The sequence below is a fragment of the Prenolepis imparis genome, unplaced genomic scaffold, assembly GCF_030444845.1.
Source record: "Prenolepis imparis isolate NDT839.2.m4 unplaced genomic scaffold, iyPreImpa1.0 SCAF_1, whole genome shotgun sequence".
In the NCBI taxonomy this organism is placed as follows: Eukaryota; Metazoa; Arthropoda; class Insecta; order Hymenoptera; family Formicidae; genus Prenolepis; species Prenolepis imparis.
In genome coordinates this window covers 26,276,675-26,348,763 of record NW_028141159.1, presented here as the reverse complement: position 1 = coordinate 26,348,763, position 72,089 = coordinate 26,276,675, and the positions used below count along the sequence as shown (strand labels likewise).

Below are 72,089 nucleotides of genomic sequence, written 5' to 3'. Positions count from 1 at the left end.
AAATAGAGCGGACTAAACTGAGTCACAAAGTCCTCTACCATTTTTCAATTTTTGCAATAGTTAACAAATGATTAATTATTAAAAATTGCCGTATTAGCCCGGCTTACTGTCAAATGCAAGCGCGCGACAAGATGCGACCGCCCAACGATCGAGGTTGCTAGACTTGTAATAAACATTGCCGCATATATTAATAAACAATTTCCCGCGTCTAGCAACCTGGGCGGCCGCATCTTGCCGCACGCTTGCATTTGACAGTAGGCCGGGCTAATGCGGCGATTTTTAATAATTAATAATTAGTTAACTATTGCAAAAATTGCAAAATGGTAGAGGACTTTTTGACACAGTTTAGTCCGCTCTATCTGCACACGAATTTAGTCCCAACATTTTAGGACACCCTGTATATGTGTAAAATAAAATATTGAAAATGCGAAAGATATCGAAAAATTGCAAAACACATCAGTTCACCTCCTTTGACCTCTTCCCTCCCTTCCTCATTCTCAGTGCGTTCGTCATTGTTCGTTTATTGCTACGACATGTAATTAAATCAAATTCCGACAATGTATGATAAAATTCAGCGCATTCGATACCTCGATTCACAAAAGGTTCGCGCATTTCCTAAATTACCATCGGTGACGCATTTAATTTTGTTTTTGCTTTTTTTCGCTCTCGCATGCCAATATTATACGTTCAGTAAACGTAATATTGACGTGTGTATACACACCGGCAGGAATGGTGTTCAACGTTAGATGTATGCAGGGTTGGGCAGATACTTCAAAACAAAATATTTAAATACAAGATACAAGATACTTTTTGATATATATTTAAATACTATTTAAATACTTTGGTTTTAACATATATTTAAATACTAATTGTATTTAAATACATATATATATATAAATACTTTTAAATACAATTATTTATTAAATTTTCTGATTATATATTGAAAGTATAAGGGGTGAAAAGTGGCCCCGCATGTTCAGTATCTGGCTGACATGCGGTGGGTCACGGGTTCGAATCCAGTTCGAATTAATCACCCCATATACCTGCTTGGAACTGTGGAAGAAAAGGAAAAACGGAGTCGATGAGAGGAGAGAGAGCAGGATGAGTTAAAGGGGTGGAGGAAGGAGGAAAGAAGGGTGACAGGTGACAGGGAGAGCGAGAAGAAAAGGAGGAAAAAGGAGAAAAGGAGAAAAGGAGGAAAGAGGAGGAAAAAGGAGAAAAGGAGGTTGGACGAATGACGAGGGAGGATAGGAGAGGAATCGGAATAGAGGTGCTTAGGAGGATGATGGAAGAAGGAGGGAAAGGAGGATGCAAGGAGTTATGGAGGAAAGGAAAAAGAGGCGGAAGACGGTTAATGTGTATTGGTTATTGTTACTGTAATGGATAAGTTGTATATGTATGATATGGTAGAGAGAAGGGGAGATTGTAAGAGGTTTGGGAACGCGCTCCTCAGAAAAAAGCGCCTTCAATCCCCAAGGAGAAGAATAAAGAGATGTTATGTTATATTGAAAGTAGAATTGTATGAAAATAGAATCAAAAATAAAATCAGCACTTTGAAAGATAAGTGCATGTAGAGCACGTTTAAATGAATAGAATAAGTTCTCTATCATTTTGTAATTTTTGCAATAATTAATAAGAAATTAATTTTAAAATATCGGCCAATTCGCGCGCCTAAAAAAGATAGCCCCGTTTTAGGTGGTCACTATGCACACGGCGAGAAGAGACAGCCCAATATTTCGCGGTTACTAGGCATGCGACGAAACTTAATTATGTATTGCGCTTAGCAACTGTAACATTTTTGGTTCAATTCACTTTACCTACCCACGAGAGGTGGTCCACAAATTAATTATTGGACACTTTGTACAAAAAATATTTTTATTTTTTACTCTTATTTAAAATAAAGCGCTATGCGTACATGTAAATTTTATATATTAACTAATAATATGTAGATGCGTAATATAGTAGTGTTTAATACAACATCTTATTTCTATTTTTTCTCTTTAAGCAAAGTAATATTTTATTTTTGTGTAAATTGGCAAAAATTATGATTCAAATCACGCAATGAATAATTATATAAATTTGAATGTTTCGTTAATTAATCGGATAGAGTAAAATACAATACTACTAAATGAGATGAAATGTGTAGAATTTAAATTTCGTCGGACATCTTTTCGGACGGAAAATGCTGTGTCTTCACATGCATAAGGTAAAGTAAATATTTTGTATGTATAAAGACTATCGCATAGTCACAATAGCAGCAATGATAGCAACAACAGACCGATAAAAGGAAACCTGAGGAAGAAAGAAGTTTTGAAAGAAAAAAAAGCTGGATCAATAAAACAAGCCAACGCGTATAACATAATCGGTCTCCCGATAAGTTATATCTCCTTTAAATCGTGAAACAGAAAAATTACGCTATTTCGTTTTCAATCCTTCGCAATAATAACAAGAATACAATGAAGGCGTGAAATGGCTTTAGCAGAATGGCGATTAGCAGAAGCGACGCTAATTTTCGTATGGTTTTCTTGAGAAGCTCAATTCTGCTTTTCCAAAACGGTGAATTTTCCGAATCGAGCGGATAAAGTAAAGCTTTTGCCGAAAATATTGTACATACACTTTTTATTGTAAAATACACTTTACAAATATAATATTCACCTTGTCACGTTAAGTAGACATTCTATAACATTTCTATAACATTTTGACTTAAGGGATTCTATTGAAATAAAGTTTCTATTTCAGATAATTTAGAATATCTGTGTATATATATATATATATATATATATATATATATATATATCACAAATTATATAACTATGAAAGATTTTACTAAAGTTGAAAATATCTTGAATAAAATATTACAATTACGTACACATACAAAATAAGAATTGCGGACGAAAATAATATTGAGAATTTAAAGGCTCTTTTATATTAAATATAAATTAAGAATTAAATTGGCTATAAGAGCCGTACGCGGATTTCGGTGCGTTGATTCCAACGAAATTTAATTTTTTGTTGGAATTAAATACTTGTGCACGGGGCACGATTTTTGCTTGGTACGCTGCCAAGACTTTAAAATAATATTATCTATAATAGAAATATTATACCGTTCTGTAAGGTTAATATTGCTCATTATTATAGATTTCATTATGGAAATTTCATTATGTAAATTATGAGAATTTTTTTACATCATGAGAATTTCATTATGATAAAGTGGCAGTTATAAATTCAAAAATAGTAATTAAGTTTGAAGTTATGACGTTTTAAGTGAAGTGCCACGAAATATCGGATTGAGTTTGAAACGCTATATAAATTGATAATAAATAAAAATAAAACTTAGTAAAATTACTTACTATATCAAGCAACACGGGAGCGTCGCGACGCTCCACAAGTACATAAAAAGAAAACTTTCTAACTTGTTAACGGTTTTGCCTATGTACATACATACGCGTTATACATACGTACCTACATACATACAACTGGGATGGAAGCTTATCTGTGTTGTATTCAACATTTTTGAATTATTCTATTATGGGTTTTTCTTTGTTTTCAGCGGGTAAACAAAAGTTTTCACCTGCAATTATAAAAATGCTTGTACCTCCTGCGGGATAGGGGAAGAGGACAGATTAATAAACCATTTGTTATTTATTTTGAAAGCGGGAAGGAGAGCGATTAAAAAGAGAAAGAATCTAAGGGAATCTCCATAGAGGATGAATGGGAGATATCATTGCCGTTAAAGGAGATGGCATGGGGGGGAATTGTTTGATGGACCTGGTTGTGAAGAAGAGAAGCGTAGGATTCTCTGTAGAGTTTTTTGTGGTTGTGAGTTATTAGACTTATAAAAATAATGAATCGAACAAATATCCTTGTTTCGTACTACCGTTTGTTCTTTTAGTATCCAATCGAATTTTTTTGATAGTCTATTATGTTCTCTCTCAAAATGAAAAAAAGCCTCATTTTGTGTCTTAAATAATTTGTACAAAGGTTCCTCGGTAAACACGACACACTCAGCGATTATCGAAATTTGCGCAGTGAATATCCGTTTTTCTTTGTATTTATTTCCCATCACTCTTAGATAAATCTAATAATGTAATTGTTCTATAGTTTACTGAAGATGGTTCCAAATAAGGAAATAAAACGAAACGTCTACAATAAAAGAGTTCACCAAAATCTAGAAGTTTATTCGGACGCCTTCTCCAACTAACGTCCCGGCTCTCATTGCCGCAGCTTTATATAGTTTATTGCATGCCAAATTTTAAAGTGTATTTTATGATTTATTCTAGTGAAGTTTTAATAACTTTGCTTGATATTAGAATGTCGAAAAATATTAAAACAAATAATAATTAAGATTAGGATATTAAGAAAAATAAAAAGATATTAAAAAATAAATTTTTAAAATAAACAAAAAATATTTTAATTTAAGATAAATTATTTATAAATATAAACAATTTTTTTTATTTCTTATAATAATGTATACAGATAACTCTATGCGTATGATATTCTAAGTTGTTTATTTAATTTATAAATCCGACATATAAATCCGACTTTGACATCATTTACAAGTGCTGGAATTTATTTGCAACTTTCGGCCGAATTTCTTTATTCACGCTTAACCCCTAGTTTCCATGCACGCGTTGCCACGCGTTATAGCGCGCGTTTCCACGCGTTTTACCAATCACAAACGTACTTCTTTGACGCGCGCGATGGCACGTTATAGCGCGTTAAAAATTAAAAATTTTAATCCTTTTAGACACGCATTATGATAACGCGTTGTGTTTTGTTGAATTCAACTAATTTTAGTTGAATTCGGCATGTCATTATATGACAGCTATAATGTCAATAAATAATAACTGATAATTCTAGCGAAAACGATGCGCGCTATAACGCGTGGCAACGCGTGCATGGAAACTAGGGGTTTACTGCTCCCCTCTTATTGCTCGCGCCTTAGCAACGCGTTGCCGGACGCTCGTAACCAAGAAGCGCGATACTTACTCTCAGGAATGTATGTACGTATAAAAAATATAATAGCGTAATTCTAATAGCAAAAATTTTCATTCAAATTTTGTATTCAATATTTGATTTTGTATTAATAACAAAAATAATTATTATTCTATTATTAATGACGTAACGTTCTATAACAATTAAAAATATTTGTGTTTGAAGTTCTTAACGTGCTATTACATATATCAATTTACGTAAAATCATGTGATATTTATTTTTGCAATATATATTGAAATATGAATATAAATATTGATTGTAAGACGACACGTCTGCTGTATAATTCTATATAAAAACTCTATATTAAAAATTATAAAAATTATATATAAAAAACTATATAGTCATAATATAATATTAGGAGACAATAGATTTCCACATCACCTAGGGGGTACTATTGTTGATGCATTTTTTAATAAGTGGTTTCCCCAGTAGGCCTATTCCACTAAAAAAGACAACAACAAAAATAATTCGTGTGAAAAGGTAAATTTTATAGAAATTAATAACAAAGCTAATAAAAAAAGTAATACAATGTTACAAAGATAGAATATTTGTAGAAATATTAATTTGATTTTCTAAATCGTTTACATGAATTGACAAGAGACGAAATATCTACGGGAATATTAGAAGTAGTAGTTCGCATCAGCGAAGATAAAGATGCATCGCTCAAGCAAGAAAGTTTTTGTCAGTTTATTATTGAATCGAACCTGCTGTGTTCTATTGTTTAAATACAATTTTAACCATTCTAAAACCATTCCTCTAATTCCATACTGATATAATTTCTCTATTAATCTGTCTCTATCTATTGTTTCAAAAGCTCGTTTAAGATCCATGAAAATTACCCCTACCATTTCCCTTTCACTGACTATTAATTTCCATTCGTCGATGACTGTTTAAATCGCCGTTTTACACGAATACTGTTTCCTAAAGCCTGACTGATGTTCTGTTATAATATCATTATTTTCTAAGTACATTTCAATTTGCTTTTTTACTATTAATTCTAATATTTTTTCAAATATTGGTAGCATATTAATAGGCCTATAGTCACTCGCTTTTTTCGCTTTTTCTACTTTTGGGATCGGTATTATCGTGGATGTTTTCCAACTATCCGGACAACACCCCTCCCTTAATAAGCTATTTATTACATCAACAAATCCTCCTTTATTACATAAAACATTGCTTTAAGTATGTCACTAGTTATACCCTCTTCTGTGCCTCTCTTTTTTGGCAGACTCATCACAACTTCCACAAGATCCTCTATTTTAATCATCTCAAAATTTTCCATAATCTCACTACTTTCAATAACATAAATAATTCTCTTACCTATACATCCTGATTTATATCTATTTATAGATTTTACTATGTTATCAATACTCTGTACATAATATAAATTAAATTTATTTGCTATATTGCACTCTTCAATATTATTTAATATTTCGAAATCTATATTCTCTGTTTCCTTTGTACCCATCTGCTCCCCTTTTAATATTTCTTTTAAAGCTTTCCACATAGATTTAGTAGGATTTCCTTTATTATGATCTATTATATTTTCATAATATTCTTTTTTCTTTGTTCTGATTAATTTAAACACTGCATTTCTTTCACTCTTAAATTGCAACCAATTTTGATCTGTGTCTTCATACAACGCTTTACTGTACGCCTCGTCCCTTCTATTCGCTGCTCTTCTTATTTCGTCTGAAAACCACTTTTTCTCCTCTCATACTTTCGGAATTCTAAACTTTTTCCTAGGTGCTGTAGCATCCAGCGCGCCTACTATATTATCGACGAATTTATTTGCTTTTGCATTGATATCCATACCTTGTATTTGACCTATTTTATTTTCTAACAATTTATTAAAATCGTATATATTAAAATTACTATAATCTCTAGCACTAAATTCTCTATACTTATTTTCTGATTTACTTACATTCAAATCAATTCTTAACCACGCATGGTCTGTTATTTTAGGCTTATGAATCACTGATACATGTACTTTATAGTTAGCAAAAAGTAAATCTATAATTGATTGATCGTCCTTCGTAATTCTCGTCGGACTATCAACATATTGTTTCATACCTAAGCTATGCATTATCGTTTGCAACTTTTTTGTATAGAATGAATTTATCATAAAATCTATATTAAAAAGTCGCCCATTACCATACAGTCTCCTTTAATTATTACCTCTTCTATTATGTCTTCTAGAAATATCACAAAATCGTGTGATGCACTCGGTGAGTGATATATTACCATTATCACACCTTTATACAATTTCTCTTTTATTTCTATCGCTGCACACCAGCAGTTTGACACTATTTTTTTTATCAAGACTCTCTCATATTTAATATCGTCTCTTATATATAAAATAACCCCTCCTACACTTCTATTTTCAGCATTACTTCTAACCATACTATAACCTTGTACGTTCACTTCACTATCTTCAATATCAGTCGTCAATTTAGTCTCCGATAATGCTATAACTGCTGGATTTATTTTCTTCATAATCTAATGTTTTATCTCATCTCTGTGCGCTATCAAGCTTTGCGTATTTATATATAATATTAGCAGCCGACTCTATTTTTCTCTTCTAATCGCCCTCCTAAATGTTGGACATTGCAGATGATCAAATGCGTCATGTTCATCATTTATTTTCAGGTTGTATGTTTGAATTTTAAAAATACAATTTACACATCTCTTCTTTGTCAATGTACATTCACTCACTTTATGATTTCCTGCACATTTGTGACATGTTGTGACTTGTGACATGTGACATGTGACGAGAAAGAGGGATGGGGGAAGAGAGGGGGAAAGAGGAGAGAGAGAGAAAGGGAGGGAGAGAGAGAGAGAGAGAGAGAGAGAGAGAGAGAGAGAGAGAGAGAGAGAGAGAGAGAGAGAGAGAGAGAGAGAGAGAGAGAGAGAGAGAGAGAGAGAGAGAGAGAGAGAGAGAGAGAGAGAGAGAGAGAGAGAGAGAGATATTTGCCACCCTCGGTGTCGGAGAGCCTTCGACTCTGCGCGAGCTCTTTCTCGGTCGATTCTAAGCTTTCTCGGTTACGAGACAACTCGGGAAAATCTTATAAATATGACCTTTTGCACACGCGAGACTCTATAACTCTTTAGCACTTCTACCAATTTTTTTGTCAGTCGGGATTGTACTGAGGTGGACGTTGACACAGTGCAGTGACACTAATTGTGAGTGCGATAATACTAATTGTGAGTATAAGAACGCTGAGTACGGTAATGCTGAGTGTAACAGAGTTGGATGCAAATTTGGCGTTCTCTGTGAATTGACAAAGAAAGTGAGATGAGTCCTACGAAGAATCCCTCCAACTTCACGCTGCAGGTGCTCAAGGAAAGGCTGAAGACCTTGTTAAATACGGCCGGATAAAAAAATAATCTGATAAGTCGACTGATGGAGGCGGACCCTGCGAACAATTGGCTTCGCAAGTCGGACGCAGTGTTGTCAGATGATTCATCAGAGAATTTCCCCCTAGATTTAGAGTTTTTAAAAAGTTGCATTAGGGGATAAACAGAGAAAAAAATATTTTGGGTATTTATAAAATTAATAAATAATATTAAAACGTACAAATAATATATTAATATATTAATAACTATATAACATATATTAATTATTTACGATGTTTTTTCATTCACTGGGTAAAATGTCCTGTATTCTAACAATAAGATTGTCGTCATTTATCATGCTGTATGGGTGATTCTACAAAAATAGGAATTCTTTAACATTTTTGTCCACATCCTTTTTAATATATTTAATGGATTATAACTGGCATATGATGTGAAACTAGGTATGTTATTATAGTTATAAAAGCGGCCAATCAATAAAATATGTATTTAAAATTTTATGAGCATTTTTCCAAAACATATGGTCAGGAGACTGGGAAGATTTCCAAGGAACTAAGATTTAAATAAAAAAATTAATGAATAAGTATTTAAAAATTTATATTGAAATTAAAAACTGGTATCTTTTTTACAAAAAAAAAAAAAATCTACAGTTGCACTCACAAAATTTCTTTCATAGGAGAATATTGAATAAGTAAGTAAAAAATAATAAAATAACTGCCAATAACTTTCAAGAAACAATGCGAAACGCTATTTAAATACAAAGATACATTCGTTTTAATATACATTTATCAATCTCCCGGTTAGTGCCTAGTCTTCTGTCATATTGTTTTCCAAGGAACTGAGAATATAGGGACTGAAAACCAGAGGACTGAGAATTTTGAGGTTTATAAATTAAAAAATCTCGTTTAAATTATATAGAGGTTTAAAAAGTTGAGAAAAACTTAAAAGTTAAACTTATATATAATTTACATTAAATAGAAGTTAATAAAAACAATAAACTTTTAACATAACACTTACCAGGGGACTGAGAAGTTGACTGACCCAACACGTATTCATTATAACAAATAACGCGAAATAAAATAAATAAAAATAAATAAATGACTGACGTACGTTAACTTTACTTCAAACTCATTCATTCGGTACAAATAGTTATTTCTGAGACCGTATATGACTTTACAATGCAAATAATTTTAATGTAGGGGACTGAAAATTAAATCTTGGGACAAAGTTGAATAACGTTGTTTATCAATAAAATTAAATTAAATAACATAAATAATACAGTTGTTGATATCAGTGATTAATGTAAATTAGTTATCACCCATAAAAATTTTATATAATTCTAAAATTATTTTGTGACAATGTATTATAATTTGCATTCTGGGTTTGTGACACACCAGGGAACTGAGAATTTCTTATTTATAAGATAAGTTTTGAAAATAAAAACATTACTTTACCTCTTTTTTATTATATGTCTATATGTATTCAAGTATTGTCTTCATTTTAATTCAAAATAAAATCCAATTTAATGTTAATTTAAGTATAAAAATACAAGAGCCGCAAAAAATTCCTATTTTTGTAGAATCACCCGTATATTGTTTCGGAATTAAATCGTTTTAACATACCTATTGTGGGTTTGAATTCAGAGCATTCGATACCGATGGTGCAACGAACATTTAAAATTGCCTCGAGCATCTTAATTGATATTTTGTTTCATAATTTGTAATTCGTAGTTCGTGTTTTTGACAACGATATTTACGATAGAAAATGCTCGTTCGACTGCGGCATTTGAAAAATAGGTTGGTTGAGCAGCCCGAGGACAAGCTTCGATCGATATATTTCCGTATCTTTTATTTCCTCTCGCATAGGTAAGTTCGTTGATCTTGGCCCAAAACGTTACAGTGCGAACAATTTCGGCAATTTCAGCCCTCTGAAGTATGTTCCACTCTTTTACAGTTGAACTAATATCATTATACAGATTGTGCTTGAACTTTGCTGCAATATTTGCGATATCAGCTTTCACCTGTGACAATGCTGATTGAGGCGAAAATGTCGATATTTGATCACGAATTTTTATATTGTCAGGAATTCTCTTTTGTAATTCTGATACGAGAACGATCAAAAAATCTTTACAACATTCTTTAACCTGCGTAACTGATTCTTGATGCATTTTGACAGTTAGGACGTTGAATTCAAATACAAATTTTATGCACTCCAGGGGCATGCAAAATCATTTAAAATCGAATTTTGCGAGATCATAATGCGATATTTTTTTTAGTTGCAACGGAACGACGAGCATTTGGAAAAGTGAATACACAGCATCGTTCAAATCTTTAAACAATTTGACCGGGTCAACAGAATCAGATTGAAACAATCTGTTTAGTGCTATGATGCTTTGCAGTGTTGTGCTGAGAAAAATCAAATACAACTTGTTTTCGGGCGTAGAGAATATGCTGTGTAGTTGAGAAGCCATATAGCATCGCTCCTTGTTGCTTTCAGTAATTTTAAAATGTAGCTGAAGTGCGTCCCATTGGTCAAGAGTAACATTAACAGCTTGGAGCCTCACCAACCATCGAGTGTTCGACAGACTCACAATTTTCTTAATAGGTACTTTATCTTCGAGAGTACGATAAACTTTCGTATATTCAATTTGGCGTTTGGTACTGACGGAAAACCATGTGTGTGTTTCACGGACCATAAAATCGAGATGCCTTGGTAAGACTTTGCAAGCCTCTTCGGCTGCGAGATGTAATGAATGGCATATACATTTAATTACAATAAGCTCGGGATTGATATCTCGCAATATTGTCATTACCGAATGATGTATGCCTGCGTTCACACTGGCTCCATCAACTCCTATAAGCTTTTCTATTTTTAAATTGTCGTTTTTCAGTAGCTGCAAAAATGCTGTGGCAATAGCATCGGAGGTTCCTGCTGTTATCTCAATCAAACGATAAAAAGTCGTCACAATCTTTTTCTTCGATTGACTGAAATAATCGAATCATGAGGCAAAGAAGTTTCTTCGTGTCGATTATCGTAGACTTATCGATAATCAACGAATAATGGGTTTTTTCGAGATCTTCGAGAAGTTCTTGCATGATTTACGGTGATAAAATATCTTTTATTGAAGACGTGCATTTTGTTTGATGTAGCTTTATGTCTTGCAGAACTTGAGAATCTTTGTCAAGAGCCTTAATCACGCAAGCGAAATGTCAACGGCTACAATAGAAAAATGCTGCGCCATATAAACAGCAATTTTCAACTCTATTTTTTGTTTTTGTAACGGAGTCATTTTCGCAAACTTGTCAATTGTCGGTATCTGTGCAATGATGTTTCTACTTTTCAGGCTTTGCTCATGTTTTTTTTGATGCAACATGTTCTATCAATTCTTTTTTGTGCGAGAATCGTGTTGCAGAAAGCACAAAACGCTTTGCAAGAATTTCCATTAGGGGATGGTTTTAACCAATATAAATCGTTAAAATACACAGATATACACTTATCATTCAAAAAACAATATAGTCAAAAATACAGTAAATTCAAAATATTATATTGACTTTAATCTATATAATAATTATTTATTTAATTAGGTTAGATTTACCTTTGAAAGTTAATTCTAACTCCCAACTTTTTACATACTTTTAGAAATATTTTTTCGTCTTCTGAGTTTTTGGCATTCTGCACTTTATTGTACCTATAATCACTTAAATACTTGATCAATTAATTATTTTTAAGAAAAACAATATGGGAAACCAGAATTGAACTGTGAATTTTTTATTCGCTATTTTATATACATACTTTCCGACTTCCTAAGGTTGTAAAGATCCAAAATCCACACAGCATTTCATACTTCATAGCAATCCACAATAATTGTGCATTTAACGTGTTGTATACGAACAATGGACGAGAGAGAATAGCTCTGAATCGCTTGAGGCTCGAGATAATAGTGGCGATCTGACGATCAATGTAGCAATTGATCGTCACTTATCCTTAAGACATTTGTCGACGCAAAACAATTCCGCGACGTTAAAGCATATGCGTATTGGAATTTTTATGCTACGCTCGTATTTCTTAAACACGGGGAAGATAGAAAAAAGCCGCGCAAAAAATCTCGGAATTTGGCAGCTCTGCGCCAAAACATGCAAATAAAGGGACACAAGTTCCACCAATATGAAAGAAAATAAATATATTACAGAAAGTATTGATATACAGGGTGGAGAAAAAAAGGTCGGAATCCCTAAATAACTCGGAAAATATAAATTTTCTAGAGAGAGAGAGAGAAAACTGTTTCAGATAAAAGTTGTAGAGTTTAAAAAGAGCTATTATATTTTATATTATTATATTATATTTTCCGAGTTATTTAGAGGTTCCGATCTTTTTTCCCCACCCTGTATATGCAGAGTGTAGAAAAACTAAATGCCGCATAAATTTGTGTGATGAAAAAAGGGAGCAATACAGGCATTTTATAGGAACCATAGGTCCCCGAGCAGCACATAAACATTGGTCTTATATTGGATATATGTTGATTGCCCAACGTTTATTATGTCGACCCGACGTTCCGAAATAATAATAGATTGATGTTGGCGGCGTCACGCCAACCGATGGCCAATGGTTGGTGAAATGTTGAATTTTGCATTTAGTCAACATTATATTAACAATTGTAAAATGATCCAATCGCACAAAAACATTGGCCCAATATTAGGCATATGTCAACTGTCTAAATTCTTGATATTGGCCCAACGTTTCCAAATGATGGACCAACATTATCTGCATTACAATAAATATATAATTTTTAGCTAATATTAATTTCAATAACTACAGACCCCAAAAATAAAATGGATATCAATAAATTTTTACTTAGAGCTATTACAATTACATACATATAAATCATATAGATTTTAATTCACAAGAATTCCTATTATATAAATAACATGTATCATATATGTAATTACTATACAACAGCTAGAAATAAAATATATTGACATCCATTTTATTTGTATGATTTCTGGTTACTAAAATAATATCATTTGAACTTATTGATTTGAAATTGTGGATGTAATTAAAACTTCTATAATGAAAAGATTATAAGCAACGAATTAAAGTAAATTAATTTCTGTAATAGAATTATGACATGTCTAAAATTCGGATATATTAGGTTGTCTTAATTATACATTACGTAACAACAGTAAACAGATGGCATATATAACAGCTGTATAATAAAAATATAACAGCTGTTATTATAATTTTTTACTCCAATGTTATATAACTGTTATAATATGTTTGCTGGGTGGTGAGGTAACAACAACGGAAGTCAAAATATGTAAGGTTCTTGAGGGTTAATTATACTATCGAACATCGTCCCGGAAAAGCGATGACACATATAGACGCGCTAAGTAGAAATCCGTTGCTCGTGTGTATATCGAGTGAGTGCGAAGATAGCATAGCGTCGCGAATTCGAAAAGCTCAGCGTGAGGACGTTTACCATTTACAAGAAATAATTAGACTGGCCGAGGCGAAAAAAGGTGATAGTTTTGTAATGAGAACTTTTATTTAAATTAATTAACAACAAAGAGCGAATGGTGGTTCCGCGATCGATACATTCGCAGTTTATTAGACGGGGCAAGATTATTACACGACAACCATTTATCGGCGATTAAAACCGAACATATAGTCGCAAAAGAGTACTAAATACAAGATTTAAAAACGAAAGTCGAAACAGTGGTCCGTAAGTAACTGCGTTCCATGCATTCTGGCCGAAAGAAAATATGGCAAGAGAGAGAGATTGTTGTATTCTATTGAGACTCCCTTAGATACGTTTCATCTCGATCACTTGGGACCACTCTCTTTAATGCATAAAAAATACTGATATATATTGGTTATAATAGACGCCAGTTTTATAATTCACCAAGTTTGTCTGGCTTTATGCGGTTAGAACCACTAGCACTGCGAAGATTTTGACTTGCTTAACGAGACAATCGCTTATTTTTAGGAATCCGAGGAGGATTATTTTTAACCGCGGTTCGGCGTTTATGTCCAACGATTGTTATCAACAGTCGTGCAACAATTATTCATCAGGGTAGCGATCATGTAACTTTTCCCTTAGCGTGGAAACGTGAAAAGTGAAAAGTTTCACGTGAACTCTCTGATTCCGCGCGATCATGTAACTTTCCCCACCACGAAAATGTGAAACTTTTCACTCTTTCGCCATCAAACTTGATAGAAAAAAGGCGGAAATCCAGAGAAATTAATAAATATATCCAGAGAAATCCAGAGAAATTAATAAATATATCCAGAGAAATTAATAAATATACTTCGGAATTAGAGAATAAGTATGGTATATATTCTTGTTAGTACTGTGCATTGAACAGCAGAAAAATAATCTAAGAGTATACATAATGTTTTTCATAATATAATTATATATAATAGTATTAAAGTTTTAAAATTATTTTAATATATTAAAATAATAAAATAATATTAAATAACATTTATAATAATAAAAATAAACTTATAATAATAACAATAAATAAGTAATATAGTTTATTAATGATATTGATTAATATTATATATATGTATAATAAATTTATTATATAAATATTTAATATAATAAATATCATAAAATATATAAAATCATAAAATAAATCATAAATAAATAATAAAATATTTAATATAATAAATAAATGTATTATATCAAATATTAATTAATAAATATTATTAAATAATATTAAAATAAAAAAAATACTACTAATAATAATAATCCCTCTATATCTATAAAGTTTAGAAGCCATATTTAATGATTTCATTGTCCGCGCATCCAAACTACATACATAGCCGCTATACGCGAAAATAAATCTGGATGAACAAAAAATAAAAAGTGAAAAGTTTCACGTGAAATTACATGCTCGACCCCCGAAGTAGAAGACATCAAACATCTCTACAAAGTAAGAATAAGTTAGTGAGAGCGCGCGCGCGCGAGAGAGAGAGTGAGAGGGGGGGGGAGAGGGAGGGAGAGGGAGAGGGAGGGAGGGAGAGAGAGAGAGAGAGAGAGAGAGAGAGAGAGAGAGAGAGAGAGAGAGAGAGAGAGAGAGATATGAATTTATTTAGCCAATAGCTACTTATTACAATATCATACAATATATATAATATAAAATAAAAATTCGCTATCCTCGTTACATCGCTTTACCATCCTTTAATTAATTTTAACTTTACATCATTTTTTTTACTTCTTTCCTAAGATTTCTTTTGAACCGATTTATATCATACATTTCTCTTATTTCTTTAGGTAACCTGTTATATATCTGAAATCCGTTGTATGTCATTGATTTCTGTCCCGCGCTCGTTCGACAATAATTTATTTTTATATTCTCTTTTTGCCTTGTGTTATGCTCGTGTACTTTCTTAATAACTTTTACCTCTTCCAACAAATACTGGGGCATCATTCCGCATACCATTTTATGCACAAATAAACATACATTATATATCATTCTTTCTTTAATTGTCATAAAACTAAGCGCATCCATCATTTGTCGGATCGGTGTATATCTATTGCATCGTAGTATTGCTCTCACCGCACGATTTTGTGCTTTCTGCATTACACTCATACTATTCTCGCTAAAGTTTAACATTATTGTATTACAGTATTCGAAATGTGGGGTTATTATTGATTTATATATTGTCACTAACGTATATGACGATACATACTTGTTCAATCTATACAAGAAGTTCACCTTTTTCGCTATTTTTTTTGCAGTATAATCCGCATGACTATTAAACTGTAGGTGATTATCAATTATAATTCCTAGGTATTTTAGTTCGCTTACTTCTTCAAGATGTTCTCCATTTATTTTTATATTACAGCATTTCATCATAGATAGTTTTCTTGGATCGTGTATTAACATAAATTTAGTTTTAGTTGTTTAATCTCATTGAGTTACTATCTAGCCATTTTATAATATTGTTTAAATCATAGTTTAGCTTCCTTTCGATCTCACTAGAGTCCCTGCCATTTATATAAATTATTGTGTCATCCGCAAACAACTTACATGTACAATATCTTACCGCCTTTACAATATTTCTTTAATTTCCTTAATAATAAGTTTCTATTCACAGTTTCAAACGCTCTTTTAAAATCTAAAAATACTACTCCTATTATTTCGCTATTATCCATATGTTCTCTCCATCTGATCAATGTATTTTGTAGTGCTGTTTCGCACGAGTGCTTTTCCCTAAAACCTGACTGTACCTCTATTAATATTTTATTTTGATCCAGATATTCACACAATTGATTTTTAACTACTATTTCTAGAATTTTCTCAAAATTTGGTAACATATTTATCGGCCTATAATCTTCCGCTTTCTTACTACCCCTAATCTTTGGTATGGGCACTACTGTCGATGTTTTCCAGCTATCCGGACAGATTCCCTCTTTTATGCATCTGTTTAATACTATTAGTATTTTTTCACTTATACATTTCCACGCCATTTTTAGTATATTAGTGGTTATTCCTTCATTTGTTCCTTTTTTATCTTCCAAATTTCGTATGATTTTATCCACTTCTCCATATGTAGTTTCTTTGAATTGATTTAATTCTTTTCCCTCCTCCATTTCTATTCGGTCTTCCGCTCTCTCTGTTTCTTCTTCACCGCATACAATTTCATCTATACTTTGTAGAAAGAACTCATTAAATCCATTTGCGATAATATTTTCATCTGTATATTGTTTTCCTTTAAAAATTATTTCTTTCGTTCCAATATTTATTTTTTTCTTGTTTCCTAATAATTCCTTTATCGTTTTCCACATCTCAGTCGGGTTTGTTTTTTGTTTATCTATATTTTGTTCATAGTACTCTTTCTTACTTTTACGTATTGCTTGTACTGTTCTATTTCTTTGCTCCTTATACATATCCCAGTCATCTTGTGCATTTGTATATTTCGCTATCTTATACGCAATATCTCTCTCTTCGCTTTGTCTTCTAACTTCCTTTGAGATCCACGGTTTTTCTTTCCATCTTAATGGCATTGATTTTGTTATTTGTGGTGCTACTATATTTATCGCCTCTACAATATGTTGTATTAATTCGTATGCAATTAAATTTGTGTCTTTGCTTGCATTACAGTTATCTTTCATAGTTGTACTTAGTTTGCTACAAAAACTTTGCTGACTAAAGTTTGTGTAATCCCTTACATAAACTTCTCTGTTTGTATTTGTTTCTTTGTTATGCTCTACTTTACATAGTTTGATTTCAATTATTTGATGATCAGTTATTCTCGGTGTTCCTAATACATTGGTTAAGATATAATCATTTGAAAAAGCTAGGTCTATTTTAGTTTTTGTATGTTTCGTAATCCTCGTGTATTCTGTTACATATTGTTTTAGTCCTAGGTTACTCATATTCTTCATTAGGCTATTTGTATATTGATTATTTTTACTCACATCAATGTTGAAATCTCCCAATACTATAATGTGTCCTATATGTAATAAGTTTTCACACTCCTCTGTAATAATTTTTATGAATTTTCCGTCACTTTTATTTGGAGAGTGACATATAGTACATATCACAATTCCGTGTTCTCCACCTACTTTTATGGTGTTTATCCATATGTTTTCCTCTATGTTCTTATTACATATTACTTTATACTTTATATCCTGTCTTATATAATTTATTACTCCTCCAGTTCTGCTGTTATTTGTGTTGCTTCTTGCTATATCGTAGTTTGTTATATTTATTTCTGCGTCCTCAATTTCTTCTTTAATATGTGTTTCCGTCAAACATAAAATCTTTGGTTTATATTTAATGACTAAGTTTTCAATTTCATCTTTGTGTTTAATAAGTCCTTGTGCGTTTAACAGTAGTAAGAATGGTTTTGTTGGGTGGTAATTTTCTTTTTTTTTGTACTAGCATAAATGGTTTTACTGGGTGGTAAGTTCCCACCTGTAATTGCTATTCCTCAGTATTTTATATTTCTCCTCAATTTATTTACCATTCTTTTATACGATTCACATTCTATGTCTGTCGCTTCATGGTCGCATGCTATGGTAAGATTTAATTTTTTTGCAGTTTTTGAGCAGTTTATACATTTTTTTTTAAACTATTCGGACATTCCATATATTCGTGATTTCCTGCACATCTTTTACATGTTGTTTCGTTCTTGCATTCAGTAGCAAAATGATTGTATCCCCAGCATTTGTAGCAACGCACTACACTCACATAATCATACACTCGACAATTTTTCCATCCAATTTTCATTCTTTGTTTTTCTACTAAAAACTTATGTGTGTATTGGTCTACCTCTAGAATTATCGTATTCGTCTGATTGCGTACGTTTATTTTTTTAATTATTTTCATTTTAAATTTATCCGTATCCGTATTTAATTCGTTTTGAATGCTATTTTTTCGATAAAAGTCTCTTCATCCTCTTCTTTTATTTGTTCTTCTATCCCTATGATTTTCACTGTAGGAAATTTTTTATTTAGTTCATATATTTTGTACTGCGTACCTAGTTTTTCTGTAAGAGTTTCTTTCAATATTTCCTTATCTTTAGTTTTCTCGCATTCTAGAATGATTCTTCCTTTTGGGCCTTTGATAAATCTTTCTACACTCGCTCCTAGCTGCATAATATTGACGTTTTGTTTTATAGTCCCTGCCGTGCTTTCACTTTCTTGTTCTTTAATTGGTTGTACTATAATATCATTTTTTATCCTCTTCCGAACTGTTTGTGCGTATGATTCTTTAATTCTATCATTCTTTAAAACATTATTCTTATCATTTTGTTTTTCATTGCTTTTTTTCATGTTATTATTTATTTTATCGTTAGCCATTTCATCCATTTTGACTCTTAAATACTTGATTTCATCTGTTAATTTTTGTGTTAATTTCTTCACTTGTTCCGTTATAATTTCTTTTATAAGCATTTTAAATTGTTGATCCATAATTTCTACTATTAATTGTTGTTTCAATTGTTCAAATTCTTCTCTTATTACCTTTTCCATTGATTTCTTAATTTCGTTATCAGGGCTTAATGCTACTGCAACATCCTTCTCTCTCTCCCATTCATTTTCCTTCCTGCGTTTTTTTGTTAGTTCTTCCTCCTTATTATCAGTCGAGATTGTTGTAATCTCTATTTGACCCTTACATGGAACTAGCTGGTCCTTTATATTGATCACCTTATGCAATATCGCACATGACGGATGAAATGATTTTATACATACTTTACATTCATGTACAACAGATTTAATTTCTTTCTTACACAGCATACATATTTTTTCTGTAGGGGTATTCATCCTGTATCTCGATAGCACTCGTCTATATTATTTCTATCCGGATCTTCTAATTGATTGTCACCGGGTGACAGTCGCCACTAAATGATTACTACTGATGCTAGATTCAATCAATATTCAATCATCCCGCTCGCTATCCGGTGCCGCGTCGAAATATCTTTCCATCCTCATATGTCCTTGTATTACGCCCGCGCCACTGCTTTGTTGTCCCTCGCTGCCTACGCCAGTTTTAATTCGCCCGCAGTTCTCGGTAAACAATAATCTGACTAGGTCAAATAAATACCTAGTACATACTTAACGGTAATCTCCGAAAAAATCTAAAAGATCCTAGAAGATGTCCATTTGACCAGTCCGGTGCAACGTCGGGTCAGCCGAAGGTTGAAAATCAAGCTAAATTGCTCTTGACATCGTGTCACTAAAAAAGAACGGCCCCAAAGGGCACAAGGCGGCAGAAAATCGGTAGACAAGACAGAGCGATAAGAAACACGTCTAAAGCAACTCACCTTCCGAGAGAGAGAGAGAGAGAGAGAGAGAGAGAGAGAGAGAGAGAGAGAGGGAGAGGGAGAGAGAGAGAGAGAGAGGGAGAGAGAGAGAGAGAGAGAAAGGGAGAGAGGGAGAGAGGGAGAGGGAGAGAGTGAGGGAGAGAGGGAGAGAGGGAGAGAGGGAGAGAGGGAGAGAGAGAGGGAGAGAGGGAGGGGGAGAGAGAGAGAGAGAGAGAGAGAGAGAGAGAGAAAGCTGCATTTATTAAGCGCTCTGGGACATGTCCCCTCAAGCGCATTAAGTATATACATACATAGTTAGTGGATAGTTATTACATTTTGTGTATATATTGTATTTAAATAGGTAAAAGAAAGTATGCATAGTTTTAATTTGTATGCCTGTACAATCTAAACAAAGTATCTAGATATAAATCTTAGTAATCTTCGCAAAGTAGAATTCTCTATGAGGTCAATACAAGGTCAATAAGTAGTCAGGGCATGCTGGAGAAAGAGGCATGGGATTAAGACTAAGATAGAGATAAAGTCGAAGACAAAGGTCAGCCCTGAAGGCTTAGCAGATGCGCATAGAGCCCCTGTTTGAAGGCTGTCAGCGATCCCGCCTCTCGGATAGAGAGAGGCAGGTCGTTCCATAATCTTGAAGACGTGACTCTGAAAGAGCGCCTGAACAGCTTCGTCCTACATTGCGGCTGGAGCAGAGTTCCAGGGGAAATCCTAGTCGATCTTCCCGAGACCGGAACTCTGAAGGAGAAGTTGGTGAAGAGCGGGCTCGGTTGCCCAGTACGTAGAATATTGTATAGCAGGCTTCCCACGAAGTAGGTCCTGCGTGAGCATATCTTGAGCCAGTGAAGCCTGTCATAGTATGGCGTTATGTGGGTATCAGTCCTTCCATCAAAGATAAATCTTATGCAAGAGTTAAAAGTTCTGTAGAGCCTCCGATCTTGTTCCGCCGTCATGTCTGTGAAGGCTACACAGCTATAGTCTAGATGAGGCAGAATCAACGAGGTAACTAGCCTGGATCGTAATGCCTCTGGAAATAGATGCTTGTTTAGCTTTAGTTGATAGAGGATGGTGTGTGCCTTATTCGTCATCTTTGTAACTTGCTTCTCCCACGAAAGAGTGCTGGTAATCGTCACTCCGAGGTACTTTACCGAGGTGGAGGGTCTGATTATAGAACCGTCGACCGTTATCTCCGGATGGGCACCAAGGTCAATGGCGTTGATGTACCTTACTGTTCCAAGTATGATTGCTTGTGTCTTGTTGGTATTGAGGAGGAGTCCGTTTTCCGTAGTCCAGTCAACAATACATTTAATATCCTCGTTCACACGGTTGATAGCCTCCGTGAGTTTCCCCGGTTCGCAATGCAGATAGATTTGAAAGTCATCCGCGTAGAAGTTGTACCTGCAGTGGTTGACCGCATGACCAAGATCTGATATATAGAGCGTGAACAGCAGAGGGCCCAAGACTGACCCCTGCGGCACGCCAGCCCCGACCAGAGTTGCAGCCGAACGAGTGCCCGCCACCTTGTCCACAACCACCTGCGTCCTACTCTTGAGATAGGAATGAACCCATCGCAATGTCCCGTCCGAGAAACCAAGACCCCTCAGCCTCCTTATCAGCCCCAGATGATCGACTCTGTCGAAGGCTTTTGAAAAGTCGAAGAAAACCGACACCGTAATCATTCTTTTATCCGCAGCCTGCCTGATCTCATCGAGCATCCTGACCAGACAAGTTTGAACCGAGTGGTTGTTGCGATAGGCTGACTGATACGGGTCGAAGAGGTTGGAAGCCTCTAGAAACCCGCGAATTTGCTCGCTAGCCACACTCTCCAAGGTTTTTGCAAGGACAGGAAGAATCGAGATGGGCCTGTAGTCCTGGAGTTCAGCAGGGCTCTTGGTTTTGGGGATTGGACAGATGATCGCTGTCTTCCACTGGGAGGGAAAGACTCCGCGCGAGAGAGAAAAGTTGAATAGGTGCTCCAGGATTGGCATCAAGTAACTTTGAGAGTGCTTCAATAAGGCCAAGGTGATTCCGTCCTCTCCCACAGCGTTCGACCTAGCCCTAAAGATCGATAACGCCTATCGATAACTAGCTATCGATAACGGCATTACATATCCCCAATGGAAGTCATCCTCATTAAAGATTCCCGATAACTCCCTCTCGGGCATAAGCCCGTCTCCTGACACAGAAGATGCTGAGCCCTGTGCAAAGAATTACCCTAACTCCTCGACCGAGTGGGGGAGGGCCCCACCTCCTCCTCTGTATTTTATGAGTCCCAGGTGTTTAAGCCCATTCCAGACCTTATTTGCTCGTCCTGCCCGATTGAATGTGTCCATGAAGTAGCTTCTCTTCGCAGAGCGCACCAAGGTCTGTGCTTTGTTTCGCAAGGTCTTAAATTCATCATACAGACGACTGCATTTGTTCCTACGCCACTTTCTTCTAGCCAAGTCTCTACACCGCATGACCGAACGAATGTCCTCAGATAGCCATGGTGCAAGCAGATTCCTGAATAGGCGGGTCCTGAGAGGCACATGGGTGTTGAAGACATCCATGATCTTAGTGTTGAACTCCTCGACTTTTTCGTCCATGTCATTGGATAATAGAAGAGTTGACCAGTTTATTCTCTCGATAGCATCCTTGAACAAAACAGCATCAAAACTACGCCAGTCCCTGTATGTGACACTCCTGCTACTCCTACGTTGTACCCTGATTTTGTACTTAATGTGTATTAGGTCATGCGCCGATAAGAACGCTACGTCTCGCTGTCCATGATCCATTATCTTGTCAAGGTCGTCTGCTATGCACAGATCCAGTAAGGTGCTTGAGCACCTGAGGTGGTGTGTGGGCTCGTAAGGGACCAGATGCATGCCCAAGGCAGAGACAAAAGTCAGCAACTGTCGGCTGTCGAAGGAGACCTGATTGATGTCAGCGTTAAAATCATCTAGTATCACCGAATGCTTGTACCCTGTTTGGAGCTCGGCATAAGTCTGGAAGAATTCCCACAGATGTCCAGTGTTCGGAGGGCGGTAAACCACTGCCAGTAGTAATTTAGAAGAGCCCGGGGATGATATTTCGGCTATTAAAAATTCTGGCTTCCCATTCGCAGATCCCGCAGAGCTCCTCAGAACCGAAGCCCGAAGGTTGTCGACAAGATAGAACGCAACGCCACCTCCCTGTCTTCCTTCCCTGTCACATCTATGCAGCGAGTAACCCGGAAGACTCACCATAGCATCCGCAATCCTCGGTCGAAGCCACGTCTCAGACATACATATAATGTGGAATTTTAAGTTGCTGATGAAGAGCCGAAATTCGTCCAAGTGGGCCCAGAGCGACTGGCAATTCACATGACATATCTTGATGTACTCGAAGTTCTTATCAGCCATAGTTGATGAATGCAGTTCTGTCTTTGATCTTCTTGAGCAGTATGGGACACTTGGCCGCATCCGTTGCTGAATGGGCAAGGTCACCTTGATGTCCAAACTGGCGCTCGCAGTTTACGCATTTCGGCTGTTTGCTCCTGTCTTTGCATTCCTTGATGAGAGAGAGAGAGAGAGAGAGAGAGAGAGAGAGAGAGAGGGAGAGAGAGAGAGATTGATTGATTGATTGATTTCTATTTATTTAGCCTTCTCAGCTATTTATATACATTAGTGTGCTCCTTAGAGCCTTACATATGTTTGCCAGCAACATTAACAATTTTTACATTTCCTACATTTATATTATATTATCTATATACATTTCCTTCTACCTTACTATTTATCATTTCTAATATCATTTTATTTCAATTCTTTTATATCTTTTTCCCTATTCATTTATTTCTGTTTATTACTTATTTTCATCAGCATTATTTATTTACAATCCAAGTTTTGATCTCTCTTTTAAATTGTTTCAAACTACTAATCATTCTCATATTGTGCGGTACCTTATTATACATTTCAATTCCAGCGTACATAATACTTTTCTGCGCTGCTGTTGTTTTCCTATATTTAATGTTTAGGTTTTCGGATTGCCTTGTTATTCGTCCAGTAATTTCTCCTACTTTTCTTCCTCGTTCCGTTTCCTTTTCCATGCCCATTTCATTGATCATTTTATAAATGAATACTAACACATTATATTCTATTCTTTGTCTTATTGACATAAACTGTAGCGCTTCCAACATCCTTTTTATACTCGTGTATTTGCTGACTTGTAGAATCGTTCTCATTGCTCTATTCTGTGCTTTCTGTAATTTCTCTATCTCCGTCTCACCCATATTTATCATTATCGTTGAGCAGTATTCAAAATGTGGCGCTATGATAGCTTTGTATATCGTGCACCGTGCATATGTCGATACATAATTTCCTATTTTGTTTAGAAAACTAATTTTCTTTCCTATTTTTTTTAGAGTATATTCACACTGTTGTTTAAATAATAATCGGTCGTCTATCAAAACACCTAAGTATTTCATTGTGTCTACAATATCAATTTTTGTCCCGTTTTGTGTTTTCACTTCTGTTTTTCGTGGTATTATTTTTCTCGTTCCTCTTATTATCATTCCCTTTGTTTTATCCGCATTCATTTTTAAGCAGTTCCTGTTCAACTAATCCTCCATCTTATGTAAAGCCTTCTGCAACTTGTTTTCAACTTCACTTATGCTAATCCCTGTTGTATATATTATTGTGTCGTCTGCAAATAGTCTAATTTCTGTATCTTCTGTTCTTGTCTGTATAATATCGTTGATATATATTATAAATAAGATCGGGCCTAAGACCGATCCTTGTGGTACACCATATTCAGTCTCATATGCATCGGACCATTCCTTATCATATTTCAATATTTGATACCTCTCACTTACATATGATTCAAACCATTTCAATACTGTTCCATCTATTCCGTATTTATGCATCTTATTTATCAATATCTTCCTATTTACTGTTTCAAAAGCTCTTTTCAAATCTAAAAATAACACTCCTACTAATTTATTTTCACTTACTGCAATTTTCCATTGATCCACTGCAATCTGGATAGCCGTTTCACAACAGTAGTTTTTTCTAAAACCCGACTGATTTTCAGTTAATATATTGTTTTCTTCTATATAATCGTCTAGCTGTTTCTTTATTACTATTTCTAGTATTTTTTCATAGATCGGTAGTTTGTTGATTGATCTGAAATCGCTGACTTTAACTGCATTTGGTTTCTTAGGTATCGGCAGGACGTTTGATATTTTCCATGACCTTGGGCATATTCCTTCTCTTAGTGATGAATTTATTATTTCCAACAAATCTTCCTTTATTACACAGTAAATCTTTTTTATTATTTCTGTCGATATCCCTTCTTTAGTGCCTTGCTTATTTGGTAGTTCCGTTACGATTTTTTGTAATTCCTTCTCTCTAATTTCTTCGAAGCTTCCCCATTTAACATTTCCTTCTTGTTGCGTTATAGATTGATTTTCACAGTTTGCTTGATATTTTGCTTTGTATAATTTCCTTTATACTTTCAATATAATATGTATTAAATTTGTTTATTATTTGCTTTTCGTTATTTATTTTCACTTCTGTTCCTTCAAATTCTAATTCATGTAGTTTATATTTTCCCGTGTCTTTTCCCTTTATTATTTCTTTTAGCGTTTTCCACATTTTTGTCGCATCAGTTTTATTGGAATCAATCATTTGTTCATAATATTCTTTCTTTTTCTTTCTAATCAAACTAACTGCTTGATTTTTATACCATTTAAACATTTCCCAATCTTCTGCTTTCCCTGTCTGTTTTGCTTTCTTATATGCTAAATCCCTATGCGTAGTTGCTCCTTTAATTTCGTTCGTATACCATTTATTATTATACCATTTATGTGGTATCTTAACATTTTTCTTAGGTGCCGTATTATTTAGAACTGTAATAATATTATCCACTAACTGATCGGCTTTTTCTTCTGTTGATCTATTTGTCATTGTTTCTTCTGAATTTTGTGTATTACTATTCCAATGTCTTTCAAATTCCTCTTTTGAAAAATGTTTGAAATCTCTCAACATGTAATTTCTCCATCCTTTTGTTTCCCTCTTCTTCCTTCTTCTTTTGATGTGTATCCACGCACGATCCGTTATTGTTGGCGTATACTGCACATTTGCTTCTATTTCTATATTCGCGAAAACTAAATCAATTAATGTCCGGAGAGAGAGAGAGAGAGAGAGAGAGAGAGAGAGAGAGAGAGAGAGAGAGAGAGAGAGAGAGAGAGAGAGAGAGAGAGAGGGAGGGAGAGGGAGAGAGAGAGGGAGAGAGGGAGAGAGGGAGAGAGGGAGAGAGGGAGAGAGGGAGAGAGGGAGAGAGGGAGAGAGAGAGAGAGAGAGAGAGAGAGAGAGAATGTACGACGAAGAGAAACAGATACGCGCGCCTGTGGTGTGTACATACATGTATATCACACGCATGAAAGAGACATAGATAGAACGATTATGTCTGTCTTTGTCAGCTCGACACGTTGCAGCTCCATCTATCGCGACATCGCGCAACTAATCTACTGCTCTGTTTTAGTCCGCAGCCTCGATTTACACACACACATATGCGTGAAAATGTTTTTAATATATAACTTTTTTATTAGACTTGCAATCTCACTTTTTATTGTTTACTAATATTTCTTCATGTTAACCCTATCGCGTATACTATATTTTATGCACAGATAAACTGCAGAACTATTTTTATTAAATAAGTATTGTTACGAGCTGACATGAAAGAAGCCGATAACAAAACTGTAATTTTTGATTTTTATATGATTTATATATGGAATTATAGCTAACGCGGTCCGTTTTTATAAGTACTTTAATCGTGGAAAAGGATTTATTGATCTGTATAGTCAATAAAAAGATATCCCAAAATAATCTCTATATTCGCATTCGGTCGGTAAAAACATACCTCCGGCATCCCCTTAATGAAGCCCTTTTATTTAAAATAAGAACTTTACGCTACAAATAATATACACATTTTTGCGTATAGGCAACATATAACACAGTGCTGGGATAACTATTGTGCAACGACAGTATCAGATAATGTGCTTAAGTATTTACTTACTTCAATTTAAAGAAAGAATGAAATGTGATGATGACAATTATATTGGATAGATAGTAGAAACAAGATCTGATGATGTAACACTGTCTATTAATCTTATATTATGTTTATTTTAATTTAAACGTTAAAATAACGTCAGTTTGACGACCAGTAAAGTCATGCAACATCAGAGATTCATGACAGATATATTCTAACCTTACATATATCATTGTCGGTCGGTATTTATAGTCGGTTCTTATATTTAAGATCGTCTTAAGTACGATCTTAAGATGTCATAAACTTATTACGCATTATTAGGATATTAAGACATTGCTAAAAGATGATCTTGAAATAAGAACGGACTATGAATACAGCTATTTTAATGTGTTATTTAATTAATTTTTATTGCAAGAATGTCTTGCTGTATTAGCGTTACTTTTCACAAATATTGTCAACCGTGTTTGAGAGAATGTACCTTATTCACCATCATATCCAACAATATGGCAAGATGTATTCTGACAGAACTGTACTTGATTTTGTTGGATATGCAGCATTGATATCTCTCTTCAATTTTGAATTTGAAACATTTCATGGGGCATACCTCATGTCGATGGTTACGCTATTTACCGATTAAAATCATTGGCTTAGCTTAATGATTTGACAGTGCATGAAGAACTTGTTCATTACGTAAAATGAAATTAACTACATTGAATAGATTAAATAGATAAAAGATGAATTTCTAAGCATTTTGTTATTGATTTGAGAAGAAAACAGCGTCTCCACAAACAATCAAAACTTTAAACATCCCTAATGGAACACGTCGTTTGTGCAGAATTTTCTCGGTTGATCCAAATATTTGCCAGCAAATAAACCAAAACCCAATTATGCCCTAAGAAAATTGAGATTTGTTGCTGATCAGATTTTTACTAATCGTAAACAATCGCAACGTGATCAATTGCAATGTGGTCAATCGCAACGTGCTCAAATGCGATGCGTGATCATGAACAACGTGGTCATATGCAACGTGGTCAATTGCAACGTGGTTAATCGCAACGTGGTTAATCGCAACGTGGTCAAATGCAACGCGTGGTCAATCGCAACGTGATCAATCACGACGTGGTCAAATGCGACGCGTGGTCAAACGCAACGTGGTCAATCGTAACGTGGTCAAATGCGACGCGTGATCAAACGCAACGTGGTCAATCGCGACGTGGTCAAATGCGACGCGTGGTCAAACGCAACATGGTCAAATGCAACGCGTGGTCAATCGCAACGTGGTCAAATGCGACGCGTGGTCAAACGCAACGTGGTCAAATACGACGCGTGGTCAAACGCGACGTGGTCAATTGCAACGCGTGGTCAATCGCCACGTGGTCAAACGCAGCGTGGTCAATCGCAACGTGGTCAATCGCGACGTGGTCAAATGCGACGCGTGGTCAAACGCAACGTGATCAAATGCGACGCGTGGTCAATCGTAACGTGGTCAAATGCAACGTAGTCAATTGCAACGTGGTCAATAGCAACGTGGTTAAACGCAACGTGGTCAATCGCGACGTGGTCAATCGCAACGCGTGGTCAATTGCAACGTGGTCAAATACGACGCGTGATCAATCGTAACGTGGTCAAAAGCAACGTGATCAAATGCATCGTGGTCAATCGCAACGTGGTCAATCGCAACATGGTCAATTGAAACGCGTGGTCAAATGCAACGTGGTCAAAAGTATCTGTGGTCAATAACAACGTGGTCAAACGACTCCCACTCGAATCGATGAATCGTAATTTTATGCAAGTTTTCCGATCTTTGTCGTCGTCGGTACTATTGACAGTCTTTGTAAATGAAATGTATTTTTCTTTTGTTATTGGAATCACATCTACGCGTCCTTCGTATGCGGTAGCTATTTCTTTTATGATAAAATGTGCGTCGTAACCGGATAGATTGTGGAGAACTACAGGAACATAAGAGTCTTTTTAATTTAGATTGCAGTTTGAGTGTGCGGGACCCCTGTATCGCCCAGTTAGATGACAATGATCGCGTACTCGATTATCGTCCGGCGCAAACGGTTTTTCGCAAATATGACATTGCGTGACGCTATGAAATTTTTCCCATTCATCTTGTTAATTTTGTCATGGGGACATTATCAGACAAAATACCCTTTACGCGATGCGCTAATTCCTCGAGTTTGTTGGCGAACCTCGCGACACAATCGGCGCCGCGATAAGATCGGTGTGCGGATAATGTTTCATGAGCGGGATCCGTTAGCGCACGGTGCGATAGCCCACAGCCCGATAGCACACATCCCGATAGCGCACGGTGCGATAGCCCACAGCCTGATAGCACAGATCCCGATAGCACACATCCCGATAGCACACGGGTCCGAAGCACCCCCCCCCCCCCCCACACCCCACCCCCTTCCCCTGTGTGCTATCGGGCTGTGTGCTAAAGTGATGTGGGTTATCGGGAATTATATTAAATTTTATGTGTGCTATCGGACTGTGGGCTATCGCACCGTGCGCTAACGGGACCCTCCCATGTTTCATCGTACGAGCATTGCACGTAGTACCCGATGCTAAATACCTCATGATGTTGATCGTATGACACGTGTTCCGATGTCTTCCTCAGCACACACTCCAAGTCGGCGTACACTACAAACGGAAGCCGTTCCTTTCTGTTGTAGTTGTCGAAGCCGAGCCACTTGTCTTTATCGCTTGGTAATCTGATTGCGCAGTCGTTCATTTCTCGACAGTCCACAATGTGAGCCTCCAACTTTTCGCTCAAATTAAAGTAATGCAAGCATCTGTGAAAGAAAAAAAATTACAATTTTATTTTCAATTATATTATATAATTTACAATAAATATACATACCGATCGCAGATATATTTCGTGTGACCATGTTTGCTCAGTTGCGAGTTTACGAGGCAAGACAGATTATTTATGTATGCGAAATGTCCAACGTTGTCGTCCTCCTCCTCCATGTACAGCAAATTCACATGTTTTTCTCTTTTCTGATCGGCGAGTCGTATCGGAAGAATTGATAGTTCCTTCTTCCTCTCGATACCGTAGCGTTGATTGAGATGTTATTTGCCAGTTCAAACTTTTTTATTTGATTCAATGTTATCGGAAACTCAATGTTTTGTAAATTTAACACCGTCGTATAGTGCGGATATGAAAATTCCCGTTCCACATTTCTTTCAGCGGGATACAGAGCGGCCACTGACCACGCGAAACATGTATTGTCCGTTGATCGCACATTAATTACCGCTCTCTTTGTCATAATTTCTCGTAGCAATTTAATATGGCATCCCGCGCGCATAAGATTGCACTTGTTGACGTTGACCGTAAGATTGAGGATTCGTGACAACGCCCAACCACTATCACGTTCCTGGAACTCTTCCAGAGATGTCAATATAGATTCGATGACGTGCCGCTCGTACCACTCGCGTAAATCGGACGTAAAGAGCTCATAATTTCTCATGTTAATACTTTTGTTGGCACATTTATCACCCGTCACAAACTCACCGTTAAACATGGTATTTACTTTTACACTGTTGTGTATTTTTATAACGTCTTGCACCTGCTCGAGTACTACACTACTAGCGTCTTCCAAAAATTGTCGCGGTTCGATATAGTCTGCGTTAATCACCGCACCGGTTAGTATACGATTTTAAACGCGGTATCGATCTCTCGCCAGACGAATCTTTCCACGTGTTTGTCGTCACTGTAATTACCACCACTAGGTATAAATTGTCTCTGCAATCGAGTGTTTGCACCCTCGAGTCGCGCGATTCTAGACACCAAAGATTGTCTATATCCAATCGAGAGTCGCGGAAGCTTGACACGGCTGTTTTCGAGCAGTTTGATAAATTCCTCGCAGCGCAGCGCCCATTCAAAATACTCGCCCAAGGTGGTGACTTGATGTGACCACTCCAACAGATTGCGTTCAGTCTGCTCGATGTTTTCCATTTTTTTATACTTTAAAAATCACGTTTTAGTCTTCTACGGAGCACTTGCAACAAGTAATTGCTTTTCGACCGACGTATCTGTGTGCTTTCAAATCACGTACTATGGTTTGACGCGACAGCAGTCCTCATTATATTTCATCTAATCCTTTCTTCCTCTCTTCATGTTTAACGTATGATCGATTGTTTAATTAGATCTCGGAAAGGTGATCTCCCCTTTTATCGCGTTATCGCTTTTGACACAAAGCGGCCGGACATCGGCGCTCATTTTTGTTTATAAAAATTCAAGCGGCTGGACATCGGCGCTCCCTAAACAATGAGAAAGAATCCCGCTTCGGGGGAGAGGGAAGGTACCGCAAAGGCTGCCGAATATCGGCGCGTAATGCAACACGGTCTTTTACCGCGAAAAACACGTGTCCTGACGCGTTCGTCGCGATAAGCGCGGCACCCAAGATCCCCATCCCCTCAGATAAAATCATAGTAATATCTGTTTATGAGCTGCCGGACATCGGCGCGTAATACACTACGCTGTTTTGTTTATATCCGCGAAAAACAAAACGCGATAAGCGTCTCTCACACAGCGATAAGCGCCCCCGCCCCCCATGACGTCATCCCCCTCGACACTGAGATCCCCCCCCCCCGCGTGACGTCAGACCCTCTTGCCACGGAGAACCCTCCCGCCCCGCGCCCCCCTCGGAAGACCTGAGTTAGAACCGGCTCTTTATTCCTACTCTTACCAGTACATGGGTCGACGAAATTTAGAGAATGATTAACTGTTAAATGTTGCAAGTCTTCATTGTTTAAACAATTGTAAGACTTCCAACAATCTGACATTATCGTCGTCCCAGGTAGCATCCACTCTTTAATAATATTTAATAATGTTCTTTCAGAGCGATCCGGAACTGGTACAAGAAATATATTTCCTGAATCGCGTTCGTATCCACCGAAGATCCACTTTCCTTCGATTATTCGGCCACAGTTGTATTTTCTTTTACCGATTTTTGCTTCGTCGATTTCCACAATTTTATTTGGACCACCAAGTTTTGCGGAATTTTTTTCCGCCCAATATATGCAAACCTATATAATTTTTACATCATAAATTTACTAAATATATTTGACATATTTATATTTAATGTATTAAATATATTATATATACAGGGTGTCCGGTAATTCGCGCTCCACCCGTCAGGAGCAGGTAGAGTGGGTTAAACCGAGTGAAAAAGTTCTTTACCGTTTTGCGATATTCTCAATAATAAGAGAGAAATTAAATAATAAACATCGGCAAATACAAGCGCGCGGCGAGAAGTGACGGCCCACTGTGGCGTGGTCACTAGGCGCGCCGGACGATAAGAGACAGCGTAATATTATACCGTTGCTAAGCGCGCGACGGAGCGTTGGCAGAAGCACTTTACAAATGACAATGGACAAAAAATACGTATAAACGATTAAATAATAATTAATAAAAATAATTTAAAAAATTTTTTTACATTCTCTCTCTCTCTCTCTTTTGTGCACGGACAGAATTTTATCTTACAATTTACCCTGAAAGTCTTTGGTAATTGTGGGACAATGGTATGGAAAAAATTTTGTAATTGTGGGACAATGGTATGGAAAAAATTTTGAGAATTTCTCTGATTAATATTTATCACAATAAAAAGTAATAATATCTATCACAATAAAATATGTTTCATTCATTTTACTATACTTTTAGTAAATTTTACTATACTTTTAGTAAAATTAAACATATTTTATTGTGCGCGACGGAACGAGAAGAGTGAACGGAGAAAATTCGGAGCAAAATAATTTTAGGAACGGCGAAACGTATAACAATAATTTACTATTATATTTCACACACAAAATTTGGTTGTAGAGTACAGGAAACTTTGCAAACAGTAAGTAAGCAGAAAGAGCCAAAACCGTGAGCTACGGCCGAGAGAAAAAAAGGAAAAAGACTAGCGATCCTTCCTTTCTTCCTTTTATCGATTGACACTCTTTTTGGTTCGAAGGCTAAGCGCGAAGAAGGAGCCGCGGTCTCTCGAGATTCTGGTTTGTTCTCGCTTGTTATTTTGGGAAGGAGTCAGGACGTGCGGAACTGATTTAGATACATGTGTATTGTCAACACAGCTGCTTTGTTTTTCTTTTCGTCTCCTCTCGAGTGACCGCGGCGGTTATCTGTTTTTCCCGCTTTGCGAACAGATATCGCACGTATTGGCGGGAGCTGATTGGTAGTGGCGCGGGGCGATCGAGAAGCCCACGCGGCCGCGCGTGAATTTGAACCGGGTATTTATTCTAATTAATTTAGAATTGCGCCCTTTCCCCTTTCCGCAGTCTATCATGATTTTCGAGCGCATGTTTTCGAACATTCCGGCCGCCTTGCAGGGTTCCACCTGCAATAAACTCTAGTTTGAAGTCGAATTACTAGGCGAGAGCGGGATCCCGCGACGAATTGCGAGTCGCGCTGTAAGATCCCGCATCGCGTACGTGACGGCGTATGTATAGCGCGTAGCTCTGTTAGGCGGCGCTACCCATTGATTCTCGCGATCGATCAGCTGTTCGCGGTGTGAAGTCGGGAGCTCCGATCCCGTGATTAGTGTTGGCGTAATGAATGGTGAAAATAACGTGTTGTGCGGAAGGCGGAATCCGGTGTCATTAGACAAGGCGATTCTCCCGGAACTGAGTCTTTCCCGAAATAACGCGATAGAGGTAGGTGTAAATTCATTTGGCGGATGGTGCTGCAACGACATAAGTAAGCGACAATACTCAACTGGAGAGCAAACAAGCGTAATCAACGTTACTTATGAGAGTGGCTTGAGTTTGTGAGCGCAGGATCGTCGGTGCCGGGGAGAAAGACGAGTTTAGTCACTGGACGTGTTAGAGTTGCGGTCGCAGTGCGAATTTCGACCCGCACGTGACCGTCGGCGCCCGGATGCAGTTTAGAGATGCGCGCGAGGCGCCACTTTGTGGGACGCGTCAGCTCGTTACGCACCAGGCAGAGTTCCCCGACACGTGTCTCTCGGTTGACTCGGGACCACTTCGGCCGATGGGCCAGAGTGTGTAAGTATTCTCTGGACCACCTGTGCCAGAAATGATCCTTCATCTGTTGCAGCATTTGCCACCGAGAGAGGCGAGAGGTTGGCTCGTCGACGAGGGAAGACTCAGGGACGGCGTTGAGGGCGGAGCCGATTAGCAGGTGTCCAGGGGTCAGTGCCCTCCAGGGCGGCGAAAGTCGCCACAGGACAGGGTCCAAAAGGACCAAGCCCCGGCGCTAACGCCGCGCAAGGCAGGAGCGCGAAGTCCTCCCAGAAACAGGGGGGGCTAGCAAGGGGAAGTCCCCGAGCAACCCCCCTCCATTCAGGAGGGACACCACACATGCCCCCAGACGCCCTCAGCCTGCGGACACAGTTGTCCACACCGCCTCCCCACCCCCACCTCAGGCCGCTGGCCGGGAGGAAGCCTGGACAGTGGTGGTGGGAAGAATGGAGAGGAAGGAGACGCAAACAGGGCAGCCCGAACACCTGGCACCAAAGGCCCCCCGTAAGGCGGGGAAAAAAGCCGCCAAAGACTCCCCCCTCCAGCAATGCAGGGCAGATCGGGGAGCACCGACAAGGCGGTTAATAAAAAGAAGGAGAAGAGGAGAGTGCAGAGGACGGCGGCCGTCGTCCTCACCTGCCCCGAGGGGCAGTATAAGGAAGTCGTGGACCTTGCGAGGTCCAAGATAAATGTTTCTGAGCTTGGGATCTCAGGAATGAGGGCCACCAGGGCGGTTACTAGTGGCCTGAAGTATGAGGTCGCAGGAGAGGGAAGGGTGGAGAAGGCTGACGAGTTCGCGCGCCGGCTGAGAGACGTCCTTTCCCAGGTCAAGGGTGTGAGGGTCTCTCGGCCGGTGCAGACGGCCGAGCTCCGGGTAAGAGGGGTCGACGACTCGGTCACCTCGGACGAAAGTCGTTCCGAAGTGGCCAGAGTGGGAGGTTGCGACCCCTCAGAAATCAAGGTGGGGAGCGTCAAATTCCAAGGGGGCGCTATGGGTACGGCATGGGTACAGTGCCCCCTAGTCGCTGCCAACAGGGTGGCCAAAGAGGGGAAGCTCACCCTGGGATGAGTCCGCGCGGGGGTCCAGTTGCTGGACGCGAGGCCCCTGCAGTGTTTCCGATGTTTAGGAAAGGATCATGTCCAGGGGCAGTGCAGGAGCCAGGCCGACAGACGCGGCCTGTGCTATAACTGCGTGGCCCCGGGACATTTGGCGCAGGACTGCGGGGGCCAGGCTGAGTGCCCCATTTGCGCGGACCTGGGTCTACGGGCTGACCACAGGGTGGGCAATGCCAAGTGCACCCCCCCCAAAACAGAGGGGCAACAAAACGTCCCCTCCACCGAAGGGGAAGAAGGGAAATCCGCCCAGGGAGAGCACCTCCCGGGCGGATAGCCCTAAAGCAGACGCACCGACGGAGGCGAAGGAGCAGCCAGCTGCTCCAGTAATGATGGAGGTGGAGGAGGACCCCAAGAACATGAACTAAGATGTCCTATGGGGTCCTCCAGGCAAACCTCAACCACGCTCGCGGGGCACAAGACTTATTTGTCCAGGCCCCTAGCGAGCGTGGTTGTGGTATGGGGATCGCGGCCGAGCCATATGCCCCGGGGGTACCCAGTGGCCACCCCTGCTGAGCGATCAACGTAACTGGCTCGGTCGCGATCCATTGTAGGTACGAGGAGGGCCGCCCCCCCTGCAGCAAGGCAGGAGAGGGCGACGGATACGTGGCGGCAGATTGGGGGCCCATCACTGTGGTGGGAGTGTACTTCCCCCCCCAGCTGGGACCCTGCCACGTACGAGGGAGCGCTGGACGAGTTGACAGATTACGTCCGCGAGAGGCTCCTTCGTCCAGTGATCCTGGCCGGGGACTTCAACGCGAAGTCAACGCGTTGGGGTTCCCGTGCCACGGATCGAAGAGGCAGGTTTCTAGAGATGTGGGCCGCGGCACTCGATATGTGTCTTTTTAACACAGGATCGAGGAGCACCTGTGTACGGCCGCAGGGGGAATCAATCGTGGACTTAACGTGGTCCACGCCCTCTGCGGCTGACAAAATAAAAAACAGGCGGGTGTCGGACCAAGAAACCTTGTCCGACCACCTCTACATCGAATTTGATGTAGAGGTAACCCGCCAGCGGGTGCTCAGCAGCGGCAATGGGGGCGATAACTCCCGCCCCAAGAGATGGACCCTAAAAAAGCTGGACCCAGACAGACTGATGGCGGCTGTCTCCTCAGCCATCTGGCCTGGCATACAGGTACCAGAAGAAGAGGATGTGCCAGGGCAGGTTGGCTGGCTCCGGGGCATAATGGCGGATGCGTGTGACTTCACCATGCCCCGGGCCAAACCGTTGTCGCGCCGTGCGGCGTATTGGTGGACGGAGGAGATAGCGGAACTCCGCAGGACCTCCGTCCATGGAAGGCGCCGCCTTACGAGAGAAAGGAGGAGGCGGGACAACGAAAAGGAGATGGCAGACGCGCTGAAGGGATATCGAGAAGCAAGGAAATTCCTCAGCGCGGCCATCAGAAGGTCTAAGGCCAAAGCGTGGGACGAGCAGCTGCTCGCCCTTAACGCGGACCCCTGGGGGCGCCCATACATGCTTGTTATGAACAAGCTAAAACCATGGGCGCCCCCCGCTACGGAAGCCATGGATCTCCAGCTCCTGGAGGAAACAATAGATAAGTTGTTCCCCGCGACCCGGGCTCCTCCAATTCCGGAGGAGACCATCGGATGGGACCAGGAGCTGGAGATCACGCAGCGTGAGATGGCCGGAGTATTCAAAAGATTAAGGGCCAGGGGTAATAAAGCCCCTGGCCCCGATGGAATACCCGGCCGGATCTGGGGGTTGGTCGAGGGACCACTGTCTGGGTTCATGAGGCAGCTGTTCAACAGCTACCTCAAGGAAGGAAAGTTTCCCGAAGAATAGGGATCAGCACAGTTGGTGCTGATCCCCAAGGGAGGAACACCGGAGGGCTCCCCTCCTGCGTACAGGCCAATATGCCTACTAGACGAGGTGGGCAAACTATTTGAGAGGATTATAGTGGACCGCTTCGTCGGGCATCTGTCCCGGGACGGAATGGGCCTCCACGAGGAACAATATGGGTTCCGCGAGGGAAGATCCACCATCGACGCAATACGTCGGGTGAGGTCCCTCGCGGAGTCCCAGTTAAAAGAGGGCAGGGTGGTTGTCGCTATATCGTTAGATATTGTAAACGCGTTTAACACCCTGCCCAGGGACAAGATCGGGGACGCGTTGGTCCATCACTGCGTCCCCGGATACCCCATGGGAGTCATCAGAAATTATTTCGCCAACAGGCAAATAATGTTCCGGGACAGGAACGGCACATAACGCAGGAGGGAAATGTTTTGCGGGGTCCCACAGGGGTCGGTACTTGGCCCCATGTTGTGGAACCTCGCATATGACAGAGTCCTCCGGTCGGCACTTCCCCCCGGCTGTAGTGTCGTTTGCTATGCAGACGACACACTAGTACTAGCCGGGGGGAAGGATTGGGACGAAGCGATCAGGATTGCAAACGTGGCAGTAGCATGCGCCGTGCGCGCGATAAGCGACATGGGCTTACGAGTAGCGCCTCAGAAAACGGAGGCGCTATTCATCCACGACGGCACTCGAAAACAAAAAAAGGAGTGCCGCCAAGAGCCCATGTCGCAGTAAACGACGTCTCCGTCCAGGTAGGAAAGGACCTTAAGTATTTGGGTCTATACCTGGACAGTACCTGGAGTTTCACCAGGCACTTCGACCGTCTGGCGAAAAAAGTAGAAGGGGTAGCAGGCGCACTGTATCGCCTGCTGCCCAACCTGGGAGGGCCGGACGGTCGGGTGCGCCGCCTGTATGCGGGCATCGTAAACTCGGTGGTCCTGTACGGGGCTCCGGTTTGGACGGATGCGGCGATAGCCACACAGAAAATCAGGGATTCGCTAAGGCGAACCCAAAGGAAAGTGGCCATTCGCTGCATCCGCGGATATCGGACGGTGTCCCATGCGGCGGCGATTACCCTGGCTGGGATGCCTCCCATGGAGCTCACGGCGAAGATGTACGAGGAGTCGTACTCGCGAGGAAGGGAGCTTCGTGGGAGGGGAATCAGACTCTCGGCTGGGGTGAGAGACAAGGTGAAACTCTGGGCCCGGCGACGCATGATGGAGAGGTGGAAGAACTACCTCTTTAATGTGCCCCCAACGCACTCGGGGACACGCGTCGTCGGGGCCGTGGGCCCGTTCTTAGAAGAATGGATGGAGAGGGCTCACGGCGAGACGTCGTTCAGATCTACGCAGGTGCTCACGGGACATGGATGCTTCCAGGAGTACCTTTGTAGAATAGGAAGGGTGCGCACGGCGGGCTGTTTCCATTGCGAAGAGGAGGAGAACACGGCGCAACACACCCTCGAACATTGTAGCGCGTTCGAGGGTGAGCGCCGTGTCCTAATTGAGAAGGTCGGCAGCGACTTGTCGCTCTTCAGCATCGTGAAAGCGATGCTGGAGGGCAAAGACAAGTGGGACTCCGTCACCTCCTTTTGCAGCACTATTATGTTGACAAAGGAGGTGGCGGAGAGGGAGAGATAGAGGGAGGTAAAAATCCTGAGAGGAGATGGCGGAGGAGTGAGCGGACGCCCCCCAATACCAAACAGAAGAAGGAGGCGTCCGCCCAGGTAAAGGCCCAATCCTCCCATAGAGAGGGGGAAATGGACTCGGCGGGAAGATGGGTGGGGGGCGCCTTGCCCTCGCCATAATATAAGAAGAGGAGATGCCCGTACGGGCGAAAGAGATGGGCGAGGGGCGCGGTGCCCCCCTCGCCCATTGTTATGAAAGCCCGTAGGGGCGGAGTGCTATAGGAGGAGGGCGGGGTCGGATGTCGCCCGGCTGGCGAAAGCCCTGCGGCCGGGAGTCGGGCGGCATCCGCCCCCGCCCCTGCCGAGTTCCTCCCCTAGGGGAGAGCCTCGGCGATGCCCCCGGGCTGATGGTCGAATCCCGCCAAGGGAGGGAACCGTGGCTCGGGGGCACGGGGGGGTCACAGGGACTCAGTCACACGAGTCCCATTGCACGTGGCCCCCCCGGGAAGGGACGCGGCAGTGGCGGCCCTCTCACCGGTGCCCTAGGGCGTCGGTGGGAGGGCAACACTGCCTGCGGCGAGAATTTCCCCCCCTTCTGGGGGGAGCCCGCGGGAGAAAAGCTCCCGGAGCGTCGGCCGAATCTCCTGTCCCTTTAGGGCGGGAGAGGGAGCCCCGTTCCGGGAGCGGGGGGTGGCGGCTCGAGCGGGAAGACTCGAGCCGTGACCCCGCCCCCCAAACTTTTTTTTGGGAGGGCGCGGCGTGGGGATGGTGCCCCCCTGCGCCGCAACCGGGAGGGACCGCAAGAACATTCGCGGGGGGTAGTATCTTCCTTTCGGGGAGGATGCTCCCCTAGAAGGTAGGGCCAGGGGATGGCAAGAGGTAATGCTTCGGCAGTTCCTTGCCATCTCCATAAGCGCCAGCGAAGGCACCCGCTGTGGTTTTAGTGCGGTAGGTCTTGGACCCCACCGCCGATCCATACGTGGATCGGCGATGGGGGACAAGGAGTCCCACATAACCATCATCCTCTACCCGGGGGTGAGTGGTACCATAAGGTTTCCACACCGCAAAAAAAAAAAAAAAAAGGGGTCAGTGCCCTGATGTCCTCCGGATCGTCGGATAACGGTTGGAGAGGACGCGAGTTAAGGCACACCTCGATCTGGGTAAGCAGAGTGACCATTTCCTCGTAGGTGAGGGTGGCGTCACCGATTACGCGACGTAGATGGAATTTCATAGATTTCACAGCTGCTTCCCCGAAGTTCGGCGCAGCTGGAGGGTTGAAGTGCCATTGAATCCGTTCCTGAGCTGCGAGGGCTGCGACACGCTGTCCTTCTTGACTGGCGGCGGAGAACAACTCCTTGAGTTTGGCATCGGCTCCGACGAAATTCGTTCCACAATCGCTGTACAATGTACGGCACAGGCCTCGTCGGGCGATGAACCGCCGCAAGGCGGCTAAGAAGGCGTCCGAGGTGTAGTCCGAGACTGCGTCGAGATGGACTGCCATGGAACTTAAGCACACAAATACCGCGATGAACGCTTTGATGGATTTGTGGCCGCGACCCTTGCTGGTGCGCAACCAAACGGGACCAGCGTAGTCGACGCCCGTGTTCACAAACGGCCGGCCTGGTGTTACCCGTGGAGCCGGGAGGTCGCCCATGGGGGGCTGAGAGATCGCCGCTCGCCATCGCAAGCACGTTATACATCGGTGGATGTGGCCTTTAACTAGAGAACGACCGCGGGGGATCAAATATATATATAGACGGATCAAGCAGAGGGTCAGCTGGGTACCGCCGTGCAAGGTCCTCCGATGGTGTTGGTCGATGACGAGGTGAGTATAGCGGGAGGAACCGGGTAGGATAGCTGGATGAGCAGCGTCGTACGGCATCCTGGCGTGTCGGAGCCGCCCGCCGACGCGAAGAACGCCCGCCACATCCAGGAACGGGTTTAACTTGATGATTGAACTTCGCGAGGGTAACAGCTTCCCTCTGCGCAAAGCTGCTAACTCCTCCTTGTACTCTTTAGCTTGAACGAGGCGTAGCCAAAGGTCTCGGGCGTCGTCGAGCTCGTCAGCGCCCAGCACACCGCTTGGTGGCGATGGATCGTGGAAGACGGTGTCCTCGCAGCCATCGGCAGCACCAAGATCTTACGAGGAGCAGTCGTTGCAAAGAGGAGTATCGGAGTAGCAGCTCCGGCTCGTCGTCTCCTTGTTCGATGACCGCGGCGGCGTGGGTGCGGATGCGTCTTTCGGGAAGCTCGACGTCACCGAGATCCTCTCCGAAGACAGTCCAAGGGCCTCTCTCCGTCCGGAACCAAGGGGGCCCCTGCCACCATAGCGGGTGGTCCACCAGGTCTGCAGGGAATATCCCACGAGAAGCGCAGTCGGCGGGGTTGTCGCGGCCTGGTACGTGATGCCATAGGGCGTCCGGTAGCGATGTTTGGATTTCGCTCACCCGGTTAGCCACGTATGTTTCCCATGAAGACGGATGTCCGCGGATCCAACCAAGCGTGACCGTGGAGTCGGACCATAGGTGGAGTGGCGCTTTCTCGGGATCGATGAGCGGCAGTGCACGGCTAACTAGCCGGACCAGGAGAGTAGCAGCAGACAGTTCCAGTCGAGGTAAAGAAATTTGCTTTAATGGCGCGACCTTAGTCTTCGCGGCGACCAGGGTGACCTCGATCTCTCCATCCTTTTCTGTTAGTAGGTACATTACCACAGCGTATGTTCGAATCGAAGCGTTGGCGAATCCGTAGACTTCCAGTCGACAATCAGTTGCTCCTCCGCCCATCCACCAGGGAACTTGAAGTTTCTCTAGCCGGGGCAGCTCTTCTTGGAACCGCTGCCACTGTCGGACATCGGCATCTGGGAGGGGGGAGTCCCAATCGATTCCGAGCAGCCAGGTCGACTGGATTAAGATTTTAGCGAGCACCGTTGAAGGAGCAAGCCACCCGAGAGGATCGAACAGTTTGGCCGTCAACGAGAGAACCGACCGTTTGGAGACGGTGGGAAGGGCAATCTGTCTCGTGGAGAAGGAGAAGAGGTCGTCAGCGCAGGCCCAGTGTAGCGTGACTCTCTCCCGGCTGCCACCATCTAGACTCCCGCTGAAGACAATCCTCAGCAGGCAGATCCTCTAGCAGTTGGTTGTGGTTCGCTGACCATTTCTTGAGCAGAAAGCCACCCGCCCTGCAGATCCGCACAAGTTGCCGCTGAATCTCCTTGGCTCCCGTTAAGGTTTCGGCACCCGTCAAGATGTCATCCATGTAGACGTCCGAGCGGAGAACGGCGGCGCCTTGGGGATAAAGATGGCTTTCGTCATCGGCGAGTTGGTGCAGAGTGCGTATCGCTAGATACAGGGCGCAGGATAAACCGTAAGTAACGGTGTTAAGCCAATATTCCTTCGTCTCTTCACTATCAGTCTCTCGCCATAGTATTCTCTGCAGGTTCCGATCTTACCGTACATCTTCCGATGTACGATGATCTGGCGGTACATCTTTTCGATATCGGTCGCAAAGGCATACCGGTACCGTCGCCACTTGAGTAAGATGTCGGCCAAGACTGGAAGTAGGTTGGGTCCTGTACTCAGGAATTTATTGAGAGTATCCCCGTTCGACAAGGAGCTCGAGCCGTTGAAAACTACTCTGAGTTTCGTGGAAGCGCTGCCCTCGCGTAAGACGCCGTGGTGAGGCAGATAACAGGCTCGTAGCGACTGGTCAGCGGATGGAAGTGGAGCCTGCGTCATATGCCCCAGATCCAAATACTGCTGCATGAACTCAGTGTACAAACGACGGAATGCACTTTCTTTCTCAAGCTTTTTCGTGATGTGTTGCAGGACGCGACACGCGGCACGGCATGTCCCGGAGAGATCAGGTAATGACTCGAGCGTCGGGAGGCGCACGATGTACCGTCCATCCGGCGCCCGAGAGTGAGTGCGTCGGAAGTAGTTCTCGCAGTCAAGGTCCGCCTTGGAGAAGAGCGGAGCTGGGCGTTGAATCTCTTCCTGGTCCCAGAAGTGGCGCACTAAGGCAGCGAGGTCCTCTTCAACTCGGCACTGGTGAGTGGTGATGTGGTGTCCCGTCGTGGTCTCGCCAACGGTACCCGAGAGGATCCATCCCAGTGACGTTTGTTGAGCTATAGGCTCTCGAGGACTTCCTTTGCGTAGACCTTGGCAGAGGATGACGGCGTAAACGTCGGCGCCCAGGAGTACGTCTACTGGGTCCGCTGAGCAGTAATCTGGGTCTGCGAGCGCCAGACCCTGAAGATGTGGCCAAGTCTGAGCACGGTCGTTGCATCCACCGGCGTATACTGTGAGCTTCGGCAGCACGAGCGCAGCGACGGAGAGTGAAGAGCTTCCACACCGAGATTGGACGGTGAGTGCTACCCGACCCTTTGAAACCCCCGACCTTGACCCGCCGACGCCGAATACTGCGACGGATGCTGAGGAGCGAGGCAGCTTTAACCGTAGAGCTTCGACACAATTGACGACTCCGATCCTTGGTCGACGAGGGCGCGAACGGGATGCCAAGCCCCGTGACGATCGGCGATGCGGACGCGAGCCGTGGCCAGAAGCACGGTCCCTGTTTCGGAGATCAGTCGTAGCGCGACGTGTGAAGTTTTAGCAGTTTCGTGGTCGCGGAACGCGTCGTGGAGTGAAGAGTGATGACGGCCACCGCAAGCTGAGCAATTCTTTTTCGAAGCACACTCGCTCGTCTTGTGTCGTCCGAGGCAGTTCGCGCACAGATTATGGTCCACCACATGCCGTTTACGCTCTGTTGCCGTTTTTCTTTTGTACTCCTCGCAAAACATGATAAAATGATCAGCTTGACAGATGGAGCAGCGCCCGCGTCCACTTTCCGTCTTTGCCTCTTGCTTGCGCGCGTGATGACTTCGCATTGATTTCGCACAGCCATTTCCGCTCCCGGTTTTGCTTGCGGCACTGTCGGGTTTCACGGGAAGCATCGACTCCAGCGTGTGCGATCGCCGGTCGAGAAATTGCTCCAGTGTCGTGTAAGTCGGCGGCTCGGTTGAGTCACTGATCGACCTCTCCCACTCGCGGCGAGAGCGAGTATCGAGAAGGTCGACGGCGAGATAGACGAATAAATCCTCACAGTTGTTCATGAGCCGACGGATGCTCTCCAGCAAGCTAACGGTGGACTTAATGCCGTGGAATATTTTCCTCAGTTCGGCTGCTGACTCGACCTTCATCTTAGGTAACGCGAGGAAGTTAGCTAGGTACGCGCGGATTAATAGGCGCTTATTTTCGTAGTAGCCGCTCAGAGTCAGCCAGGCTCGTTCGTAGTTAGCTTCCGTGGTGGATAGGTTGCGGATTAGGAGATCCGCCTCGTCCTTCACGCAGCTTTTTAAATAGTGCAACTTCTCCACAGGTTTCGTTGACGTGTCTCGACCGATGAGTGATTGGAACAAGTCTCTGAAGGCTGGCCAGTCTTCATATTTGCCAGTGAACGTCGGCAGCTGGATACGAGGGAGCGTGGTGCGTGGAGCCGAAGAGTTCGTAGCCGTTGTCGACGACGTGGAAGCGCCGAGCTCCTTAGCCTGGAGGCTTCTCTTCAAATCCAGTAACATACCTTTGTTCAGGAGATACGCTTCCTCCGCCAGCGCAGGTATGTCTTGTTGCATGTAAACATCATTCGCGATTGCAGCCAGGTGATCCAATAGCTCGTCGTTATGCGCGTCGAATTTGGACCATTGTTTCTCAAGGTTCTGTATCCGTGCCTCGACTACTCCCAGGGTCAGCTTAGCGGAGCCCAGCTTCATCATATTCTCGTACGTGCGCGAGATTTTCCCGTAGAGTGCGGTGGCAGCCGCCACAATCGTTTTAACTTCCGGATCCATTTCACTTTGGTTTCAGCAGGATGCACTCCGAAGCACTGAGCACACTCACTCCGGTCCCGTCGGTACGGCGCAAGAACGCTGATCGCGAGAAATATCCGGCTCGAAGGACCACTTTTAATGTGCGCGACGGAACGAGGAGAGTGAACGGAGAAAATTCGGAGCAAAATAATTTTAGGAACGGCGAAACGTATAACAATAATTTACTATTATATTTCACACACAAAATTTGGTTGTAGAGTACAGGAAACTTTGCAAACAGTAAGTAAGCAGAAAGAGCCAAAACCGCGAGCTACGGCCGAGAGAAAAAAAAGGAAAAAGACTAGCGATCCTTCCTTTCTTCCTTTTATCGATTGACACTCTTTTTGGTTCGAAGGCTAAGCGCGAAGAAGGAGCCGCGGTCTCTCGAGAGGGGTTTATATAACATTGTTGTTCTCGAACATTCTGGTTTGTTCTCGCTTGTTATTTTGGGAAGGAGTCAGGACGTGCGGAACTAATTTAGATACATGTGTATTGTCAACACAGCTGCTTTGTTTTTCTTTTCGTCTCCTCTCGAGTGACCGCGGCGGTTATCTGTTTTTCCCGCTTTGCGAACAGATATCGCACGTATTGGCGGGAGCTGATTGGTAGTGGCACGGGGCGATCGAGAAGCCCACGCGGCCGCGCGTGAATTTGAACCGGGTACTTATTCTAATTAATTTAGAATTGCGCCCTTTCCCCTTTCCGCAGTCTATCATGATTTTCGAGCGCATGTTTCGATTTATATTTTTGTGATAGATATTATTTTTTATTGTGATAAATATTGATCAGAGAAATTTTCATAAAAATCTTTCCTTATCAAATTGTTCCACGATTACCATGATTTTCAGGGTAAATTCTAAGAAAAAATTCTCTCTGTGTGTGTATGGGACAAACGACATATTATGCTATCGTTTCCACACCACCTTGCGGTAAATAGCACGGCGCATTTTTTTTATAGCCGTATCCCCAATAGGTCTAATCCACTCTCATATTTTAATGTAAAAACTGTTCGAAGTGCCTTCCTCTTTCTCGTAAGCATAGTTCGGCCCTTCGAGTAATATTGCGCGTGGCGCAATACACCATTTCCGACACGATGGTATTAAAAGCTGCGAGAATTGCTTCTCGTACTTCAGCTTCTGTACCATCACGCCTGTACTCGACTAAATCTTTGAGATGGCCCCATAAGAAATAATCGAGCACATTAAGATCTGGCGATCGCGCCGGCCAAATGATTGGGCCACCTCGACCTATCCATCTGTCCGGATAATGCGCGTTTAAAAATTCCCGTACCTGACGGGAAAAATGTGCAGGAGCCCCGTCATGTTGAAAAATCAAATCTGTTCTTACTTGAAGAGGAATATCTTCAAGAAGAACAGGTAATGTATTACGAAGAAAATTGTGATAAGTTTCACCATTTAGACGGGGCGGTAAGAAATAAGGTCCGATCTAAAAATCGCCGAAAAAAAAAATTTATTAAAGCTGCGAAAGAAAATTCTTTAAACTTACTAAGTAAATTTTTTACATACAATACGGTTTCCTATTAGTCCTGCCCATACATTTATCGCCCAGCGATATTGAAAAGCGCGCTCGCGAACGGCATGCGGATTTTCATCCGCCCATAATATAAAATTATGACTATTAAAGACGCCGTTTGGTGTGAACGTTGCTTCGTCCGACCATAGAATCTGGTCGGGGAAAAAATTATTTCGCCGATACTGCGCGAGAAATTCTGTGTGTTTGGCCGATAGTTAATATTTGTAAAAAAAACAACGTGAAACAACATTAAAGATAATAAAATTACGTTCGCAAAAATATATTCGCGGCTCTTGATCTCTCGGCAAAAGCTGTTGCACCCGTTGATAATGATACGGGTGCAATCCGTTCTGACGTAAAGTACGGTGCACCACGTATCTTGAGAGACCAAGCATCTGAGCTACACGGCGTACGCTGTTTCCAGGATTCTCTTCGAAAGCTCGTAAAATTCTTTGATCCACACGTACGTGCACTGGTGCACCAGCGTTTCGCCGATCAAATAAAAGATTTCCCGATTCTCTAGCATGTTGTATGCACCTCAAAATTGTTTTATGGTCGGGATGTCGCTCCTGGTCGGGGAATCGCTCCGCGTAAATTCGAACCGCGGCTCGAGCATTTTCTCCGGCTACTCCGTACATGATAATCATGCGGTGTATTCTGATGCAGTATATGCCATTTTCTTCTAATTCGATTTTCAGAAACACGTCGGATGCGCGATACGTGCGGTGTAAAGCGGTGTAAAGCAACAAGTAACAAACTCGAGATAAAATAAGTAACAAATGAGCGCTGTTAAAAACAAATGAACGAATAAAAGTTCAGTGACGTTTATCCTAAAATTTCCTTCCCGAACGTGAGTGATATTCCGATCACAAAATAATTTTGAGGTACATTCAATGCGCCAGACATACGTTACTGAACTTTTATTTTTTGGTCCTTATCAAGTGATCTATACAATCGAACGAAAGTGTGTTACACAATGTAAAAATTAGCATAGGTTGAACCGAAATTAGTGATATACATACTTACGTAATTATAATCGTAGGAGAATACTCCTTATGTCAAATTGCTATACGTCAAACATATTAGGCGGATTTTAAGCAACTAAACGATCTTTATTATTTTGTCATATATATTATTAAGATTTTCTGTGTCCTTTTGTAAATTTATTATGTTGTTGTTTTTCTTGATAAAGAACATTTCAGCAATTTCTCTTTTTTTAACATGTTTTTCGTTATGTAAAATATTTGGATGTAACCAGTCAAAGTCATGGTTGAATTCAATCTTGTGTTTGCTAGTAACAGAAAGATTACTAATGTGCATTTTTATGTTGCTGCAATGTTCTTTGACTCGAGTACTTAAATGTCTTTTTGTTTGTCCAATGTATGAGGAATCGCAATTTTTACAATTTATTTTATAGACTACTTCCGTTGAGTTCTCGATAGGCAACCTATCTTTACCAAGTTTAATTAAGCGATTTAATTTATTAGGAATATGATGTACAATATTGAAACCAATGCTTTTTAGAATCTGATTTATGTTGTTCAATCCATTTACGAATGGTAATGAAATAAAATTAGGTGATTCAACTTTGTCATTTGAGTCATTTATATTATTAATTGAACGGTGTTTTAGCATATTCAATCTTTTGTGTACACAGTGCTCTATAATATGTTTTGGGAAGCAATTATTTATCAGTATTTTTTTAACTAAGTTGATATTATTACGATGAAATTTTTCGTCAGCTAATAAAATTGCATGATCAACTAAATTGAAAATAGTGTTTGTTTTGTATTTGAAGGGATGGTTTGAGTAAAAATTAGTGTATCTATTGGAACAAGTCGGTTTCCTATACCAGTTAGTTATTAATTTCCCATTAGATTTAATGACCAACGTGTCCAGAAAATTTATGCATCCATTTGATTCTAACTCATAAGTAAACTTTAACCGATTGTGATAACCATTGAAAATATTCAAAATCTCATAGGTCTTCGTTTTTGGTATGATGGTAAATATGTCATCAACATATCTGTAGTATGTTTGTATGTTGAAACTTAATTGTGATAGGCAATGCGTTTCAAGGTCATCCATTACTATGTTAGCCAAAATTGGAGAAAGAGGAGACCCCATGGGACTCCCAAAAATCTGTTCGTAAAAATTTCCATTGAATGTGAAACTAGTTGAGTCAAGTATGAATTCGATAGCATATAAGAGTTGTGAGACTAAAATCAGTGTTAGGAGTGATTTTTATCCAACGTTTTTCGATGGCTTTTAGGACTAATTCTTTAGGGATGTTAGTATAAAGTGCAGTGACATCTAGTGACATTAAAATTTCATCATCATTGATGGTTTTATTTTTAATATTTGTGGCGAACGACCAGCCATCTTTTATATGTGATTTAGCATTTAAATTAGACCTATTTAAAAAATTATGGATGTATTTAGCGACGTTGTAAACCGGACTACCAAGTGAAGATACAATGATGCGTAGAGGGTAATTTTTTATGGACCTTAGGCAATCCATAGCAGCGTGGTAAATTGCCGTTTGTGGTGTTTAAGTGTTTGTATGTACTATCGTCAAGTTAGACCATTATCACGCCACGATTTAAGAGAATTCATTTTGTTAGTAAGCTGTTTGACTGGATTTTTATTTAATTTTCTGTAAGTAGATTTATCTTGTAACAAATATTCCATTTTCTCTACGTAGTCTTTTTTATCCATTATTACTGTGCATTGGCCTTTGTCTGCTTTGGTTACCAGAATGTCATCATTGTCATGTAGGAATTTTTTATATATCATGAAACCATCCCTAATAAATCTGTCGGAGTAACTCATATGTTTATTTTCACATAAAAATTTTTTCAGAGAGTCTGCTATTGAGATTCTAGTTGTCTCAACTAATTCGTCCGTAATTTTAAAATGATTCAATTCTAAGTTCTTTATAATCTCGAGTGAGATATACATTCTATCATTTTTTAATTGTGAATCTATGGGTAATCCAAATCTATCACCTAAGCTTAAAAAGACAGAAACTTCTTCAGGAATACATTTATTGCTTATTAACTAGCCATTTGGAATTGTCCATGTTGGATAACGGATTCAAATTTACGTTTTGTCTGGAAGTTAAGTTATTAAATTATTTGTTTAGTTTATTTTCCAACATAGTTTTGTAGGTGAGTAACTTTTGTTTGTTAAAATTAAAGAATCTCAAAACTAAGTCGTGTGGTAGGCCATTTAAGAGTTTGTTTTCTATAGTCTTAATTTTAAAACGTAAGTATTTTATGTTATTATTGAGATCTTTGATCTCTAATTTATCGAATTCATACTTGACTCAACTAGTTTCATATTCAATGGAAATTTTTACGAACAGATTTTTGGGAGTCCCATGGGGTCTCCTCTTTCTCCAATTTTGGCTAACATAGTAATGGATGACCTTGAAACGCATTGCCTATCACAATTAAGTTTCAACATACAAACATACTACAGATATGTTGATGACATATTTACCATCATACCAAAAACGAAGACTTATGAGATTTTGAATATTTTCAATAGTTATCACAATCGGTTAAAGTTTACTTATGAGTTAGAATCAAATGGATGCATAAATTTTCTGGACACGTTGGTCATTAAATCTAATGGGAAATTAATAACTAACTGGTATAGGAAACCGACTTGTTCCAATAGATACACTAATTTTTACTCAAACCATCCCTTCAAATACAAAACAAACACTATTTTCAATTTAGTTGATCATGCAATTTTATGAGCTGACGAAAAATTTCATCGTAATAATATCAACTTACAAGGGGAGGTCGCGGTTGACTCTTCACCGATTTTGATCTCCTTTGGTATGGTGAATCTACATCGAAAAAAAGTTGCTCCGTGTTCGAGCTTTTCGTCCAATGCGCCTTGTAAAAAAAATTTTTTTTTTCCCGAAGTTTAGAGAAATTGTCAGGTTCGTTACGAGGCCTAAAGAAAGACACACTTTCGATCGGTGCCGCTAGTGCAGCGGCAGAACACAAGAATAGTAATCCCGGGATCCCAGGTTCAGAACGTTGGGCTGTCATAATTTTTTTTTTTTTTTTAATGACGTATTATTTATTATGATAAATAAATATTCGGCATATTTTTATTGTTAGTTATGCATATATCTTTTTATATATTTAAAGTTAATAAAATGATCGTAATATTAATAAAATATTTTTATAGAGAAATATTTTTAGAAATATTTTTACTTTTTAAAGATTTAAACATTTTTTCAAATTGTCTTTATTCTAATAATGTTAGAATACACACTTTTCATAGCTTTACAAAATTCGGATTTTCTACCTGCTGTGAACCGCTGGACAACCAGCAGTTGCATCCAGCGGTTCACAGCAGGTAGAAAAAGGTCCGAATTTTGTAAAGCTATGAAAAGTGTGTATTCTAACATTATTAGATTAAAGAAAATTTGAAAAAATGTATAAATCTTTAAAAAGTAAAAATATTTCTAAAAATATTTCTCTATAAAAATATTTTATTTATATTACGATCATTTTATTAATTTTAAATATATAAAGAGATATATGCATAACTAACGATAAAAATATGCTGAATATTTATTTATCATAATAAATAATACGTTATTAAAAAAAAAAAAAAAAAATTATGACAGCCCAAAGTTCTGAACCTGGGATCCCGGGATTACTATTCTTGTGCTCTGCCGCTGCACTAGCGGCACCGATCGAAAGTGTGTCTTTCTTTAGGCCTCGTAACGAACCTGACAATTTCTCTAAACTTCGGGAAAAAAAAAATTTTTTTTACAAGGCGCATTGGACGAAAAGCTCGAACACGGAGCAACTTTTTTTCGATGTAGATTCACCATACCAAAGGAGATCAAAATCGGTGAAGAGTCAACCGCGACCTCCCCTTGTTAGTTAAAAAAATACTGATAAATAATTGCTTCCTAAAACATATTATAGAGCACTGTGTACACAAAAGATTGAATATGCTAAAACACCGTTCAATTAATAATATAAATGACTCAAATGACAAAGTTGAATCACCTAATTTTATTTCATTACCATTCGTAAATGGATTGAACAACATAAATCAGATTCTAAAAAGCATTGGTTTCAATATTGTACATCATATTCCTAATAAATTAAATCGCTTAATTAAACTTGATAGGTTGCCTATCGAGAACTCAACGGAAGTAGTCTATAAAATAAATTGTAAAAATTGCGATTCCTCATACATTGGACAGGACTTCCGTTTCCGGTAGGTTAGGAGAGTGACACGTGTGTGAGAGCTGCGAGTTTTGAGAGGCGATCTGAGAGTTGGAGAGGGTGTGTGAGATAAAGAGGTGTGTGATTTGAGAGTGGAGGTGAGTGTGGAGTGAAAGAAATAAGGGTGGGGTAAGGAGAGAAAAGGTAAGAGGGAAAAAGAGAGTGAAAGTAGAGAGGTAGGCAAGGTAACGGTAGGCACGAAATAAGAAGAGAGTAGAGGCGCGTGTGAAGTGAGAAAGGAGGGAGCGAAATCTGGTGGGAACTAGGCGAGACGAAACAGCTAGGGAAATTTGAGAGACATTAATAAAGGATAAGGGAAATTAAGTATACGGAGAAGAGAGATGGAGACAAGCAAGGTAGAGAAAATGGAGGAGATGGGAAGTGTAACTCCGAAAGGGAAAGTAGGACAGATAGTAACAGGGAGAAAAGGTAGTTTGGGAACAACAGGAGCGATAGATGGGTGGCTTAAGAGATCGAGAGAGGAGTTAGGGGAGGAAGGGGATGAAGGAGGGACAACTAAAAAAGCATAGAGGGATATGGTAGGATTGATTTTGAAGGAGATCAAGGATCTAAAAAAGGAAGGGAAGATAGGGAGGGAAGAAGTGAAGGATGGTATGGAGGAAATAAAGAGGGAGATAGAAGGGATTAAATTAGAGATGAGAAGAAAAGAGGAGAAATGGGAAGAGGAAAGAGAGGAGATGAAGAGGAGAATAGATAGATTAGAAAAGAGTGTAAAGGAAAATAGGACAGGAGAGGGAATAGAGGGGAGGATTAAAAAGATAGAGGGGAGTATGGAAAGGGAGGAAAGACAAAAGAAAAGAAAAAATCTAATTTTCAAGGGAATTAAAGAAGAGAAAGGAAAGATTAGGGAAGGAGTAGAAAAGATATGTAGAGAGATAGGAACGACGGTAGAAATTGAGGAAGTAAGGGAAATAAAGGCAGGGAATGAGGAGAAGGGGAGGATGGTGATAGTTAGATTAAAGTCAGAGGAAGATAAAATGAGAATTCTAGAGAATAAGAAAAAGTTGAAAGGGAAGGAAATATGGATAGGTGAGGATCAAACGTTTAAAGAAAGGAAGATAAAATGGAAATTAAGACAATTGGCAGGGGAGGAGGAAAAGAGAGGAGAGAAGGTGAGGATAGGATATGGAAAATTATGGATAGGAAGTGAGGTATGGGTATGGGATGAGGAGGAGGAAGAGTTGAAGGATAGAAGAGGGAGGAAAAGGAGGGAGGTATTAGAGGAAAGGGAAAGAAAGGGGGAACAAGGAAGAGGCAGATAAGGAGGGAGAAGGAGGACGTTAGGGAATATGGAGGAGGAGTGGGGGAAGGGGATGAAGGAGAGAAGGAGAAGAAAAAGCAAGGGGAAGAGAGGGAAAGGGAGAGAAGAAGGGAAAAAGGAGTATATAAGATAGGGTTCTGGAATGTAGCAGGTTTAGGAAGCAAAGATAAAGACTTTTGGAAAGGATTGGAGGAATGGGACGTGATAGTTTTATGTGAGACGTGGATAGATAGTAAAGGATGGGAAAGAATTAGTATGAGACTGCCGAAAGGATATACATGGAGGAAGCAATGGGCGGGAAGAAAGAATAGGAAAGGAAGGGATCCCCCTCATTGGGGGGGGATGATAATAGGAATTAGAATAGGAATAAAAATGGAAAGAGAGAGGGAAAGAGAAGAGAGGGAAGGTTTGATGAGTGTAAAAGTATGGTTGGGTGGTGAGGAATGGAGAGTAGTAGGTGTATACATTAATAATGAAATGGAGAAGAAGTTGGAAGAGTTAAAGAAATGGACGGAGGAGAAAGGAGAAAAAGGGAGAACAATAATAGGAGGAGACTTTAATGCTAGGATAGGGAGAGAGGGAGGAATAGTAGAGGAAGAAAGTATAGAAGAGGAAAGGAAATCAAAAGATGGGAAAATTAATAGAGAGGGAAAGAAGTTATGTAGCTTCTTGGAAGAGCAGGGATGGTCGGTTCTTAATGGGAACTATAGGGGAGATGAAGAAGGGGAATGGACATATGTGGGAGAGAGGGGAAATTCGGTGATTGATTACGTGATAGGAAACAGTAGAACGAGGGAAAGAGTGATAAAGTTTAGAGTAGAGGACAGGATGGACTCGGATCGTAGACCAGTTGTAGTATGGATAGAAGCAGAAAAGGGAAGTTTAGGAGGGAACAAGGGCAGGTGGAGATTAAATAGAGAAAAATTCTGGACAGTTAAAGGGGTTAGGCAAGGATGTCCGCTGAGCCCAAGTTTGTTTACGTTGCTGTTAGCAGACATAGACGATTTTCTAGGAAAAGGGGGATGGGGAGGAGTAAGGTTAGGAGAGAGAAAGATATATACCTTGGCATATGCGGATGACATTGCAGTATTGGTGGAGGATGAGGAGGGGATGAAGGGAATAATAGGAAAATTAGAGAGGTACTTAGAAGAGAAGGGGATGGAATTGAATGTGGGAAAGACGAAAGTCATGAGATGTAGGAAAGGGGGAGGAAGATGGAAGAGAGTACAATGGAGATGGAAAGGAAAGGAAATAGAAGAAGTAGGTGAGTTTAAATATCTGGGATATGTAATAAAATATAACGGCAGGCAGGAAGCGCAAATAAGAGACAGAGTGAAAAAAGGAGCGGCGATAATGGGACAGGTGTGGGGAATTGGGAAAAGGAAATTCGCAAAAGATTGGGGAAAGAGGATTTGGTTATTTGACAGATTAGTGTGGACGGTAATTAGTTATGGAGTAGAGATATGGGGATGGAAAGAAAGGGAAGAAATAGAGAGAAATCATGATAGATATTTAAGATGGATATTAGGGGTGAGAAGAAGTACAGCAGGGTATTTAGTAAGAGAGGAAGTGCAAAAAGAGAGGATGAGGGGAAGGGCCGGTGTAAGGGCATGGGGATATGAAAGGAGGTTAAAGGAAGGAAAAGGAGGAGAATTAGCAAGGGAATGCTGGGAAGAGATAAAAAGAAGGGCGAAGGAAAGGAGGGTTAGAAAGGGATGGGAAGAGGAAAGGAAAGGTTATTGGGAAAAAGGAGGTTGGAATATAAAGGAGGTAGAGGAAGTGAGAGAAGAAGGAGGTGTAAAGGGAGAGGAATTATGGGAAAGGGAGAGAAGAATGCAAAGGGAAGAAAGATGGGAGAAGATAAAGGCGTCGAAATGTAACAAATGGTCAATCAGTGGATTAAGGGGAGGAAGGAGTTCCAGGATATTTGAAAAAGGGGTGGGGAGAAAGTAGGTGGCAGAGGATAGCGAAGTTTAGGCTAGGAGATGGGATAAGAGAGGGAGAATATTGGAAAGAAGAAGAAGAAAGGAAATGTAGGGTGTGTGAGTGGGCAACGGAGACGTGGGAACATCTATAGGAGGAATGTGTGGTGTGGGAGGTAGGATGTACAGGGTGTTTCTGCGACATACACATCAGTATGTCGGGTTGCCTATCTACTTACCGACAGGGGCACGCTTTACTGGGCTCGCAGAATAAAATCTAAATGCAAGTTTGACGGGAAGTGAGGAAAGAGAAATCGGTTTTTATGACTCTAGGATAGTGAACAGTAGTGAAATTTAATAATATAAATAAAATATATATTAAATAATATATATAACATCACATAAATAAAATTTAATAAACAAATTTGAACAAAAATATTTTTAATTTTTAAATTACAATAAATTACAATAAATGTTCAATATGTCCACCATTTTCCTCTAAACATAACGCAATTCTACGCATAAAATTTTCTCTTACTCGTTTTAATATTAGAGGAGTGATTTCTGCACACGCGTTTTTAATTTTATTTTTTAATATTTCCGCATTTTCCGGCAGAGTTTCGTATATTTTATTTTTTAAAAAACCCCACATAAAAAAATCCAAGGGTGTGAGATCCGGAGAACGTGGTGGCCATTCCCGAGGACCATGAAGTCCGATCCATCTCCCGGGAAATTTTTGATTTAAAACTGTTCTTGCCAAAATAGAAGTGTGGGCAGGATGTCCGTCTTGTTGGAACATCATTTCTATTCTATTAGCCAGTGGCACATCCTCAAGAAGTTCATTCAGCCGATGGAGTAAAAAATTCGAATAATAATATGCATTTACATTGCCTTGAATAAATTCGGGACCAATGATATGATCCCCTATTATTCCTATCCACACGTTCACAGTCCATCTGCCTTGAACATTTGTTTGTTTCATGCAATGTGGATTGTGCTCCGCATAATGATGCTCGTTATGCCTGTTTATGGATCCATCGCTTCCAAAAACTGCTTCATCAGACCAAAGAATATTTTTTTAAAATATGTCGTTTCCGGCATCATTGAAATTCACCTGCATAAATTAGTATGACGACAATTAACAAATAAATGACAACAACGTCTGGTATGTTACTAAAGAATAGAAATAAATTTTTAAATAAACTTACGTGTTCAATAAGCCATTCACAAAAATTTAAACGCCGTGGCATATCACCAAGTATCAGCCTTTGTGTTGTATGCCGTTTAAATGGATGCCAACCCAAAGAATGTTTAATAATTCTATGCACGGTAACATGGTTCATGTTTAAATCTGTGGCAATTGCTCTTGTGCTTGTATGAGGATTTTCCATAAGAGCTTCTTGAACAGCATCAATTTCCTCCTGTCTTCTTTGCGGAACATGGATGGGTCTGGTAGATTTATAAAACTGTCCATTTCTTTTTAATCTTTCGCAAAGACGGTGAAAGAAACCATGATCCACATGTCGTCTATCCGGAAATCTTTGAGCGTAAAGTGCAGCCGCTTGCCTTTGATTATTTCGACACTCGCCATAAATAAGAATCATGTCTGTTAATTCTTCGAACGAATAATGATTTCTTTCAGGTTCCATCGTAATCACTCAATATGACTTTCACGCCATTAACTTTTGTTAAACAAAAGAAAAACTATAGAAACAGAAGCGCATTCCAGATACTCTAACATTCTTCAGTTTTTTTTCTTCTTTTTTTATTCTTTTTTTTTTTTTGTTGTTGATGAGGCTTATATGGAAAATCTTCATACAAGCACAAGAGAACATGCCACAGATTTGAACATGAGATCCGTTCATAAAATTATTAAACATTCTCTGGATTGGCATCCATTTAAACAGTATATAACACAAAGACCCATACCTGGTAATATGCCACGACGTTTAAATTTTTATAAATGGCTTATTGAACACAAAAGTTTATTTAAAAATATATTTTTATTTTTTTATTACAACATACCAGACGTTGTTGTCATTTACTTGTTAATTGTGTCGTCATACTAACTTACTCAGTTTATACAGGTAAATTTCAATGATGCCGGAAACGATATATTTTTGAAAAATATTTTCCGGTCTGACAAAGCAGATTTTGAAAGTGATGGATCCATAAACAGATATAATGAGCATTACTATGCAAAGCATAATCCATATTGTGTGAAACAAACAAGATGGACTGTGAATAGGAATAATAGAGGATCATATCATCGGTTCCGAATTTATTCAGGGCAATGTAAATGCACATTATTATTTTGCAAATTTTTTACTCCATCGGCTCCACGAACTTCTCGAGGATGAGCCACTGGCTAATAGAATGGAAATAATGTTTAACAGGATAGACATCTCGCCCACATATCTCTTTTAGCGAGAATCATTTAAATCATAAATTTCCCGAGACATGAATTGGACTTCATGGTCTTCAGGAATGGCCACCATGCTTCCGGATCTCATGCTAATAGATTTTTTCGTGTGAGGTTTCTTAAAAAATAAAGATATATGAAACCCTGCCGGAAAATGCGGAAATTAAAAAAAATAGAATACAAAACGAATGTGCAGAGATTACTCCTCTCATATTAAAATGAGTGAAAGAAAATTTCGTGCGCAGAATTGCTCTATGTTTAGAAAAAAAATGTTGGCTACATCGAACATCTATTATAATTTATTATATTTAAAAATTAAAAATATTTTTGTTCAAATTTGTTTATTAAATTTTATTTATGTGATGTTATATATATTATTTAATATATATTTTATTTATATTATTAAATTTCACTACTGTTCACTATCCTAGAGTCATAAAAACCGATTTCTCTTTCCTCACTTCCCGTCAAACTTGCATTTAGATTTTATTCTGCGAGCCCAGTAAAGCGTGCCCCTGTCGGTAAGCAGATAGGCAACCCGACATACTGATGTGTATGTCGCAGAAACACCCTGTACATGGCAGGAAAAAGTTGGGAAAATTTTTGGGGGGGAAGGGGAAGGAGAGGATTGGTTGAGGGAAGTGGAGAGACTTATAAATAGGGAGAGTGTGAAGGAGAGATTGAAAGAGGGAGAGAATGTGAGATAGGAGAAAGTTTGTGAACGGAAACGGGAGTCCAGGAAGGGAAGGGGGGAAATAGCGTGCGTATGCGTATAGCAATAATAGCGAGCGAGCGAGCGAGCGATATCTTTCTCTCTCTCAAAGTATAATTTTAATAATTTTGTTTTTTTTTCGTAATTTTTTGCGATGGCGAATTTTGTTATTTTTACTTTTTTGTATTTTTGTAGAACAAGTGTTAAATTCTTTTTGCATGTTAGGTTTATTTGTTTGTCTACTGTATTTTTTTTTGGTTTTCGATATGTATGTAAAGCATAGACGCTAGGAAGAGGAAGAGGAGGTATATGTGTAAAATTTTGTAACTCTGAGGAGAAACAATAAAGATTATCTATCTATCTATCTATCTATCATACATTGGACAAACAAAGACATTTAAGTACTCGAGTCAAAGAACATTGCAGCAACATAAAAATGCACATTAGTAATCTTTCTGTTATTAGCAAACACAAGATTGAATTCAACCATGACTTTGACTGGTTACATCCAAATATTTTACATAACGAAAAACATGTTAAAAAAAGAGAAATTGCTGAAATGTTCTTTATCAAGAAAAACAACAACACAATAAATTTACAAAAGGACACAGAAAATCTTAATAATATTTATGACAAAATAATAAAGATCGTTTAGTTGCTTAAAATTCTCCTAATATGTTTGATGTATAGGAATTTGACATAAGGAGTATTCTCCTACGATTATAATTACGTAAGTATGTATATCACTAATTTCGGTTCAACCTATGCTAATTTTTACATTGTGTAACACACTTTCGTTCGATTGTATAGATCACTTGATAAGGACCAAAAAATAAAGGTCGAAACGTTGTGATTGTAATTAAGAAATACATTTGCCAGTTTGGTCGAGAAAAAAAAGGAGTTTAATAATTTTTATTCATTTACTGGCGATCTTCAACATCCACCAACCTTAATATAAAATATGTTTAATTTTTCTAAAAGTATAGTAAAATGAATGGAACATATTTTATATTTTATTGTGATAAATATTAATCAGAAAAATTCTCAAAATTTTTTCCATACCATATTGTCCCACAATTACCAAAGACTTTCAGGGTAAATTGTAAGATAAAATTCTTTCCGTGCACAAGAGAGAGAGAGAGAGAGAGAATGTCAAAAATTTTTTAAAATTATTTTTATTAATTATTATTTAATCGTTTATACGTATTTTTTGTCCATTGTCGTTTGTAAAGCGCTTCTGCCAACGCTCCGTCGCGCGTTTAGCAACGGTATAACATTACGCTGTCTCTTATCGTCCGACGCGCCTAGTGACCACGCCACAGTGGGCCGTCTCTTCTCGCCGCGTGCTTGTATTTGCCGATCTTTATTAATTAATTTCTCTCTTATTATTGAGAACATCGCAAAACGGTAAAGATCTTTTTCACTCGGTTTAACCCACTCTACCTGCTCCTGACGGGTGGGGCGCGAATTACCGGATACCCTGTATATATATATATATATATATATATATATATAGATAGATAGATAGATAGATAGATAGATATTTATTCCGATGCCCCAAAGGGATTTCGGGGCGTTTTCAGGGGACCGCCAAACCCCTCACAACCACCCATCTATCATCGTCCTCTATTTATAAAACTTCTTGTAACCACATAATATAAATGTCAGATCTTCCATTTTTCCTTTTTGCCGTCATCCTCCTCTCCTCTCCTTTCGTGTCATCCTTCCTGTCTCCCCGGCTTCTGCTTCCTCCTCCTTCTCCCATCCTCCTCTCCTCTCTCCCTCACCCTTTTACAATAAATTTCTCATCCCTCTAACCTGGCCATTTGGAGACCTCACCATAATCTAACCTAACCTCCCTCTCCCTTTCCCTTTCTAAACAGAAACTTCTTCGGACAAACACTCACATAAATACATCATTCCCCTGTATCCTGGCCTTAGGCGACCTTACAATCATTCTACTCCACCCTTTCCTACCCCCATTTCCCGTCTTCCTTCCCTTTTCTCCCTTCATTTTTCCATGCCCTCTTTCCCTTAAAACCTCCCCCCTTTCACCTCTTCTCCCTTTTAACCTTCTGGTTCCTCCGATTCCGCTCTTACGCCTCTACCTCCGTTTTGTCCTCTCCGTGTCCCGTCTCCTTCTCTTCCTTCTCACATTTTCCTCTTTCCTCCCTTTTGTACCAGCCTCCCCTTCCCTTATCCTAACCCACGCATCTCCCTTTTGCCCTCCCCTTTCTTGCCTTTTCCACTATCCTCCACCTTTCCCTCCTCTCCTACATCGTTAAATCTTCATCTATCCCTACTCCCCATTTTCTTCTAATTTCCCACCCTTTCTCTATCAACTCTTTTTTATCCTCCTCTTCCCCCATCTCCACTTTCAACACCCAAAAACCTGCTTCCCCTTCTCTTTCCTTCACCCCCTTTATCTCAAACTCCCTCCCTAACACTCTGTCCACTATTCCCCTCTCTTTTTGTCCTTTCACTCTCGGCCTATCTTGTCTCCTCTCCTGCGTCCCTTCCTTTCCCTCCTTCCATTGCATCTCTCATCTACACAGAAACTTCTTCGGACAAACACACACATAAATACATCATTCCCCTGTATCCTGGCCTTAGGCGACCTTACAATCATTCTACTCCACCCTTCCCTACCCCCCTTTCCCGTCTTCCTTCTCTTTTCCCCCTTCATTTTCCCATGCCCTCTTACCCTTAAAACCTCCCCTCTTTCACCTCTTCTCCCTTTTAACCTTCTGGTTCCTCCGATTCCGCTCTTATGCCTCTACCTCCGTTTTGTCCTCTCTCTCTCCCCTCTTCTTCCACTCTCCTCTTCCCTCCGCTGCACTGCTTCATCCCGGTCATCTTCCGTCCGCTCTCTTCCAATTCTTCCTCTGTCTTCTTCTTCTCTCCTCCACGCTTCCGTCCTCTTCTCACATTTCTCTTCTTTTATCCGTTCTCCTTTTACCGCTTCCCTCCACCTCCTGTCATCTCCGCTCTCCGACTCATTCTTTTTACATTCCTTCCTCTCTTTCTTCCTTTCCTCTTCCAATCTCTCATCCCCCTCCACGTTCTTCCTCCATAACCTCTTCATCATCTCCAGTCTCTCTAGCCTTTTCTCCACTCCTCTTCTCCTTTCCTCCTCCTCAGTCCCTCTCTCCGACTTCCTCTCCATCACCTTCAGCATCTTTTCCATTATCACTCTCATCTCCCTTATCCCTCTCACTCCCTCTTTCATCCATTCCATCTTCCGACTTTCACTCTCTTCAACACCGTATCCTCTCTTCTACCTTCTCTTAACTTTTCTTCCGATCTCTTCCTCTTCTCCACTTCCGGCTCTATCAGCGTCCTTTCTTCTTAATCTCCATTATCTCTCACTTTCCACCTGCTCTCTAACCTTCTTCCAATCTTCCAAAACATTTGTCAGCTGGATCGCTATCGACCCTGCACGTGCCGATCATACCGGTGGCGCCCTCTTTCCACTTCCTCTCCTGTATCCATCTTTCTCCGCCGTCTCCATCTGAACCGCTCGAACCACTCTCTACTTGCCGCAACCTCCATGGCGCCCTCTCCATCTACCCTTTCTCTCACTTAAGCCTCTCCGTACTGTCCAGCGCCCTCTCTCTCATCTCCTCTGCCACGTCTCCTCGTCCTTTCTTCCCGTTGCTCCGTATTATTCCACCTTCCATAAAATCCTTTCTACTTCGTTCCCATGCTCACCATCATGCATCACCTCACTCAACTCCTCCTGTATTCCTCTATCCGTCTCTTATTTCCTTCTCCTCCATCTCACCCAACAAACCACCTTTTTCACATCCCAACACGGAGCACTACTTTCCGCCTGTCACTACCTCAGCGGCCATTTCCCCCTCCATATATATATAATATTATGAACTCGATATTATTCGTAATTATTTTCTTGTCACATTGCTATTCTTTACTGCTATTGTTTCATAAGTATTTAATGTCATTTATAACTACTTTTACCTGCTACGCTAGTATTTTACTATTTATAACTACTTTTTCCTGCTACGCTAGTATTTTACTAATTCTTTCATAATCGTTGTAATCGTAAAATATATATACTTATTATTTTTATAAACATTTATATATATTTTAATAGCTCATAGCACTCATAGCATTATTTTATACTATAATATTAATTATTTTTAATTTTTTTAAGGATTTATGTGGAGAAATTGGTTTAGATACAGAAAATGATCTATTGAAGACAGAGTTGGCAAATATGCAGAAACAATTAGTGGAAATGCAAAAAAAATTAGCAGCTACACTTGCTACAAACAAAGTACTGCAACAACAAAAAAACACGCAACCGGCTCCATCACTGCAAGCTCCGACAAAGTCATCAGTTATAACTGCACCACAACCGGCTCCATCACAGCAAGCTCCGACACAGTCGGAATCATCAGCTGTATCAAATCCACAGGAACCGAATGTTTCAAGTAAATATAAAAAATTTAAAATAAATAAATTGTTATAAATATGTAATATATTAATTAAAATTAATAATCTTCTATTACAGTAAAACAGAAACGCTGGCAAAGAGCGGGAAGAAATATTCGAGGCCCTGGATGGGGACGTTGACGGGGACGGGGACGGGGTTACGGACGAAATGAACGCAACATTGTCATTAATATGTAGTAAGTCATCATAAATATTATTATAATAATTAGATAATATAATAATTAAATAAAATAAATTTTGTAGAAAATAATCAATACATAATAAATTTTTGATAGAAAATTAATTAATAATATATTATTAAATGTTGCAGAGAGAGAGAGAGAGAGAATTCAGCAGAACGTGAAGATAAGCACAAGGAGAAGTCTACGATTTTCGTATATAATAATACCCATTTATAAAACGTCCTTTTCATGGCTTTGCCGTAGGTCTATTATATTATAGCATTACAATGGAAGGATCTTCAAGTCGCACACTTGTACTCGTGTGGATTGGCTAATTTTTTTATAATGGTTATTTTAATATTATGAAGATCGCAAAATACCTGCATATACAATATATACATATATATATGATATATATTGTATATATTGTGACGTGACAGTTTTCATTTGGTTAAATTGTCCGTCACAAGGGTCGCAAGACCCGACCGGGGGGGATTTTGGGACCTCTGCTCTCTTTGAAATAAGAGAGAGAGAGAGGGCGATTCGAGCGCGGAATCGGACGCGATTCCGCCGCTGCGCGTTTCGGTTGTGTGCTGCCGTAGCCGATAAGATTTCTGGCGATTGCTGCGGCAGCTATTAGAAAAATTAGCGAAGGTCGAGGGGGAAGCGACGACATCTCATCCGGAGGAAAAGCGACGTAAGGGGAAGAAACAGGACGAGGGGAGGCCACGCCTTACGGAACACGCTAGGTGAGATCGCTGTTAAACTATCACGACCTTAAATACTTTTCGGGATAGTAGTTGCCGCGTAAAAATTGACATCAATCTCCTCTTCCCTAGGAATCGAGAGCTGAGGAAAGGGGAAGGCCACTCCGCGCGAGAAGTGCGCAGGCGCCCCGCCACGGAGTTACGGCGCGGGACCCGAGGGTATGCCCGGCGCCCGGACCCGGATGCAATCCACGATCGATTGAAGACTCGCGGCGGACGACATCCGGTGTCCGAGGCGGCCGGAATCGGGCCTCCCGTAAGCTGCCGAAGGAATTTCCCGCCCGTATCCTACGGGAATGTAGGGACGACCCCGAAAAAGGAAAGGAGCGCGGAAGTGAAGGGCCGCCGCAGCGACCGCGGAGATCCTCCGGACCGCCTCACGGCCCTGACTACGGGAGCGCCCCAATCGGCCTAGTTCGGCGATACGGCGCCAGCGTGTCTCCGGCGAGACTTCCGCTCGTCACTGTCGGGCGAGAATAGCAGGGGAGCAGAGGTCCCATGCGAGAAGCGAAGAGCGACCTGTAAATTGTCAAGGAAACGAGCGTGCGGAGAACGAAGGTCGAGAGCTGGTGAGGCGTCGTCGTCATCCCCGACCCGTAAACGAAGGTAGATGGTTCGAGCGAGTCGCACTAAGGAAAGAGAGCCTTTTTACTGAGTAGTTGCCGAAATGGCGGCAGACGCCACGTCGTAGATTCTCGCGAGACCTTTAGTGACGGCCACCAGTGTGACGACTCGTTCGAACCCCCCAGTATTTCGCGAAAATCTCTCTCTCTCTTGTTGCGAAACCACAGTCCGAGCTCTAAGTTAGGGAACCTTATACGATTCGTGTTGTGTGTCGCGATTACGTGTTTCCCGTTAGCTGTCGCCTATGATTTATACGATCGGTGAGCTCGTAAAATGCGAATTTTGCGCGTGTATTATAAAATTTGTCGGAGTGTATAATCCACGGAGGGCGTCGCGCGAAGACGACCAGACCCTCCGTGCCGTGGGGAATTAGAGCGAGCGAGAGGTCTCGGATTCGATACGCCCGCGAGTAGCGAAGCCCGGGCGGATCACGTGCGCGGCGCGTGGAAGTTGATGTCCCGGCGCGTGACCGTACGCTTTTGTAGTATCGAATTCCGGGCCGCGCGTGCGACGTACGCGTGTTTCGGCTAAAGCAATAACGAAATACGAGAATTTCGGTGTGACTCGCATAATTGTATTTATATTGAATTTAGATCCATTGTGTCTTTTATGTCGACCGTATGTTAGAATTTTGTTCTTCTATCGAATCGAGATTATTCGGATCCGGTCTAGCGCAATTCATGTCTTAAAGGTTTCTTTTCTTTCTTTTTGTTTCTATCTAAATATACTCCTTAAAATTTTCTATATCTCTCGTCCCGTTATTCTCATCCTCCTGCTGTCGCAAACGAACCCTTTCCATCGGCCGAGCTGCCGTGCCTTTGATCGTCGCGATCTCTTGGAGCGGGTAGTCGATCGGGCCGTCGCCAGATTCGAGACGTACGCGTCGACCGCGTCGCGGAGTTCCCGTTGAGCAGCGGTACGGTTTCCCGTACCTGGCGCCCATTCCAGTCAGATAGCGATAGAGTTTCGATTATTAAACCCGAACGCCCGATTATCAGAATACCCCCAAGAGGTCGTGTCGCCTAAAGCTCCGAGTACTAACCATAATTACGGTGAAAATTATCGGTTATAATATATACCTATATGAACATATACAGAGTATTTAGAGTCAATTGTCCCATCCATCTATACATGCAGGTATTTTGCGATCTTTGTAATATTAAAATAACTTTATATTTAAAAAATCGGCCAATCCACACGATATATATACATATATAACAATGTAAAGAACTGCCTAATATTATTTTAATTTATATTTACTACCAAACGTTTTGGTTTTAATATTTACTGTCAAATGTTATTTTAGTTTATAATTTACATTTTATAATCTCTTTTTTTTTGTTACTATTATTTTTCTATTTCCGTGTGTCCAAATGTGTACACACTTAACATATAAAATATATTACAATGCAAAGGACTGCCTAATTATTTTGGTTTATAATATTTAATATTTAATTAAATATTTGGCAGTGTTATGAACACTTTCAATAATTTTTACTATCAAATATTGTTTTAGTTTATAATATTTAGTTTAATAATATTACCGCTTTATTTTAGTTTAATAATATTTACTGACAAATGTTATTTTCGTTTAAAAAAAGAAGAAATATTGTATTCTTTGTTTCTGACTGATGTTTCTGATCTGAGGTTTAATTATATATAAAATAAATAAAACTTCCATTTATTCCTTTATATATTCCATAAATAAATATATATATATAGGTATATATATAAATAAAACTTGGACTTCCGTTTCCGGTGTTAACGGTGACAGTTGAGGTGAAAGTGAGAGAGGTGAATTAGAAAGGAAAAAGAGTGTTAAGAGTGGAATAAGTGTGGAATAAGGGTGAGAGGGATGCAAGGAGGATAGGTGCGGAGCGAGTGCAAGGAGAGAGAGTGTAAGAATGCAGTGAGAGAGTGAGAGAGAGCAGGGAAAAGTGACAGCTGGGTGAGTCAGCAGATTGATAGGTAGAAGAGGGTGGCGGAGGGAGTGGAAGGGGGGCTAGGGAATTGAATACCGTGGGGATAAAGAGAGGGAGCTAGCGTACGGAACGAGAACAGGGAAATTGTGATAGGCAGCGCATAAGGAACAGATAAGCATAGAGTATAGAGCACGAAGAAGGGAATATGGACGAGAAAACGGGAATCAAGGAAAGTCCGACGAGTGATAGAAAGGGGAGTGTAGGATGCAATGAAGAGATGTTAAAAAGAAAAAGGGATGAAAGGGATGAGGAAGAAATAGGAAAAGTGGTAGAAAGGGAAGGGGAGAGGAAAAGGTTATTCGGGAGAAGTAGAAGAATAGTAAGATCACCGGAAGAGAAAAAGAGGGAGGGACCGGAAGAGGAAAGGAGGGAGGGACCGGAAGGGTGGAAAGATTATATTAGGGAGATGAATAGGGAATTAAAAAACGAAATATTAAATGAATTATTAGAGGGGATGAGGGGAATGAAGGATGAAATTAAAGAGGAGATTAAAGAAAGCAGTAGAGGACAAGTGGAGATAAAGAGGGAACTAAAGGAGTTAAAGGAGGAACTAAGCGAAAAGGAGAGAAAATGGGAGAGTGAAAAGATAGAATTGGAGAAGAGGCTGAAAGAGATGGAGAAAAGAATGGAAAAGTCGGAATCAGAGAGGATTTTAAGTAAGGGGGTGGGGGAGAGCGCGGGGGCGGAAAACGGAGAGGGAAGGAGGGAGGGAATAGGGGAGTTAATGGGGAAACTGAGCGCATTGGAATGGAATCTGGAGAGGAAGGAGAGGGAGGAGAGGAGAAGGAATATAGTAATAAAGGGGATCAAGGAAGGGCAGGGGGAGTTACAGGAGGAGGTGAAAAAGTTATTCAGAGAATTGGGAGTGGAAGAGAGAATAGAGAATGTGAGGAGGGTAGGAGATAGGAATAAGGATGGATATAGTATAGCGATGGTGAGGTTAGAGAGTATAGACATGAAGAGAGAGATAATGGAGAAGAAAAGGAGGTTAAAAGGGAGGGAGGAAAGGATAGAGGACGATCTCACATGGAGGGAGAGGAAAATGATGTGGAGACTAAGAGAGATAGCGAGAAGAGAGGATAAAGAAGGGAGGAGGACATGGGTGAAATATGGAAAAATTTGGATGGGGGGAAAATGGTGGCGGTGGGACGAAGGGAGGGAAGTTCTTGTGTCGGAGGGGGGAACGGTGAAAGATTTGGGGAGGGAAGGTAGAGGCGGAGAGAAGGGTGAGAGGATGGAGGGGGAGATAGGGAGCGAGGAAAAAAAGGGGAAGCGGTTACAGGGGGAAGGGGTGTAGGAGGAAGAGAGGGGAGAGAAAGGGATGAAGAAGATAAAGGGGGAGGGAGCAAGAGGGATACAGGGTTAAATAGAAAGAGTAGAAAAAAGGAAGAAGGGTGGAGGGTGATGTTCTGGAACGTGGCGGGATTAAATAATAAGGACACGGAGTTTTGGGAAAGGATAGGGGAAGAGGATATCGTCTTTTTAATAGAAACTTGGGTGGATATAAAGGGGTGGGAGAAGATAAAAGGGAGGTTACCGAAGGGATTTATTTGGGAGGTTCAATTTGCTAAGAGAAGAAATAAGAAGGGGAGGGCTATGGGAGGAATGGTGGTGGGAGTTAAGAAGGGGATAACTGTAGATAATAAATCGGGAGAAGAAAGGGAGGGTAGGATGGAAAAGACGGTCTTATTGGGGAAGGAGAGATGGAGGATGGTGGGAGTTTATATAAATGGAGATATAGTGGAAAAATTGAAGGGGATGGAAGAATGGATGGAGGAGGGAGGAGGAAATACAAGGACAATAATTGGTGGAGACTTCAACGCGAGGACAGGGAGTTTGGGGGGCCGGATTTGGGAGGAGGAGATAAGTTGGGTAGAGGAAGGGAGGAAGTCAAAGGACAAGAAAGTGAATGCGGATGGAAGGATGTTGGTGAGTAAACTAGAGGAGATGGGATGGGAAATTTTCAACGGAGGGATGGAAGGAGATGAAGAGGGTGATTGGACGTATGTGGGGCCAAATGGGAATTCAGTGATTGATTATATAATAGGAAACAAGGAAGTGAGGGAAAGGGTTGGGTATATGAGGGTGGGGGTAAGAGTGGACTCGGATCATATGCCGGTGACAATAGGTAGAAGAGGGGAAGGAGTTAATAGAAGTAAAAAGAGAGAAAAGGGTATGAAAAGGTGGAACTGGTCTGAGGAGGGGAGAAAGGAATTCAGGGAAGAATTGGGGGAGGTGCAAAGAGAGAAGAGCGGATTAGAGGAGGATTGGATGAGGATGAAGGAAAAACTGGTAACGATAATGAAGAAGGGTAACAAGGTCGGAGGGGGGAACAAAGGGAAAGGGAGAGGGTGGTTTGATGGGGAGTGTAGAGAGGAGAAAAGAAAGGTGAGAAAGGAGTTGAGAAAATGGAGAAGGGAAGGAGGAGAGGGGATGGATTATAAAGAGATGAAAAGAGGGTATGGGAAACTGTGCAGGAGGAAAAAAGAGGAAGAGAACGAGGAGTGGGTAAAAAAGGCCAAGGAGGCGAAAACGGAGGGTCAGGTGTGGGAGATAATAAGAAGGGAAAGGAAGGGAGGGAGGAAGGAGACGGGAGAAGGAATAGAGAGGAGTATGTGGGATAATTATTTTAGGGATTTACTAGGAGCAGTAGACACAAGGGTGGTGAGGGGGATGCGTGGGGGTCAAAGGGGGGATGAGGAGAGCGCACTAAGTAGGGAGGAAGTAAGAAGGGCGATAAATAAAATAAAGGAGAAAAAGGCAGTGGGTATTGATGGGATACCGGGGGAGGTATGGAAGTACGGAGGGGAGAAAATGGAGGAGTGGGTATGGGAGATTTGTAGTAGGATTTGGAAGGGGGAGGGATGGATAGGGGAATGGTGTGAGGGATTGGTGGTGCCGATTTTGAAGAAGGGAGAAGGAAAAGAAGTTTCGGACTTTAGAGGAGTTACGCTGACACCGTCGTTGTACAAGGTATATACGGCGGTGTTGGCAGAGAGGTTAAGGATAGACATAGAAGGGAAGGGGCTGATTCCGCCGAATCAGGCGGGCTTTAGGAGGGGAATGGGGACGATGGATAATGTATATGTGTTAAACTACCTGATAAATAAGCGAATTAGTAGAAAGGGGGGGATGTTGGTATTATTCTTCGTGGACCTGAAGGCCGCGTTTGATTCGGTGGATAGGTCAGTATTATTAGCGGCAATAAGGGAGAGAGGGGTGAGAGAGGGCTTGGTAAAAAGGAGCGAGGATGTGTTGGGAGAGGTAAGCTTCAGAGTGAAAATAGGGGAGGAAACAGGGGAGAGGTTTTGGACAGGAAGAGGAGTGAGACAGGGATGTCCCTTGAGTCCGTTACTCTTCAATTTATTGATGGCGGACTTGGAGGATGAGATGAGGAGGGGGTTGTGGGGAGGGGACAAAGTCTGCACATTGGCGTATGCAGACGATGTTGTGGTAATGGCAGAGGAGGAGGGAGGGATGAGGTGCATGCTGGAGAGGTTGGGAAGATATTTAGAGGGAAAGAGATTGGAATTAAACACGAAGAAATCGAAGATAATGAGGTGTAGGAAGGGGGGAGGGAGGTTCAAGAAGGTCAGTTGGAGATGGAAGGGGATGGAAATAGAAGAAGTCAAGGAATATAAATATCTGGGATATATAGTACAAAGAAATGGAAGGCAGGATAAGCAGGTAAAGGAAAGAGTAGCGAAAGGGGCAGCTATACTGGGGCAAGTATGGGGAATAGGGAAGAGACGATTTGGAGCGGATTGGGGGAAAAGAGTATGGTTATTTGATGCGTTAGTATGGGCGGTGATGGGATATGGGGTGGAGGTGTGGGGATGGGGAGAGAGAGAAGGAATAGAAAGGATTCAGGAGAGATATCTAAGATGGGTAATGGGAGTGGAGTGGGGGACTCCGGGGTATATGATAAGGGAAGAGCTGCAAAGGGAAAAGATGAGGGCAAGGATGGGTAGAAGGGCATGGGGATACGAGGGAAGGTTGGAAGAGGGAAGGGGAGGGTTGTTGGCGAGGAAATGTTGGGAGGAAATAAAGACCAGAGCTAAAAAAGGTAGCGGATTATCGGAATGGGAAGAGGAGAGAAGAGACTTTTTCAACAATAGGGGAAAGAACTTGAAAGAGGTGGAGGAATCTAGAGAGAAAGGTGAATTCCGATGGGAAGAGATAGAATTAAGTGACAAGGAAAGACAGAGGGAAGAAAGAAGGGGTAAGATTGAGGGGTCGGAATATAATGTATGGTATAAATGGATCAAAGGGGAGGGTATTCCAGCATATCTGAAGAAGGATTGGGGAGAAGGGAGATGGCAGAGGGTTGCGCGATTTAGGTTGGGGAATGGGATGAAGGGAAATAAATATTGGGCAGATGAAGAGGAGAGGAGGTGTAGAATATGCGGTGGAGGGGTGGAGAATTGGGAACATGTCTGGGAGGAGTGTTTGGGATGGGGAGGGTCGGGGATTTGGCAGGACATGGTAGAGATAGTTTTAGGGGAAGAAGGGGAGGGAGAGAAGTGGCTGAGAGAATTGGAGAAAATCAGGGAAGGGAGGGGGGGAGAGATATCGCAGGGGAGCGATGAGGAGGAGGAGAAAAGGGAGGGTGAAGAAAATGATTGGGGAGAAGGGGTGGGAGAGAGGGAGGAGAGAGAAGGAGAGAATGAGAGAGGGAGAGTGAGAGAGAGAGAGAGAGAGAGAGAGAGGGAGAGAGAGAGAGAGAGAGAGAGAGAGAGAGAGAGAGAGAGAGAGAGAGAGAGAGAGAGAGAGAGAGAGAGAGAGAGAGAGAGAGAGAGAGAGAGAGAGAGAGAGAGAGAGAGAGAGAGAGAGAGAGAGAGAGAGAGAGAGAGAGAGAGAGAGAGAGAGAGAGAGAGAGAGAGAGAGAGAGACACGTAGACACTCGCATGTAATGGAATAGAAGAAATAAGCCGGAAGCGGAAGTCCCATTAGGTTAAGTATTAGTAAGTTAAGTCATTAGGTTAAGACATTAGGTTAAGTTGTTAGGTTAAGAAGAGAGGTAGGAAGGGAGATAGGCGTGTGTGTGTGTGGAGAGGTAGATAGCGGCGAGAGGAGGGAATTTTCTTTTTTCTTTTGTATTATTTTATTTTTGTATTTTTGTATTTATTGTATCGGCAATTGGTTGCCGATTATTATGATTTATACTCTTGTTTTTTATTTTCTATTATTATTATTCTGTGTAATGGAGCTGGAGGAGATTGTATACAATGTATGTAAATTGAAACCCTAAGGGGGACAATAAAATTTATATCTATCTATAAATAAAACTTCCATTTATTCCTTTACATATTGTATAAATACAAAATAAAATATATATCTATATATATATAAAAGACACCACTCAGCATCAGATCTTCGGAACCATAATGCGTACAAACTTGAAATTTGGTAGTTAGGTCCCCCTTGGGTGTTAGGTGCTTGCTAAGAAAGGATTTTTGACAATTCAATGTCTAACCGCGAAAATTGAATACGTTATTTCTCCTAAACCAAAACACCTACGTACGCGATATTCCACATGTATGTGCCTCTTGAGTGTAGGGTTATCAAGTAGGTAAGGATTTTTGACAATTCAATGTCTAACCGCGAAAATCGCGAAAAAACCGCGAAAATTGAAAACATTATTTCTCCTAAATCAAAACACCTACGTACGTGAAATTCGGCATATATGTGCCTCATGGGTGTTAGATTATCATGTAGGTAAGGACTTTTTAAAAAAACCGCGAAAAATCCGCAAATTTCAATTATATGTAAAAAATTGCTTTTTTCTTTCAGTCAAGTATCCCCTGTTTGAGTTGAAAAAATAACATTTTTTTTCAATAACTCTTCCTCACTTTTATTTTATCTAATTTGGACCTTTGGAAGACATCTCACTAGCATTTATTTTTGGTTTGGATCTTTACCTTTTTGTTGTTTTCTTTGGTTTTAAAGATTAAGAACCTTCTATTTTTGTATTTTCTCTTTTAGTTACACTTGGTAAAAGAGAAATTTGACCTAATATGGAGGTGGAAACTATTTTAATCGATGAAATGCAAGTTCCTCACCAAGTGGTCAATATTCGTGGTGACGACGCGTGCCTATTCTCATCCATATCCTACCTGGTGCACGGCGACGTGTCAATGACTGCTCAAATTCGGACTGATATTGTGCGTCACGTGTCCAACAATTGGCAAAGGTTTAAATCATTTACTGAGACACGGTCTGGGATACCCTACACCGTTAAACGTCGGTACCTTGGCGATATGTCTAAACGTACCACCTATGGAACCCTCTGCGAACTCAAGGCGGCGGGAGAGATATTCCCTTACAAGTTCCAGGTATTCCAAGATGGCATCCACCTTGCCAATTTCGGGGAGGCACGGGAGGGAACAAAAAGATTAAGGTTCGTGGG

At 41.0% G+C, this 72,089-nt stretch overlaps 4 protein-coding genes across 4 annotated transcripts; 1 reads left to right on the top strand and 3 right to left on the bottom strand.

Annotated features, from left to right (window-relative positions):
- Positions 1-20,654: 20,654 nt before the first annotated feature.
- On the bottom strand, positions 20,655-23,498 carry LOC145938670 (uncharacterized). Its single transcript, XM_083042439.1, has 2 exons — positions 22,333-23,498; positions 20,655-22,176 (listed from the first exon to the last, which is right to left on the bottom strand). Exons 1-2 carry the CDS (start codon positions 23,496-23,498, stop codon positions 20,655-20,657), a joined length of 2,688 nt encoding a protein of 895 aa, XP_082898565.1.
- Positions 23,499-36,040: 12,542 nt separating this feature from the next.
- Positions 36,041-37,030, top strand: LOC145938665 (uncharacterized). The gene has a single exon (XM_083042433.1). The coding sequence runs from the start codon at positions 36,041-36,043 to the stop codon at positions 37,028-37,030; it is 990 nt and encodes a 329-aa protein (XP_082898559.1).
- A 3,702-nt stretch (positions 37,031-40,732) lies between these two features.
- On the bottom strand, positions 40,733-41,452 carry LOC145938651 (uncharacterized). The gene has a single exon (XM_083042422.1). It carries the CDS (start codon positions 41,450-41,452, stop codon positions 40,733-40,735), a length of 720 nt encoding a protein of 239 aa, XP_082898548.1.
- A 256-nt stretch (positions 41,453-41,708) lies between these two features.
- Positions 41,709-44,514, bottom strand: LOC145938644 (uncharacterized). Its single transcript, XM_083042419.1, has 3 exons — positions 43,122-44,514; positions 42,118-42,900; positions 41,709-42,007 (listed from the first exon to the last, which is right to left on the bottom strand). Exons 1-3 carry the CDS (start codon positions 44,512-44,514, stop codon positions 41,709-41,711), a joined length of 2,475 nt encoding a protein of 824 aa, XP_082898545.1.
- Between the last annotated feature and the right edge of the window lie 27,575 nt (positions 44,515-72,089).

What these genes read in the sequence shown, in the direction of transcription:
- LOC145938644 (XM_083042419.1), bottom strand. Translation starts at nt 44,514, where the DNA reads ATGGATCCGGAAGTTAAAACGATTGTGGCGGCTGCCACCGCACTCTAC. An exon ending in AATTGTGTCGAAGCTCTACG is followed by an intron (nt 42,901 to 43,121) that starts GTTAAAGCTGCC and finishes TGGCGCTCGCAG; the next exon opens with ACCCAGATTACTGCTCAGCG. An exon ending in CGTACATCGGAAGATGTACG is followed by an intron (nt 42,008 to 42,117) that starts GTAAGATCGGAA and finishes CCCTGTATCTAG; the next exon opens with CGATACGCACTCTGCACCAA.
- LOC145938670 (XM_083042439.1), bottom strand. Translation starts at nt 23,498, where the DNA reads ATGGCTGATAAGAACTTCGAGTACATCAAGATATGTCATGTGAATTGC. An exon ending in CACTCGGTCGAGGAGTTAGG is followed by an intron (nt 22,177 to 22,332) that starts GTAATTCTTTGC and finishes ATCGATCTTTAG; the next exon opens with GGCTAGGTCGAACGCTGTGG.
- LOC145938665 (XM_083042433.1), top strand. Translation starts at nt 36,041, where the DNA reads ATGTGGGCCGCGGCACTCGATATGTGTCTTTTTAACACAGGATCGAGG.
- LOC145938651 (XM_083042422.1), bottom strand. Translation starts at nt 41,452, where the DNA reads ATGGGCGGAGGAGCAACTGATTGTCGACTGGAAGTCTACGGATTCGCC.